General features: G+C 35.5%; 4 protein-coding genes across 5 annotated transcripts; all 4 read left to right on the forward strand.

Moving 5' to 3' along the window:
• Positions 1 to 15919: 15919 nt before the first annotated feature.
• LOC133830747 (receptor-like protein EIX1) lies at positions 15920 to 18850 on the forward strand. The gene has a single exon (XM_062260796.1). The coding sequence runs from the start codon at positions 15920 to 15922 to the stop codon at positions 18848 to 18850; it is 2931 nt and encodes a 976-aa protein (XP_062116780.1).
• A 9753-nt stretch (positions 18851 to 28603) lies between these two features.
• LOC133830751 (putative disease resistance RPP13-like protein 1) lies at positions 28604 to 31030 on the forward strand. The gene is made up of 4 exons (XM_062260807.1): positions 28604 to 28811; positions 29317 to 29748; positions 29934 to 30591; positions 30796 to 31030. The coding sequence occupies exons 1-4, from the start codon at positions 28604 to 28606 to the stop codon at positions 31028 to 31030; spliced, it is 1533 nt and encodes a 510-aa protein (XP_062116791.1).
• Positions 31031 to 54088: 23058 nt separating this feature from the next.
• On the forward strand, positions 54089 to 55813 carry LOC133830756 (uncharacterized). Its single transcript, XM_062260815.1, has 3 exons — positions 54089 to 54119; positions 54176 to 55626; positions 55688 to 55813. The coding sequence occupies exons 1-3, from the start codon at positions 54089 to 54091 to the stop codon at positions 55811 to 55813; spliced, it is 1608 nt and encodes a 535-aa protein (XP_062116799.1).
• A 2457-nt stretch (positions 55814 to 58270) lies between these two features.
• LOC133829704 (ankyrin repeat-containing protein BDA1-like) lies at positions 58271 to 60390 on the forward strand. Of its 2 annotated transcripts, XM_062259472.1 has the most exons (4): positions 58271 to 58360; positions 58460 to 58518; positions 58732 to 59356; positions 59450 to 60390. In XM_062259472.1, the coding sequence occupies exons 2-4, from the start codon at positions 58481 to 58483 to the stop codon at positions 60140 to 60142; spliced, it is 1356 nt and encodes a 451-aa protein (XP_062115456.1). In that variant the 5' UTR covers positions 58271 to 58360; positions 58460 to 58480; the 3' UTR covers positions 60143 to 60390. The 2 variants fall into 2 exon arrangements, with proteins under 2 accessions (XP_062115456.1, XP_062115457.1); XM_062259473.1 differs by lacking the exon at positions 58271 to 58360 and having other exon boundaries at positions 58367 to 58518.
• Positions 60391 to 72089: the final 11699 nt, after the last annotated feature.

Genomic DNA, 72089 nt, shown 5'->3' on the forward strand with positions numbered 1-72089 from the left:
TTACACCTTTAACTCATATTTTTTCATGCTTTTGGCTACAATATATATCTTTTTGATAAACTTAGTTCGTGTTAACCGCTATATATATCTCGAGCTCTTTGAAAAGAACATCGAGCGATAAATAGATTTACATCAACGTCTAAGTTTTATGACCCAGTTAAAACCAGGAACTTATTTAGAAAACTTAGTTCGTGTTAACTTTTATCCATATCTCAAGCTCTTTAAGAAGAACAACGAAAAATGGATTTATATTAACTTCTAAGTTTTGTGACCCGGTTAAAACCAGGAACTTATTTAGAAAACTTAGTTCGTGTTAACTTTTATCCATATCTCAAGCTCTTTAAGAAGAACAACGAAAAATGGATTCATATTAACTTCTAAGTTTTGTGACCCGGTTAAAACCACGAACTTATTTAGAAAACTTAGTTCGCGTTAACTTTTATCCATATCTCAAGTTCTTTAAGAAGAACAACGAAAAATGGATTCATATTAACTTCTAAGTTTTGTGACCCGGTTAAAACCAGGAGCTTATTTAGAAAACTTAGTTCGTGTTAACTTTATCCATATCTCAAGCTCTTTAAGAAGAACAAGGAGAAATAAATTTAAATCAACTTCTAAGTTTTATGACCCGGTTAAAACCAGGATAGGACTTAGTTAGCGTTAACCCTTATCTGTAGATAAGGATCAACATCTAAGTCGTTAAGGAGACCTGGTTATATCCAGGTACCATATGCCCCCCAAGTAACTGGGAAAGGGTCTTTCGTGGTTACTTTAAGATTACAATTGCAAATATGCGTAAAAAGCTGATTTTTATTAATACATAGAAAGTGGCTTTCCAGGCCTTACAAATGGATCATTGATAATATTTCTTTAAGTGGATGGCGTTCCAAGTCTGTGGGACGGTCCCTCCATCAAGTCGAGATAACTTATAAGTTCCCTCCTTGATGACTTCGATGACCTGGTAGGGTCCTTCCCAGTTCGGTCCCAAGACTCCATCTTTGGGATCTTTTCCGGCCAGGAAAACTCTCCTTAGGACCAAGTCGCCAACGCTAAAGGCGCATTTTCTGACCTTGGTGTTAAAGTAGCGAGTGATCTTCTGCTGTTAATGGGCGAGCTAGAGTTGCGAATCTTATCGCCTTTCATCAACTAGGTCTAGGGAATGGCATAGGAGCTCATGGTTCCGACCTTGGTCGTAGGACTGGACTCTATGCGACAGAACCTTAACTTCCACGGGGAGGACTGCTTCACTCCCAAAGGTTAGGGAGAAAAGAGTATGACCCGTAGGAGTCCGATGCGAGGTCCGGTATGCCCATAGGACCTGGGGGAGCTGTTCTGGCCAGACTCCCTTTGCTTCATCTAATCTTTTCTTGAGGCTCGCCTTTAGAGTCTTGTTGACAGCCTCGACCTGGCCGTTCGCCTGAGGATAGGCCACGGAAGAGAAACTTTTCACAATTCCATGCCTGTCACAGAACTCGGTGAACAGGTCGCTGTCGAACTGAGTGCCGTTATCGGAGACGATCTTCTTGGGCAGGCCGAATCGACAGATGATGCTTTTAACCAAGAAGTCAAGCACCTTTTTAGACGTGATTGTTGCCAACGGCTCTGCCTCGGCCCACTTAGTGAAGTAGTCGATGGCGACAACGGCGTAACGGACCCCGCCCTTTCCAGTGGGCAGGGCACCCACTAAGTCTATTCCTCAAACGGCAAACGGCGAAGGAGCTGAGATCATTTTTAGCTCGACTGGAGGAGCTCGGGTAACCAAAGCGAATCGCTGGCATTTGTCGCAGCTCTTTACGTATGAAATCGAGTCTTTGGACAGAGTCGGCCAATAATAACCTTGCCTGAGAACCTTTAAGGCCAAGCTTTGCCCCCCAGTGTGGTCTCCGCAGAATCCTTCATGAATTTCCTGCAGGATGGCTTTCGCTTCACTTGGAAGAACGCATTGGAGGAAAGGTAAAGAGTGCCCATGTCGGTACAACACTCCATCGACTATCGTATATCTCGGAGCTTGATATAGGACTCGTCGCACGTCGTTACGTCCCTCAGGCAGCTTGCCCTTGACGAGATATTCAAGAATGGGGGTTATCCAAGTTGGCCTGGCGTCGATCATCTCGACCTCTGCCCGACATCCTTCTATACTTGGTTTTTCCAAGAATTCTATTGGCACCAATCCTAGGGTTTCTGTCTCTCCCGAGGTGGCGAGCTTGGCAAGAGCATCTGCATTGGTGTTCTGTTATCGAGGTATCTGTTCGATCGACCCTCGCCCAAACGCGGACAGCTCAGCTTTTACCTTTGCTAGATAGGCGGCCTTCTTGGGTCCTCGTGCCTGATATTCGCCCAAGACCTGGTTAACCACGAGCTGGGAGTCACTGAAGCACTGGACGGAGCTCGCCCTTAACTCCCTGGCTATCCTTAGGCCGGCAAGCAAAGCTTCATATTCCACCTCATTGTTGGAGGCCTTGAACCCGAACCTTAGCACCGAGTGGAACCTATGTCCCTCGGGGGATATCAGAATGATTCCGGCCCCGGAGCCGTTTTCGTTGGATGAACCATCTACAAAGATCTTCAACAATGATTGGGGCGAGGTGAGCTGAGATGAGTCCTCTGCTGGATTCTCCTGGAATCCCATGCACTCTGCCACAAAGTCGGCCAGGGCCTGACTTTTAATGGCAGTTCGCGGAGTATAGAAAATCTCGAATTGACTGAGTTCGACCGCCCATTTTAACAAACGTCCCGATGCTTCAGGCTTTTGCAAAACCTGCCTTAGAGGTTGATCGGTCATGACGTGTACCGAGTGAGATTGGAAGTAGGGCCTGAGCTTTCACGAGGCCGTGATTAGGCAGAACGCCAATTTTTCCATCAGCGAGTATCGTGATTCTGCCCCGAGGAGTCTCTTGCTGATGTAATAGACTGGCTTCTGGCCTTGGTCCTCTTCTCGAACTAGTATGGCGCTAGCCGCGTCCTCAGTGACGGCCAGGTAGAGGAAAATACGCTCTCCTGCCTTGGGCTTGGATAGCACGGGCGGTTCAGCCAGATGTGCCTTCAGGTCGAGGAATGCGCTTTCGCATTCTACTGTCCATTCAAACTTATTGTTTCCCCGAAGCAGGTTGTAGAAGGGCAAACACTTATCAGTTGACTTGGAAATAAACCGGTTCAGTGCGGCCACTCTCCCTGTCAAGCCCTGGACATCTTTCCGCGACCTAGGCGAAGGAAGCTCGAGCAGTGACCTGATCTTGTCGGGGTTTGCTTTGATTCCTCGGGTATTAACTATGAACCCCAGGAATTTCCCGGATGCGACACCAAAAGTGCATTTCTGGGGATTGAGCCTCATGCCATATTCTCGTAGTATTTTAAAACATTCTTCCAAGTCGGAAACATGGTTGTCGGCAGTCTTTGACTTGACGAGCATGTCATCAATATACACTTCCATGTTCTTTCCGATCTGGTCCGCGAACATTTTGTTTACTAGCCTTTGGTAGGTAGCTCCGGCATTCTTCAGACCGAACGGCATGACCTTGTAGCAATAGACGTTAGTCGGGGTCATGAAGCTGGTGTGTTCCTGGTCCGCCGGATTCATCGCGATTTTATTATAGCCTGAGTGCGCGTCCATAAAGGACATGAGCTCGTGCCCCGCCGTGGCATCCACTAGCTGATCGATCCTTGGCACTGGAAAACAATCCTTGGGGAAGGCTTTATTCAGATCGGAGAAGTCAATGCAGGTACGCCATTTCCCGTTGGGCTTTGGAACTAGCACGAGGTTGGCGACCCAAATCGAAAATTTGGCTTCACGGATAAAGCCACATTTTTTGAGTCGGGTCACTTCTTCTTCTAGGGCTTCAGCTCGGGTCGTTCCTAAACGTCTTTGTTTCTGAGACTTGGCAGGAACGCTTTTATCCAGGTGGAGCGTGTGCATGATGACACTCGGGCTGATCCCTACCATGTCCTCGTGCGACCATGCAAATACATCTAAATTAGCCCGGAGAAACGTAATCAGTTCCGTCTTCCTCTTGCTACAGATGTTTTTCCCAAGCTTGACCATCCGTGATGGATTTTGTGGATCAAGGTTCACCTCCTCAATAGCCTGGAGCTCGGACCTGTCTTTGCCTATTCGGGGGTCAATGTCCTTACCAAGGGTGACACTTTCCCCTTTGGCGTTTTGAAGTTTTTCAATCTCAGGAGCCGCCAAGGGTTCCTGGGATTCCTCTTCACTCAGAATGGCCATAGCCAGTTGCCCGGGTTTAGATTTTCCCTTCATGGAAATGCTGTAGCATTCCCTGACAGCGAGCTGATCGCCCTTGATGGTGCAGATTCCTGTTGAAGTAGGGAATTTCATGGCGAGGTGTCGGATGGACGTGATAGCCTCGAAAGCTATGAGAGTAGGTCGGCCCAAAATGGCATTGTACGCCGCGGAGCAGTCAATGACCATGAACTCAAGTAGTTTAGAGATTGTCCGAGACTCTTCTCCTAGGGTGATCACCAGCTCGATCGTCCCTATCGCTGCCGATCCTTCTCCCGAAAATCCATACAACATCATGGAAGTCGCCTTTAGCTCGGCGACGGTCAATCCCATCTTTTCTAAGGTGGGTCGGAATAGGAGGTTCACCGAGCTTCCGTTGTCTACCAACACCCTTCTTACTTTCCGGTTGGCGAGCTGGACTGCTACAACCAAGGGATCATTGTGAGGGAACTGGACATGGCCTGCATCTTCCTCCGTAAAAGTGATCGGTTGCTTCTCTAACCGTTGCTGTTTTGATTGACGCTGCTCCGGGATGAACTCCACTCCGTTGTGAGCTTTTAGTATATTCACGTATCTCTTCTGGGCGCCTCTGCTCGTGCCAGCCATGTGCGGGCCTCCAGAGATGGTGGATATCTCTCCTCCGACCACGGGAGGAGGGACGTCCTGATCTATCCGAGTCCCGGGCTGACTGGTTGGGGCATCTGGAGCGGGCCTACTCGTTGGGACCCTGTTCCGTGAGTATTGAGCCAAGGGGCCTGCTCGGATGAGAGTATCTATCTCATTTTTGAGATGCCTGCAATCGTCGGTATTGTGTCCGACGTCGTTATGAAAACGGCAGAATTTGGAAGTGTCTCTCTTTCCCTTGTGGTGTTTCAATGGTTCCGGCCTCTTCCAAGGGACCCGAGTAGAGTTGGCCAGGAAGATACTTTCCCTGGACTGGGTGAGTTCGGTATATGTCGTGAACACGGGCTTGAACTTGTCTACATACTTATTCTTCTTTTGGCCGTGTTGATTGTTTTCACCATTCCCCTTTCTTTTGCTTCCGCCGGGCTGGTTATTCTGTGTGACGTCTGGGGTCGCTACCACGACCTCAGTCCCTACTCCAGCGGGCTGCTCGGGAACCTGGCTGGTTCCCGCGGCTGAGGCTTCGGTTTCTTCCAAATTTATCCATTCTTGGGCTCTATTAAAGAATTCGTTGACCGAACTGACTCCCTTCTTTTGTATATCCTTCCAGAGGTCTCCTCCAACAAGGATTCTGGTTCTCATGGCCATGAGCTTGGAGCTCTCATCCGCGTCCCTAGCTCGGGCAGCGAAGTTCGCGAATCTGCTCAGGTAGGCCTTCAGTGTCTTGCCGGGCTACTGTCTCACATTGGCCAGGGAGTCGGCCTGAACACGGGCAGCCTGGGAAGCGCGGAATGCCCTTTTGAAGTCAGCTGAGAAGGTCTTCCAGGAGTTGATCGATTTTCTTTTACTTTGCTTGAACCACTGTCTGGCAGGTCCGATCAGTGTGGAGGGGAAGATCAAGCATCTCAGCTCTGGGCCAATATTATGGCCCATCATTAGGGTGTTGAACATCCCTAAATGGTCTGACGGATCTCCGTCCCCGTTGAACTTCGACAAGTGAGGCATACGGAAGCTAGATGGGTATGCCGTCGCTGCTATGTTGGGGGCGAAGAGTTCCATCTCGTCTCCCGAATCATATTCGTCTTTTTCTTTTTCTGATAGGAGCTTCCTCATCAGTTCCTCCATCTGAGTTAGGCGCTCGAGGGTTTGGTCCTGAGATCCTTGGTTATTCCGGGGCTGCTCCACAGCTCCGGATCCATTGTACATATTAGGTGGGTTATTGCCCCTCCTATCTTGAGATAGGTTGTTTGGGACATTCCCTCCGTTACGTACTTCGGATCGCCCCCCCCCCCCCCCCCCCCGAGCGAGCCTGACTACCATCTTTAGCTCGACCCTCTCTGTGAGAGTTGAGGTGATCCCGAAGGTCGCCTCCCTGGGTGGTCTGTTGACTTTGTGCCGAACTTAATCGCTGACGCAGGTCTCCTCCAGAGAGATCACTCCGGCGACTGCCGGTCCAATGACTCCGGCTGGATAGGCTGTAAGCCACTTGACCAATCCTCTCCAGGATCTCAAATGGACCTACAAACCTGGGACTCAGCTTGCCTTTCTTCCCAAACCTTCTCACCCCTTTCCATGGCGAGACCCTAAGGAAGACATAGTCTCCTACCTGGAACTCCACGTTCCTGCGTTTGGGATCTGTATAGCTCTTCTGTCTACTCTGGGAAGTAAGCATCCGAGCTCTAATCTTATCAATAGCCTCATTGGTCCTCTGAACCGCCTCAAGACCTAAGTATCTCCTTTCACCTGTCTCATCCCAATGAATGGGAGATCTACACTTCCTACCATATAGCATCTCATAAGGTGCAACACCAATGGTAGACTGATAACTGTTATTATAGGAGAACTCTATTAAAGGAAGATACTTACTCCATGACCCACCAAAGTCCAGTACGCATGCCCGCAGCATGTCTTCTAGTATCTGGATCGTCCTCTTAGACTGCCCGTCTGTCTGAGGATGATAAGGTGTACTGAACTTCAGCTGTGTACCCATGGCTGTCTGTAAACTCTTCCAAAACTTGGAAGTGAATGTAGGGTCCCGATCTGACACGATCGACCTAGGAGCTCCATGGAGGCGCACGATCTCTCTCACATAGAGATCTGCATACTGGTCAACATTATAAGTAGTCCTCACTGGTAGAAAGTGAGCTGACTTGGTATAGCGATCCACTATCACCCAAATACAATCGTGCTGACCAACAGTCCTGGGCAAGCCCACCACAAAGTCCATTGTGATGTCCTCCCACTTCCATTCCGGGATATCCAGAGGCTGCAGTAACCCTGCCGGCCTCTGATGCTCAGCCTTGACCTGTTGACATGTCAAGCACTTAGCCACATACTCTACTACATCTTTCTTCATCCCTGGCCACCAATATAATGATCTTACATCCTGGTACATCTTCGTGGTGCCTGGATGCAAGGAGTAAGGTGTAGTATGAGATTCATCCAGAATCTCCCGCCTCAATGCAGTGTCTAATGGAACACATATCCATCCCTTGTATCTCAACAACCCCAAATCAGACACTGTATAATCCCTGGATGCTCCAGCCAAGACATCCTCTCTAAACTTGATCAGCTGTGGATCACTCAACTGACCCTCTTTAATCCTCTCCAGCAGCGTAGACTGTAGCGTAACATTGGCCAACTGGCCCACCAGCAACTCTATACCAGCTCTGGTCATATCATCAGCTAACTCTCTGGCTATCAGCCTAATACCATGAATCTGTCCCGGACCCTTCCAGCTTAAAGCATCAGCTACCACGTTGGCTTTCCCTGGGTGATACAGAATCTCACAATCATAATCTTTCACTAATTCCAGCCAACGCCTTTGCCTCATGTTCAAGTCTTTCTGAGTAAAGAAATATTTTAGGCTCTTGTGGTCTGTATAAATCTCACACTTCTCTCCATAGAGATAGTGCCTCCATATCTTTAAAGCAAAAACCACCGCTGCTAACTCTAAGTCATGAGTAGGATACCTCTTCTCATACTCCTTCAGCTGACGAGAAGCATAAGCTATAACTCTCTCTGATTGCATCAAAACACAACCCAAACCCTGATGAGAAGCATCGCAGTATATCATAAACTTCTCCTGGTCTGTAGGAAGACTCAGAACCGGAGCTGTAATCAACCTCTGTTTCAACTCCTGGAAGTTGTTCTCACATTTGTCTGACCACACAAACTTCTGACCCTTGCGTGTCAGCTCAGTCAACGAAATAGTAATCTTTGAGAACCCCTCCACAAAACGCCTGTAATACCCTGCCAATCCAAGGAAACTTCTAACCTCAGAAGCATTCTTTGGCCTTGGCCAATCTCTGACCGCTTCAATCTTTGATGGATCCACTTTAATCCCCTCCTTACTGACAATGTGCCCAAGGAAGGACACCTGAAACAACCAGAACTCACACTTCTTGAACTTTGCAAAAAATCTGTGTTCTCTCAACCTCTGCAGAACCAACCTCAGATGATGCTCATGCTCTGACTCAGTCTGAGAATATACCAGAATATCATCGATAAAGACGATCACAAACTGGTCTAAATAATCCTTGAACACCATGTTCATCATATCCATGAAAGCAGCAAGGGCATTAGTCAATCCAAATGACATAACTAGAAACTCATAATGCCCATACCTAGTGCGAAAAGCGGTCTTCGGTATGTCTCCCTCCTTGACCCTCAACTGATGATAACCAGAACGAAGGTCGATCTTAGAGAATACCGTCTTACCCTGCAATTGATCAAACAGATCATCTATCCTTGGCAAAGGATACCGGTTCTTAATTGTCAGCTTATTCAGTTCTCTGTAATCTATACACATCCTCAGAGAACCATCTTTCTTCTTTACAAACAGAACTGGCGCACCCCAAGGTGAAAAGCTAGGTCTGATAAAACCTAAGTCCAACAGCTCTTGCAACTGCACCTTTAATTCTTTCAACTCAGCTAGGGCCATTCTATATGGTGCTCTAGACACTGGCTCCGTCCCTGGTGCCAGTTCTATAACAAACTCAATCTCTCTGTGTGGTGGCAACCCTGGCAGATCCTCTGGAAACACACCCAGAAACTCACACACAAGTCTAGTATCCTCTGGTCTCACTGGCACGACCTGGATGGTATCAACCACACTGGCTAAGAATCCAATGCAACCCCCTTGCAATAAATCCCTAGCCCTCAATACTGAAATCATAGGAATACGGGGTCCATGCACAGTACCAACAAATACAAAAGGATCCTCACCCTCAGGCTCAAAGGTGACCATCTTCCTTCTACAGTCTATGGTTGCCCCATACTTGGCTAACCAGTCCATACCCAGTATCATATCAAAGTCAGTCATAACTAACTCTATAAGATCCACTGACAACTCTCTGCCCTCTACCATCACTGGCAACGATCTGACCCACCTCCTGGATACAACCAGCTCCCCAGTGGGTAACAAAGTACCAAACCCCACAGCGTAGAAATCACAAGGTCTACACAACCTATCAATAACACTACTAGCAACAAAAGAATGTGTAGCACCAGAGTCAATCAATACATTATAAGCAGTTCTTGCACTAAGAAGCTGACCTGTAACAACTGAGGGGGAAGCCTCAGCTTCTGCTTGAGTCAATGCAAACACTCGCACCGGGGCCGAGCTGTCTTCCCTCCTGGGCTCTTCCTTTCTTGCCTTAGGGCAATCCTTTTTCAGATGACCCACTGCTCCACAGGAGAAGCAGGCCCTTTCCTTACACTCTCCCAAGTGATGCCTCTTGCATCTAGGACACTCGGGATAGGACTTCCAGGCTTCACTGACCCCAGGACGACCTATTGTAGTACCACGAGGTCTCCTGTCAGGACCTAGAACTGGGAAGGTATCAGGAACCTTCCTCTTCTGATCACTGGGGGCAACTCCCCTACCAGAACCCACAAATGGAGGACCTGGCCTCCTTAAATCCCTTCTGGCTGCATTTTCATGCCAGATCTTAATCTCCGCAGTTTCAGCTGTAAGTGCCTTCTCCACCACCTGTGCATAAGTAGTCACTCCTGCCACAGTGGTGATGCGCACATCTCGGGCTAACCTAGGTTGTAGCCCTTGTAAGAAACACTCTCTCCTGGTCCCATCAGTGGGCACCAACTCCTTGGCAAACTTTGCCAAACGGTCAAACCTTAAGGCATACTCGGTCACTAATAAGTTTCCCTGAAGTAGCCTCATAAATTCGTCAGCCTTCGCCGCTCGAATAGCGTCATTATAGTACTTTTCATTGAACAAGGTTTGAAATTCCTCCCAGCTCAAGAGATTAACATCCTTGGTCTGACCAACCACTTCCCACCAAATCCGGGCATCTTCCCAAAACATATAGGCCGCACAGGCCACCCTCTCAGCACCAACTACCTTCATAAAGTCAAGAACAGTGGTAATCATGCTCATCCATTGCTCAACTTCGGTGGGATCAGCACTGCCTTCAAACACAGGAGGTTGCTGTTTCCTGAACCGCTCATAAAGAGGTTCCAATCTGTTTTCAACCCCAGGCAGTGGCCCAATAACTGGCACCGACACAGAAGGTGCCTCTGCAACATTGGCCACCACAGGCACTTGCTGCTGTCTTAGGAGACGAAGCTCCTCTCCCTGTTTTACCACTATAGCCTGCAAATCAGTAAACATCTGCTGCCAGTTTGCAGGTGCTGGCTGTGGAACCTGAGATTGGTCATTCTCTAGTCCCTAACTATTGTCATTACTCTGACCCTGACCACTCTGGCCAGCTGCAGTGTCTGTATGCTCTGGGTTCATTCTGTCACTGATACCTTACTGAAACAATAATCAATACGGCCAGTCAGGTAGTAATAACTAAACCTCTTGCCGCCTTACGGTCCAAGAACAAACAGATAATAATCACATTCCACAGTCATTCAATATTCACAATAAGATACATGTTTATGGCATTCGGTACTTAGCATGTATCACATGATAACTCATAAACGACCATACTAATAAGCAGGTGCCAGCAATCTCAGTACTAATCAGTACACATTTGCTGAAGATATGATATTTCAGGGCACAGGCTCAACACAGTATCTCACACACGCAGGTAAAGCATATATATTACATTTAAACAATTATACATGTAACCACATAAATAGTTACCAAACCGTGAGTCGAGCTTGCCTTCGGTGATGCGTGTACATACCCAGCCAGTCTACAGGAACCCTAACCTTGGCATTGCTCTGATACCAAGTTGTAACGCCCTGGTTACCCCAGAACAGTTACGGTGAACAGAGAACCGGAAATTTGACTCGCTACCCGAGTCCTTTGATTAAAAACGTGATCTAGGTACCATTAACAGGTTAAGATGAAAAACCAATAAAAAGGAAAGGGTACATTTCATTAAGTAAATAAACTGCTCATGAGCCTTTTAAAACGTTTACAAGATATCTATAATACAAAAGAGTTGCTACAGTTTCTGATTTACAATCCTCGTCGGCCTAAGCAGCAAAAGCAGGGTAAACCCCTAGTCCCTCTGAGAACTCCTTGACTGTGGCAGTCAAGCGGCTTTGTATGTACATCGCATCGCCCAAGCTCTCCACTCAAGGCTGGCCAAGCTTTTCCTTTCCTTTACCTGCACCACATAGCACCCATGAGCCAAGGCCCAGCAAGAAAACATAACAAAACATGATGTAATATCAACATCGATCATAATAATCATTCAGGACTATCAGTCCAACAAATAGGTGACAATAGCCAAAAGTCACAATAATGAGCATCGCTCCCTCTAGCAATGTGACGATAGGGTCACCAGAGCTTAACTGCTAGGTGATTTCTTTCATAAGCTTGTTCAGGACAGGTGCATGGTGATTGGTCACCAACATAACCTTCCTCACAACTCTAGAGTCGAAACTATGGACAACGTCCCTTAGCCACGTGACAAACGGTCACCGGGGGTCATATACCTTGGTTATAGTCATCTGGTCGTAGACCAGGCAAGCGCCTATATGTTCCTGGACCTTAGGGTCGGTCCCGCATTAATGCCATAGAGCCATTCAATGCGTGATCATCGACTTTAGAGTCGGTCCCTGACTAATCAGTGTCTCAAGCAGGTAATCAGCATTCACTAGCATTTAATATGCAATCCATGTTCACATATACCAACCAACATGCCTCAAATATCCAACCATGCATGTCATATACCTGTACAGGGTGCAACTGTATTCATACACTGTTTTCTTACCTCAGATTCGAGCTAGAAAGATTATAAGAACGGCCCGTAAGAGCGATCAGCCTTTAGTCCCTTAGCGGTCACCTAATTAAAACCAAACATGAGACATCATTAATAATAATGATCAACATAGGTTCCCACACCAATATCTAGCCTCCGGAAGATCAATCCCAACTAATCAAAGTGGTAGGAACACTCCCGAGGCCTGTAAATAAGTTCCCGGGGTCAAAACGAGCAAACGGGGCGAAAACAGGGCAAGGGCTGCGGCCCTAGCACCTTGGGCCACGGCCCCCAGGGTTCCCAGAGGCAAGGGTTGCGGCGCCCAGCAAGCACAAAGCCTCCACCTGCTTCTTCAAAGAAGGGTCACGACGCCTCAAGAACAGGGCCGCGACTCTCCACCCTGGGCCATTCCCAAACGTGATTTTATCACTCCAAAGCCTCCAAAATCATACCTAAACATTCCCCAATCATCAAAGCAAAGTTCCCAAGCTTCCCCATGCACCAAAACCCTCAAAACCCAAGGTTCAAACGAATCGGAAACTCAACAATTCACAAAATCAATTCAAAGCTTAGAAACTCGAAAAACTCAAAACTTAAACCTCGATTACCTTCGATTGGGTTGTTTTCCGTCAAATCCTTCGGTTAAGAAGCTTCTAATTTTTCCTAGGATCGCTACGCCTCAATCCTTGCTTGATTCCGACTCCCAGAACTTGAGATATCTTCGAATATGCTCAACCGGTAAAATGGGCTAACAAAAGGAAGAACGAGAGGTTTTTCTTATCGTACGATCTATCTGACAGCTACTTCAAGCTTAAGTAACCTCAAATAAAACCTAGTGCTCGGGGTCCCAAAAACACCCCCGGGGACATTATAGTCAAAACCTTCGAAATTTCACCCTGATCTCAAATATTCCCAATTTATCATCAAATAAGCATTCCTATTACCCCAAAATTGACCCCGTTATAACAAAACCGCTAATCCATCATATATGACCGTCTCATGCCAAATAGCTCGAATATATCTCCATAATAATGGGATCTCATTCACAAATCAAGTTATGCACCCAAACACACAAATTCACCCTCAGTGGGCCAAATTATCAGAATAGCATAATTATTTAAATGTGGACCCACATGCACGCATATAAAATCATATCATAATATAATTCACATATACATGCATAAACACATTTAATGGCATAATTAAACAGTTATGGCCCTCCCGGCCTACTAATCCAGCCATTAACCATAATAGGGAATCTGGGGCATTACAACAGGAGCTCCGACCTGGGGGATGTTTATGGACTAACCCTGATTAGTCCAAAGCTCGGTTTGCTAATCAGCCCGTGGGAAAAACAGGGCGTACAGTAATTAATGCACATTTTCTCCAAACCGTTATCCGTCCATTAAAATGAAGACTAAATAGTATGAATGTCAGTGACTATTGCCGCTAAAAAATAAAAGATCGAGAACTTAAATGCTTCAAATTTGAGAGAACAGGGACTTTAGCCGCCAATTCTCATGCATATAATTAAAAAAAAAAAATCAAGAAGATCAAATACTGTATAATTAACATATAGAAAAAATGATTTCTTAAAATTTTTAAGGGGTTATTGACTACCCTAGATAAGTTGTAGTTCCACTGTATAATTCCATTTAATTTTTTTAATTACAAAATTAATATTTTTTTACAATATATTAGCTTCTCTATTTTTTAGATCAATAAAATATTATATCTTTAAACATTTTTATTAATTATAATAATAATAGAAAAGACTAAATAAAAAATTAAAAAATAATAAATGTAGAAAGAGAAAGAAAGAAAATTGAATAATTTAAAAAAAAAATGTTTAAATGAGCTTATAAAATCTATATATGTAGAGAATAAAATTATTTATATAAAGAATTTAATAATTTCTTTGTCTACCTTTATATATTTTTAATTTGCTTTTTTTTCTCTTTCCAAATTTATTTTTTTATATTATTTTAATTAATAAAAATGTTCAGAGATACGATATTTCAACCATGTAAAGAAAAAATAGAAAAAGTGAGAAGTACTTGAACCAAAATTTATTTTTTAAAAATCTAAAACTTTATTTTTCTTATTTGTTAATTATGGAGTATTTGATTTTCTTGAAAATGAATTATTAGGAAATTGTCCTCTAAAGTTCTAATTCATTCAAAATTAAAGTAAATAAGGGTCTGATCTTTTTCTTTTTGGGGTATTAGTCCTTGACATTCATGTTAAATTAATCACCATTTTAACCAACATATAACAATTTAAGAAAAATATATATTTTTTGCAACATATATGTGAAATGCTAGGGACTTTTGTGAAGAAAAAAAGAAAGATAAAAGACTTAAATAATAGCACTAATTTCCCCAACAACTTATATGCTTTTGCCGTTAATATTTCTATGGGTTTCGATTTGTTGTATAATGTTTCCCAATATGGCAGTTCATAAATCAATTTATTTTTTTGCAGTTTATTAATTTTTACATTGATAATTAAAATATGGGATGATTCAAGTCCTTATTTTCTTTCGGACTAATCTTTCTCCAAATCTACAACAATAAAAACATCTTTTTCGTCAAAAGAAAAAAGACAAGAAGAATTATGAAGATTTCGTAAAGTACTTGCCAACCCTATAAACGCGTCGAAGGTTGTTGAGTCAAGATTACATACTAGTCAACCTAAATATGATCTTAGTTCTTCAAAGTGGCAATTTCTGGTGACTTTAATTACTTTTTCTAGAAACATCTACTTTATAAGTCAACTTAGCACGACAAAGAATTGAAATTTGTAAACTGTATATATATAATTAAACCCTTTGTATTGTTTATTATTAATGTACATACGTATAGTGCAGCGCGAACAGAAAGAATTGCAAGCTAGGCCGGTATTGGCAAGTAAAGAATTGAAATTTGGGATCTACTTTGGTACGAGTTAAGGTAAATATGGGAATGAAAATTTAAATTCTTTTGTTTGGTTCAAATTTTAAGGAAATAAAGTTAATAATTTATGTGAGCCTTAGATATATTTTAAAGGTAAAGTGAATCATTTTGTATAGAAGAGTTTAATATTATATTCATTATAAGTTTTTCTGCACTTTTCAAAACAACTCAACTACTAAATTAAGTGTCACTATGCAATTACATTATATTTAAGTGTCACTGACAAAGCTAGTGATATCATAACAGATATATATAATTTGCACATGACTTCCCCTAATAATAATTAAGTAAAAGGATTAAGCTTATGGATGTAGTCGTCTCTGGCGTATTGCATGTAATATATGCAATCAGTATTTTTGTACTAGAATGAAATAGACAATTTGAACTTATTTCAACCAAATTTATATTTTTTAAAAAACTGATAGGAGGCTTATATTATAACTAAAATATAAACCATCATATACAAAATTATAGTAATAACTTATCCAATTATCAAACAGAATCATTTCCCAATACGAGAAAAAAAAAAATAACTACACTAATGAAGTACTTTCCATATAAATATAAATGACATATCGGCTTCAAGAATCAATTCCACATGTCGTTCCTACAAGACTTGTATAAAAGCAAATACGTAATTACTTTGTATATATAATACAAAAAAGGTACTTAGTTCTTTTCTAAATGCAATAATTGTGTACCTACTACCTGTATATGTTTGTATTATTTCTTTATAAGCATATAATATTACTTTAAGTATTAAAGCAAACATGATCTCATATTAAAGCTAAACTAAAAGAAATGAGATAATCGACGGCTAAGATGGACTTGGGAACTTCATTCTTCCTCTATATATTTATCTAGAGTTCGGAGATTATTCCCCAAGAAACAAAGATTTATGAGAGACAGTTTGATTATCAAAGATGGAAAGAGTTTTGAGTGATAATAGATTTTTCCTATTTGTTTTGTTTTTCACTGGAGTAGTAGTACAACTTTGTGTCTGTTCAAACTCGACCTTTGGCTGCATAAAAGAGGAGAGAGTAGCTTTATTAAAACTGAAAAAAAGTTTTAAAGTCGGCATTTCAAGTTGGTTTCCTTCCTGGACTGGAAAAGATTGCTGCAAGTGGAAAGGAGTGAGTTGTAGTAAGACTACTGGACATGTTCTCAAGCTTAATCTTTCCATTCAATTTCCCGGCGGTACCGAGTCAACATCATCTCCTATGGTTGACTCATCCGTGGTGGCGTTGAAGCATTTAGAGTTCTTGGATTTGAGTGGAAACAACTTTCAAGGAAGCCATATTCCCCATTTCCTTGGTTCCTTGAAGAGTCTGCGATATCTTAATCTTTCTTGTGCACATTTCAAGGGAAAGATTCCTGAACAACTTGGAAACCTTAGTCATTTGGAAACTCTTGATCTGAGTAATCAAGAGACAAATTTCACCAATAGTGATTTGTATGCCGAAAATTTCAAGTGGGTTTCAAGACTTGTGTATTTGAAACATCTTGACATGAACTACGTGAACCTCACAACGGCAGTTGATCTAATGCAGGTACTCATTACACTTCCTTCTCTTCTACACGTAAAATTAGAAAATTGTGGAATCCATAACGTTCACTTTTCTCCTAGCTCTTTTAATTCTACATTAATCCCTTCAAGTATTCAGTCCCTGAGTCTTGCTTCTAATATGCTTCATGGAAAAATTCATATTGCTCTCCCAAACATGACACAATCGTTTCATTCTTATAATAATAATACCACTTCTCCATTCTGGTTAGGCAATCTTAACAGCCTTGTTTATCTCAATCTTGAAATGAATGAGTTTAACGATTTTGAAGGTGGACTATGGTCATTATTGAATAATGCTTGTTCCTTGAAGTCATTACATTTGTCTTCCAATCAGTTTTATGGTAATGTGTTAGAGACCAAAAACACTTCTTCAAGATGTCGAGAATTTGGTTTAGAGTTTCTGGATTTAGGTGGTAATAGAGTATCTGGTAGCATACCAGATTGGTTAGGACAATTGTCTAATTTGAAAGAACTGCATCTCTCAAATAACCAATTGAATGGTACCATCACACCATTTATAGGAAGATTGTTGACCTTAGAACACTTAGATCTTTCAAATAATAAGTTGATCGGATCTCTTCCTTACAGTCTTGGTCAATTAGTACATTTAAGGACACTCGATGTTTCATGTAATTTCTTGGAAGGTGTAGTCAGTGAATCTCACTTTGCCAACCTTTCAAATTTGAAGAAGTTGATCATTAGTGCCAACCATCTAATTTGCCAATTCGACCCAAACTGGACTCCTCCATTTTTTAATCTAGAAGTTCTTAACATGTCATCTTGTCAAATTCGATCCAAATTTCCTGAGTGGCTTAGGAATCTTTCCATTATTGTACTAAATCTTTCCAACACTAGCATTTCCGGAAATTTTCCAACATGGCAATCTTCCTTTATCTACATCGATCTCTCAATGAACCAAATAAGTGGAAATCTTCCAACCAATTTTGTTAGCAACTTATCTTTCACTTTACGTCTTGCCAACAACTTCATAAATGGTTCAATCCCAGATTCATGGTGTAAATTAGAGTTTCTCCTATTTCTTGATGTTTCAAAAAACAAGCTTTCTGGAGAAGTACCTAAATGTTGGGGATATGGTGATACACAATTTTCGCTCATAAATCTCTCGTCTAACAGATTATCTGGGACTATTCCTTCTTTTTCACATTGTTTTCTGAGATGGTTGCACTTGAATAACAACAGTCTCAGTGGCGAGCTACCTCAATCTTTGAGTAACTGCACTGAATTAGAACTTCTAGACGTTGGAGACAATAATCTATCTGGAACTATACCATATTCGATTGGGGAGATTTCTTCATTGCAAATTCTCAGGCTTCGAAACAATATGTTAAATGGTGATATTCCATCACGATTGTGTCAGCTCAGTGGTCTGCAAATCATGGACCTTGCTGGGAATAAATTAACAAGAGGGATTCCACGTTGCTTCGAGTTGCTTATTGGTATGGCTACAGAAATAAATGAAGATCGTTCGGTTTTGGCTTTTCCCCAGTATTACAGAATGTCCGAGAAAGCATATCAGATTGTGAGTGAGATTATGGATTTCGAAAAATTCAGGAGCGAGGAAATGATTTTGGCATCCATGAAAGGATTATATCTTGAGTACTCAAAAATGCAGCTGCAACTACTCGAGATTATGGACCTTTCAAGTAATGAGCTCGATGGAGTTATTCCGGAGGGGCTTTGTGAGCTCGTTGGACTGCATGGTTTGAACTTGTCACACAACCATTTGTCAGGCAATATGCCCAAAAATATTGGAAAGCTCAAGTTTTTGGAGTCCCTTGATCTCTCACGCAACGAATTGGTTGGCACAATCCCCCAAAGCTTGTCTGTCATAACCACACTAAGCTACCTCAACTTGTCTCACAACAACTTGTCAGGCAAAATTCCACTCGGCAATCAGCTTCAGACTCTGAATGATTTATCAATTTATGAAGGAAATCCACTGCTTTGCGGGGTTCCATTACCAAAGAAATGTCCCACTGATCCTGATTCAGCCCATCCTCCATTGATCTCTAGCAATGCAGACAAAGATGATAATGAGGAAGTTGAAGACAAGGCCCAAAAAATATGGTTTTACTTTGTCATATTTTGTGGATATGTAACTGGCTTATGGGCAGTTATTGGGATTTTAGTGTTTAAAAGAGAATGGAGATTTGCCTATTTCCGTTTTGCCGAAGACGCCAAAGAACACATGCTTGCGATGATGACGGTAAAAGTGACAAGGCTGAAGAGGAAGATGATGATTGGACCATTAAGGGCAAGAAACTGATATAAAGTACACATCGTTTTGTCACTGTCAACAAATTAAATATCCCTCCTTTGAAAATGTTGTGACTTTGGATATTGTACTTTATCTGATTGATATGTTACTACTGAAATTGTTGGAGTCGCCAGTTTAATGAGCATTATCATTAAAAAAAACAAAAGGAAAGCTTCATAATATTATATGTACTTACAATTAATGGTAGTGTTTAAGCATTATCATTGCTTTACAGATTCAACTATTAGTCTTAATCTTATAATCAAGCATATTGATGGTAATATATCAATTAAACAGATACAGTACTATAATCTCGATAAATTGTCGTTTTTCACATACATTGTCATTTTTCATTTATTCCATGTTCCTCTGTTCATCTCTATGATTTGCAGCCAGCCATGTAAACTTGTTGTTATTCGTAGTTTGATAATTGCACTAATAATTCATGTTTTCTGTGAATCATGTATGTTTACTATAATTTTTTAATTATTTATTGTGTTCTAAATTATATACAAAATTATTCCTAAAATATTGTATGAATATCTAACAGTTTTCACATACACTTGGCAGGAATTATGCTTGTACGACATTCATATCCATTATGCCTTGTTTAAAGATGTCAAGACGTCAAAGTTTCAATGATCCTCTGAATTTTTTTTAATGCAAGTTAATTATCGAAATTTATGGCCACGAGTGAAATTAGTGCCATGATGTAGTATGTGCAAATAATGCTTTGGATTTTACTGGTATTTGCTTAAAAAATATATATAATTATACGTACCCCCTATTGTGAATATATATAACCACTCTTTCACAACAAAGTACAGAAGGCAAACTTTGTCTTGTGTGCTGAAAACTCATCCATATATTTTCTGTCTAAATTTCAAGAAAACCCTTCTTTTGCAAGTTGTCAACTGTAACTCTTAGGTTACTTCAAAATAAGTGATTTTTTTACCTACATTTATGGAATGCTTAGGAGGTGTTTGGTATGACCTACATTTATGGAATGCTTAGGAGGTGTTTGGTATGGGCCAAAGTAAATATGAGAATGAGAATCTAAATTTCTTTTTATGTTTGGTTCAAATTTTAAGGGATAAATTAATAATTTGTGTGAGTCTTACATATATTTGAAGGGTAAAGTGAATCATTTTGTGCACAAGAGTTTAATATTACCTTCATTTTAAGTCATTCTACACCGAAGACAACTCAACTACTCAAAATAAACATCCCCTTAGCGTTGTCCGATGACAGGTACAATGTGGCCAACTATGCAGTATCTTCCACATGCTTGGATATGTGCTAGTACAACATCTCTAATAACATGTCAAACATTGTCGCTATTCAACTGTAAACTATTTCTAGGAAAGTTTTAGATCCTGCAGCGAGAGGAAAATAACATGACAGAACATTGTGAAGAGAATGATTCATACTGAATAGTTTTTATTTAACATTAAAGATTATTATTTTAATTTCCACTTATTTTATAAAAAATATTAATAAGGTGTTAATACTTAGGATTATAGAATTAGGAATAGACTTGAGTTGGCTAACTTGGCCAAGAACAAAATTAAATTTTTTTAGTGTTTATCTTATATTATATTAAAAGTTATATAATTACATAATTATCATATTGATAAATAACTAATTTAATTCTTAATATTGAAACTTTTTTAAAGACAACTTACTACAAGCTATCGTAGTAGGTCACTAAAAATATAACCACCATAGTTACGTGACCATTGAAAACTCATCTATACATATATATATTTATATATAATAGGTAGAAGCAACGTACAATGCATGCACTACTACAAAAAAGGGTTTTTAGGACACTTTTTTAGGACACTCACATATATGCGAGTCCTAAAAACAACTTCTGGACTTTTTAGGACTCGCGTTGCGAGTCCTTAAATAATATCTTTTAGGACTCGCGTTGCGAGTCCTAAAATCTCTGTGTGTCCTAAAAAAGTTTGATTTTGGGTTTTAAAAAAACACCTCCTGGACTTTTTAGGACTCGCGTTGCGAGTCCTTAAAGAATATCTTTTAGGACTCGCGTTGCGAGTCCTAAAAAAGTTTGATTTTGGATTTTAAAAAAACACCTCCTGGACTTTTTAGGACTCGCGTTGCGAGTCCTTAAAGAATATCTTTTAGGACTCGCGTTGCGAGTCCTAAAAAAGTTTGATTTTGGATTTTAAAAAAACACCTCCTGGACTTTTTAGGACTCGCATTGCGAGTCCTAAAACCTTATATGTCTCCTAAAAATTTAAAATTTAAAAAATCACAAATTCCCTCCAATCTTCTGGACTTTTTAGGACTCGCGTTGAGAGTCCTTAAAGAATTTCTTTTAGGACTTGCAACGCGAGTCCTAAAAACTAATGCATGTCCTAAAAAAAATTAAATTTAAGTATAATATTAGTGGTAAATTTTAAGGACTCACTTTGGGTGTCCTAAAAACTTTTAAGTAAAAAATGATAAATAAATGAATAAATTAAAATTTTATTTTAATAACTAAATTAAAAAAAAAAAACAGATTTCTTTTATTTTTAATTTTTTTTTTAAAAAAAGAAAATTTAATTTTATTTATTTGGGTCTGAATATAAATTTAAAAAAAAAAATTGATCAATCACTAAGTCCCTAACCCTAAACGTTTCAGCCTCCTCCTCCCAACCTCTTCTCCCCAGCCGACAGCCTCCTCCTCCCAACCCTCTTCTCCATGGCTTGCTCAAGCAGATGAGGCGGTGGGGCTCGCTGGACGGTGGCTCGCGGAGGGGCTCGCTGCAACGCCGTCGACGAGATTGCTTGCGGAGGTGGTGGCTCGGAGGGGCTCGCTCACAGAGGTGCTGGCGCGGAGGGGTCGCTCACAGAGGCGGTGGCTCGGAGGGGCTTGCGGAGGGGTCGCTCACAGAGGCGGTGGCTCGGAGGGGCTTGCGGAGGGGTCGCTCACAGAGGCGGTGGCTCGGAGGGGCTTGCGGAGGGGTCGCTCACAGAGGCGGTGGCTCGGAGGGGCTCGCTCACAGTGGCGGTGGCGCGGTGGGGCTCGCTCACAGAGGCTGTGGCTCGCGGAGGGGCTCGCTCACACAGGCGGTGGCTCGGAGGGGCTCGCGGAGGGGCTCGCTCCTAGAGGCGGTGGCCGGAGGCTGGTCTTCATTTTCAGGTGGTGGCTGGCTGGTTGTATTTGTTTGGATTTTAGTTGTTGTATATGGATTTTAGGTGGTGGCTGGCTGATATGTTGATTATATATAATCATTAATATTATTGGTTTTTGCATATATGTTATTCGGATGATGGTGTAAAATCATGTAATATTATTGGTAATGTTTGATTTTGTTTTTGTTCAACTAATAATAATAATAATTCTAATATTTTTTGTAATTTATTTATTTTAAATATATAAGTATATATTTATTATTTATTCAGCAATAATGAGATTTAAAAAAAAAATTGGGCATTTTACCCAAATTTTGATTTATTAAATAAAATTATATAATTAATTAAAAGGTATTTAAATAAATTTTTTAGGACACACATTGTGAGTCCTAAAAAAATTTTTTTTGTAGTAGTAAAAATTTTTAGGACTCGCAATGCTAGTCCTAAAAAGTCTTTTTTGTAGTAGTGATGTTTGCTTAGTTTCAAAATTGTACACATTGTCTATAATTTTAATAAAAATTGGTTTACTCTTTTTTTAAAATATATATAATAGAATAAATTATACTATATATAAATATTTATTTCAATAATCTCTATATATGACATCTATAAACATAACATTGACATAGATATATATATTTATATGGGTACATGAGATATATATATATAAAATAAAATAATATTTAAAAAGAAATTAATAATAGAAATAAAATACGAATAGAAAAAGTTATAGTATAGACAGTAGTATACACATGCATTAATTATTCTTAGTTTTTCTAAAGTATCTCACAATGTCTTTTGGTGAATTTGATGAAAAAAGAGTTACAATCACTTGATAAAAAAAATAAATCATCACACAAATTTATAAGACAAAAAATTATATGTATGCCTTTATTATTTTTAAATAAATATTATTTAATTATTTAAATTATATAGTAGGTATAAGCAACGTGCAATGCACATTTGCTTAGTTTTATTTATAAATTATTTTATTTTTTTATTATCATTTAAATTTTAAATAAATAAAAAATTTCATATATTATAAAATAATGACACAAACATTTTTTTAAAAAAAATAAGCCAAAATATTTTCTACAGTTTTAAAAGAAATAAATAATATCATAATTTTTATTTAAAAAAATCATTAAAAATAATTTGTAAAATACATACTTTTTACATATAAAAATATGATACATTCTAGTTTAAAAGTAAATTATTTAATGTTGTTTATTAGTTTGATTGGTGTTCATAATAATTTAAATTTTGGTATTTTTTTTTATGTTTTGATTTATATATTATACATGGTGATTTTCATTTTTTTTTTTGGTGAATTAGAAAGATTGCATTACTTCAACTCCAATTACAACCTAAAGCACATTAATCAAGGCCTGAAAAAACTAATTACTGTACAACTAAATCCCCCTTTATAATCCTTCAAACAAATCTATATCATTTTGGCTAAGAAACTCTATTCTTTAAATTCACTTTTATGCACTGTACAATTAGATCAGGTCGAGTAAAATTATGCAGCCACAAAACCTCATTATGACACATGCGAAACCTGATAAATCAAAGATGCAATTGCAACAGAATAAGTCAGTGTTGAAGCAACAAATTTGTCTTTTTATATTTGGAGGTATGAACCAACGGTAAATGATGCTTTGACACTGTTTCGGTGATGAAGATCGCATTTGACTCGTCGGGGATACCTGCAAGAAAGACACTTCGATGCCTAAGTCAGTAAAAAGTTTCGATCCCCCTGTTCAAATTAGAATCTCATATTTATAGAGCAAAAATGTAAAGTGGTTAGTTGGTTCAAACAAACCCTTGATTGATCGAGGAAAGATAACCGAATTTCCTTCCAAAACACGCTGATTTTAAATTATGTATTCGGAGGTTAGAGGCACAGACCGCCTCTGACCCGTGACTTCTGCCTTTAGAGCTTCTGCAGACCAAAACAATCTGTTTTGAATATTTGGTAAATGAGGAAAGAACTTTGAGCCGAATATATTGGGCCGCCCAACAGTCAGCTTCCTGAATTTGCTGATTTTAGCTCTCTCAATCCATCGTAACACAGCCAGAAGAGAGGTAGCATCTGCATGCCAACCAAGCCAATTTTGCACCTGCCTAAGACATCTTAAACTGATGCAACAATCAATAAATAAAGCAAATACTTAAGCCATAATAAAAATAATAATAATAAAGCTTCAATTGATTTTCAAAACCCCATGGAATACGTTGATAGCAACACTTACCATAACAGTCACATTGTGGTATTTTTTACTTAAAAGTTATTTACATTGAATGATGTTGAAAGTTATTTACGGTCAATTCGATTTTTGTTATGGTATGCAAGATGCAAATTGGGCCACCTTGCCTTTTATTTAAAACACTATCTATTAATCATAAGAGTCAACGGATCATTTCTTATCTCTAACTCTTTTCAATATCATTTGTGTTCATCATCTTCTCCAATAATCATTTTTGGAGTTTGAAACCATCATGGATGAATTAGTTGGTGAAGCGCTTCTCTCTGCTTTCCTTAATCCATTGGTTAAAAAGTTGGCTTCAGAGGTTGAGGACTACTTCAAAGGAAAACAAGCCATTCTTAAGCTAGTGAAGGAGTTGAAAACTATGTTGTCTTTGGCTGGTCTACTGCTTATTGATGCTGAGGAGAAGCTGATCAAAGACCAAGCAGTGAAGAAGTGGCTTGATGATCTCAAGGAGACGATTTACGATGCCGATGACTTGGTTTATAAGATCGACACTAAAGAGTTGCGAAGCAAATTGAAAGGCGAATCTCAAAGCGGCTGCACTTGTAAGGTACTTATGAAACTCATCCCAACTTCTATGACTGCTTTTGAAAAGGCTATAAAACTTGAAATAGAAGATATAGTTGGGAGATTAAAACTTCTTATAGAGAATAAAGATCTTGGTTTGAAACATATAGAAAAGTTGAAGATTCCGAAGAGAGTAGTGTTGGACACCACAACACGTGAAAATGTAATTACTTTATTGATACAAAAATAATTACACCAAGACTTGATTACAATTCTTGACCACACACACTAAACACTCTAGCTTACATTATTTGGAACACTTTTAGATGCACTTTGTGTACTCACTCTTTGACACCCTTCCAAGGGACCTAAGGTCCCTATTTATACTACTCAACTTTAATATGCTAGAGAGCTCTAGAAACTACTTGATAGTGGGCTTGGCCCAAAGACTAGAAAAATCTAGCAAATCACCTTTCTTCTAAACACTACAAACTTCTAGAATGTTCTATGACTTTTATGAAACTTAATTATATAATTCTAGATAATTCTATAGTATTAGTAATGATAGAAATTTCTAGAACAGTCTAGAAGCTTAGAGGTGGTGGTGACTTTTCAAGTAGTTGCTCCTTTGGTAGAAGAATTTGATGTTTATGGAAGGAATGTTGAGAAAGAAGCTATTATTAAGTTGCTACATTCAAATGGCGCGGTTGATGGTGACAATTTTTCTGTGATTCCCATAGTTGGGATGGGTGGTATTGGCACTACTACAAAAAGGGCTTTTTAGGACTCGCGGGACGCGAGTCCTCTATTTGAGAGCCTTAAAAACTAAGGTTTTTAGGACTCGCAAAAGGAGTCCTAAAAAACTGTTTTTAGGGCTCGCAACGCTAGTCCTAAAAAATCTGGTTGAGTGCCTTTAATTAAGTTTTTAGGACTCGCAATGCGAGTCCTAAAAAATCTGGTTGAGTGCCTTTAAGTAACTTGCGAGTCCTAAAAAATCCCATTGAGTGTCTTTAAGTAATTTTTTAGGACTCGCTTTGCATACCCTTAAAAGTATTTTTTTTTATAAAAAAAATACTACTACAATTTTAATTTTGATTTAAAAATATATATCCATTTGAGTGTCGAATATGTATCAAAAGAAATTTGAAAAGAAAATACTAAAAAAATGGCAAAAAAATTTTACGAAATAAATTTAAAATTTCTAAACATGTATTGTAATTAGCTAGCTATAACATCATTCATTTTGCTCTAACGAATTGTAAAAATGACATTGCCCATTCTTCTCGAACTTCGTCAATTTCTTGAGTAGTATATGGTTTGTCAGATGTGAACTGAAAAAAACAAAGAAACAAAACTTTAATTAGAATTATATTTAGTGGTAATAAATTCAAAACACATACAAAAATTATGTATAGATTAAAATTATGCATCTTAGTTTGAAACTTTCACATATAAAAGTCTTGTTATAATAGAACCATAAATAATCTGCTTATGAGGGTTTGAAATATTCTTCAGAAACATTACAATTTGGACTAAAAATATAAAAGAAATTACAACACAAAAAATACATTTTCAGCATTTCTACTCGTAATATGAATTCTATAACTAATAAATAATTAAACTAGTATTTCAGATTAAAAGATAAGCAAATAAAATCCTAAACCTAAATAAGAGAATAGAAGAGCTGACATTCAACTCAGCAACAATGATCCAAAAGACAAAAGATCCCTCATTTGAAAAAAGAAAACCCAGCAAAATTATTATTTTGAAAAGCACAATAAGCTACCCAAAACGAATGCATCAAATAAATTTGAGCAATTACCTTTCAACAATGCAAATTGGATGAAGACCTTAAACAATTTAAAGAGAAATCATATATGAATAACATGAAGACAAGGAAAGACCGGAGCAAGATGTAAGAGGTTAACAGAGCAACAAGTAGAAGCGGGGAACAAGAAAAATATTGTGAAAATCTCTAGAGAAGAGATAAAATTTTAGCTGTTAGATATAACTAACAGTTGAGTCATTTGCTTTTATTATATATTGTATATAAAGATTGGTATCTCTATTGCAATCATCCCCAACATCACCAAAAGCAAGACTAAAAGAAAGATGACAATAAATACTCATGTATTTATCACGAAATACTCATATATCATCTTTATACATTACTCCTAAAAGGACACTCATTTTTGCTTTTCTGGTCACTCAATTCTTATATAGAACCAAGTATTGAGAATTAATCTCAAAGCCAACCAATTTGGAAAATCCTCTTCAACATTCCGAATAAATAAACCTGTGGAGTACTACCAATAATCTATATACAATAATAAAAAATTAAACAATAAGAGATGGATCATGCATCTAATCATTCAAACAATATATACTTTAAATCAAATATAGACACCTCGTGCTCCCAAACTAGAACTTGTCGATTCAAAAAAATCAATCTAACACATAAAATCAATGAAGTTCATAACAGAGAAATTAGGCATCTTGAGGTAATAAGTAGTGCTACAATACCTCAATTTTGAAGATGATGATCAGTTTCTAGCCATTAGATCTCACATAAGAACAAACTAAGGAAAATGATTAATCCCACAATTCAAATCTCAGTTTTGAACCCAGTTTTAAACCCAAATATATACAGAGATCTCAAAACAAAAAATATATACCCAAATATCATATTACATATCTCCATTTTGAACCCAGATATTTAAAAAAAAAAAAAAAGGTTGAGGAAAAACTTACCTGTTCGACCTCTTCAATGAAGACACAGTCGACCCTCGCCTGCGCCGTTCAAGCCCTCGCCATTAGAGCTCTGTCGATATCCCTTCATTGTCGACCTTAGCCCCTGCTTGTCCCTTTTTCATCGAGCCTTAGTCCACAGTTGAGAGAGGATGAGGGATTGAGAGCCAAACCAGAAAGGGAGAGAGAGAGAGTGACTCGCAATATATATATACCTGAACCCACGGCTGGAACCCGTCGCCTCATCGCGAGCCACCGCCTCATCGTGAGCCGCGAGCCACCGTTGCAGCGAGCCTCTCCGCATCTGCTTGAGCGAGCCACGGATCTCGTCGACGGCGTCCATGTGCGGCCAGGTGCGAGTCTGAAACTGAGGGAGACGCATGGAAAGGCTGAGGGAGAAGAGAGGGTCGGTAGGGCAGGGGAGAAGAGAGGGTCGGCTGGGGGCTGAAGCTTTTAGGGTAGGATTTAGTTTATTAGGTCAGATTTTTTTTTTAAATACAATATTTGGGTATAACACCAAATAAATAAAATTCAATTTTTTTTTCTTTTTTTAGAAAATAAAATAAAAATCTGTTTTTTTAATTTAGTTATTAAAATAAAGCATTAATTTATTTATTATTTTTTACTTAAAAGTTTTTAGGACACCCAAAGTGAGTCCTTAAAAGTCACAACTAATATTACACTTAAATTTTCTATTAAGGTTTTTTAAGATCCATATATGTTTTTAGGACACTCATTGCGAGTCCTAAAAACAATTTTTAAGGAAAATTGGAGGGAATTTGAATTTTTTTTAAATTTAAACTTTTAGGATACACATAAGTTTTTAGGACTCGCAATGCGAGTCCTAAAAAGTCCAGGAGGTATTTGTTTTAAAAAAAAATCTCAAATATTTAGGACACACATAGTTTTTAGGACTCGCTTTGCGAGTCCTAAAACAAATTCTTTAAGGACTCGCATTTATGTGAGTGTCCTAAAAATGTGTCCTAAAAAGGTGATTTTGTAGTAGTGTGGAAAGACAACTCTTGCTCAAATTGTATTCAAGGATGAGAGAGTCAATCAAAATTTTGATTCCAAAGTATGGATCACGATGGGAGATGGTAAACTTGATTGCATGAAAGTGATGAAACTAATTTTTGAGAAAGTCAAATATGAGAAATGTGAAATTGAGGAGCCATACGACCTTCAAGATGAAATAAAGAAAGCCTTGAGTACAAAGAAGTTTCTATTTGTTGTGGATGACATTTGGGATGAGGATCCTACTAAGTGGGAATATCCGATGTTGATGGTTGGAACTAGTTATTAGGAAAAACATGCCTCAGTTGATGTTGACTTAAGAGTAATGATATGTGCATCCAAAATATACACCCAAACATTACACACAGTGATGTGGCAGTTTAGTCTAGTCAATCATATTTATTAAAATTAGGATCCACTATTTTAAAAAGGAGTGACACGTCACTGTATGTAATGTTATCATTACTCATTGGCTTAAATGAGTACTCGGATCTCCAAGAGGTTGGGAAAAAAATTGTTGACTAGTGTAAGGGTCTTCCTTTAGCAATTAAGTCAATGCATGGGTGATCTCTTACGTGGGAAACATAACAAGGAGGAATGGGAGAGCATCTTAAACAATGATACATGGGGGTTGTATGAAAGAAGAAACATAAACGTTCTTCCAGCTTTGTGGTTGAGTTATTATTATTTACCTTCACAATTAAAGTAATGTTTTGCTTACTGTCCTCTATTTCCAAAAGATTACATGTTCACACAAAAAGAGATAATTTTTTTTATGGATGGCAGAGGGTCTCTTACATTCTAAGAAAGAGAAGGGAATTGAAGAAGTTGGAGAAGGGTACTTCCAAGAATTTATTTCAAAGTCATATTTCCAACCATCAGGTGAGAATAAGTCGACTTTTCTAATGCATGATCTTATACATGAGTTAGCTATGTTTGTATCTGGTGAGTTTTGTTCATTGCTGAATGAGAATAAATTATCTCACAAAGTTCGCCATTTGTCTTATATGCGAGATTGTGGAGGAATTTTTTACTCTAAAGAATTTGAGGAGGAGTTATCTCAAGCTAAGTGTTTACGAACCTTCTTATTAAAACTCCAATGGATAGAACTAGATCGAGTTTGGTTGTCGATTATAGAGCAATTACATGAAGCTTTCCCACGCTTAAGAGTATTATCTATAGCAAATCATTACATGAACAAATTACCTGATTCAACAGGTAATTTGAAGTACCTAAGATATTTGGAGTTAGAATGTTGTGAAATGAAAAAGATACCTGATACAATTTGTAACTTATATAATTTGGAGACACTAATATTGTCTGAATGTGGTCAAGTTACTCGACTTCCGACTAATATAGGAAATTTACTTAATTGCAACATCTTCATATTCCTCCTTACTTAGAAGAGATGCCATTGCAAATTAGTAAAATGAAAAATCTTCAAACGTTAAATAGGTTTGTCGTAGGCGAAAATGAGTTTGTCATTACACTTTTAGAAGGGCTTCAAGATCTACGAGGGACACTACGTCTTTTTGGACTTGAGAATGTTGATAGTGTTGAGGATGTTTTGGAGGCTAAATTAAAGAACAAGAAGTTTCTCAGTCAGATACATTTGTTTTGGGCTAAAACTCACAAACCCCATGACTCAGAAAGAGAAAAAGAGATACCCAGTGCCCTCGAACCTCATGCAAGTCTGAAGGCATTCACTATACGTGGCTACAGAGGTAATAGTTTCCCAAATTGGATTGGAAATCATTCCAATGTAGTAAGGGTGAATCTATGGCATTGTGAGACTTTTAGCTTCTTGCCGCCGTTGGGACAACTTCCTTCACTCAAAGACCTTGTAATTCGAGGTTTGTATGGTGTGGTGAAAATAAGCTCTGAGTTTTATTATTCAACTAGTGTTGATTCTTCTTTGGTAACAAAGACAAAGCCATTTAGATATCTGGAGAGCTTGACTTTTGAAGACATGAGAGAGCTTCAAGAGTTGTCGTTTATTGAGAATGGAGTTTTTCCTTGTCTTAAGAAACTTGGCTTTGAAAGATGTGAAAAACTCCAAGTGTCATTTTACCTAATTATTTTCCCTCCTTGAGAGAGCTTGTAATAGATGAATGTGAGCAACTAATGCCATTTCTCCCAGTGCCTCAACCAACGGAGGCCTCATTTCCACCTCTTGAGATTTTGCAAATAAAAGGATGTGATGGGCAGGAATCACTCTTAGAAAGGGGATTGCCTTGGAGTTTAAAGTACATTTGAAATTGTCAGTTGCAGAAACTTGAAGGCCTTGGATGAGGAGGCATTTCAACACCTCACCTCCCTTGAGAAGTTGCAAATTGAATACTGTGGTAAGCTCCAATACTTGCCAAAAGAACTGCCCAGTTCACTTTCTGATCTATGCATTAGGCATTGTACAATGCTAGAACCACGACTGGAGAAAAACCTAGGGGAAGATTGGCCAAGTATTGCTCACATCCCCAATATCAATGTTGTGGAGTATTGAGATGTGACAGTCAGAATCCCGTGATCAGAATCCCGTGATCCATGATCCGAAGGAGGAAAGACCGGGTAAAAAGCTATGTAATCTCACATCGCCTGAGAAGGTCATCAAGTGTGATAATGCTAAGACTGTGTATGTATGAGACTACATAGTTGAAGATGACTTAAGTGGATTGATGAGTACCACCTATGCCAACAAGATGCATCTTTTTTTCGGTAGCCCATCACTTTAGAACTCCAAAGTTAAGCGTGCTTGACCTGAAGCAATCTAATGATGGGGCGTTATATGAGATGATACATTTCTAAGATGATGTTGAAGATGGCAATGACAATGACGATTCTAATTTTCTACACAAGCTCCAACTGGTATAATTACTCCTTTTCTTTTTCCTACTTGTTTACACTACTCTTTATATATGTAAACTTTTAGAAGAAATGTATAAGTAGATTCACTGGAAACTTATTTTTTATGCTTCCTTTTACATGATAAGTACTGTTGGTATTGGATCAAGTTGCTCTAATTGCTGAAATGAAAACACAAGTTATATACTTATATGAGAGTTTTTATTTATATTTTTTTATATATATGTTTTAATTTCAGCTATTAGATCAACTGTGTTTTTTTGAACATGCGCAAATTGTTCGAGTATGTCTTGACTACTGAATTTCCTTGGAGGACGTCCTTTTTCATAATTCCCATCAAACAAGCGAATATTCCTCCACTAATGCGTCGAATATAAGAATCTTCTATGACCAACATAATCCGTCTTCCCAATTACGTGGCATGAAGGAGTGTCTTCGTTGCATGAAATATATCCTTGGCCACTCCAACCAGACAAACTACTATGGGCTGGAAAATCATTGATAGTTCATAATAGTGTTGCACACATTCTGAATACACTGTTCGTTGTAGCGTCTCTGGTTTGAACTCCTTCAATTCGTCTACCACAGGTCTGAAAAAGACATCAATGTCCTTCCCAAGTGACTTTAGATCGAGAATCAATAAGGTCAGCATGAATGGTGACTCTTTCATGTACAATCAATGAGGCATATTGTACGTGCAGAATATTACCGGCCACATGTTGTAAGAAAGACTCATGTTACCAAATGGATTAAAACCATCAGCAGCCAAACCCAATCAAACATTTCTGGGTTCTTTGGAAAAATCAGGATATCTAGAATCAAATTGTTTCCAAGCACCCCCACCAACAGGATGGTGCATCACACCATATTCTTTCGAACTTCTTGTACTATGCCAGGTCATATCATTTGCTGTATGCCTTGAACCATAAAGACGTTTCAGCCTAGGAGTTAAAGGGAAGTAGCACTACAACAAATTTGATATACAATGACTCCCTACAATGTCTTACACCATTGGTGTAAGACATTACAACTTATCAGGGGTTTTAAATGTCTAATGGTGTAAGACATTGAAAGTGTATATTAATGGCTACAATTGGAAGACATTGCAAATGGTGGAAGACGTTGGAAATAGGCTGGGGTAGTGTTTATGGGTACATCCAACGTCTCCCACTGGGAGACGTGGGACACGTGGCACGTCTCCCAGTGGGAGACGTTGGATGTGCATGGGAGCAAATAAATCATAGGTTTTGCATTAGGATGAGTAATATACATGATTTTGTGTTAGTTTTACATTTTTATGCATTTTTTTATATACACTGTATGTTTTTGTGGTTTTTCCATGGAAGTTTTTAGGGATTTATGATTTTTTAGTTTTTTTTTTAATTTAACCTATCACATTGTATAGATTTCATTAGAGTATATATGTTCATGATTTTTTAAAATTTTTATCATTTTTTATTTCGGAATTTAGATATATTTTTGTATATTTGAATTTTTTTTTTTTAAATTGTAACTATTTTGTTATATATATATATATGTTGACGCCGTTTTTCGTCAACAGATAAAAGAAGAGAGCACGTAAACAATTAAAGACAATAGCTAAAACAAACAAACGAATCAGACACACGGTTTTTACATGGTTCAGCAGTTAAATCTGCCTAGTCCACGAGTCTCTGTTATTAATCTCAAGATTATCTCTGAACAATTCTTTAGCATGAATTCTCCAGAGTTTTCTCTCAAGAATCAGAAATTCGGTCCTTTACAATGGTGCATGACTTCTCTATTTATAGAGAAGGATGCAGAATACTATCCCACATATTTTGGGTAGTTACTCTTTTGTGAATAAAAATCAATGGCCTTAAATGCCAATAATCAGATATAAAAGGAAACGTTCCCCAAAGATCAGGAAACGCATAGCTGACTAAATAATATCCCACGATTTTTGGGGATTTACATCAATAAATGAGGATCATATCCCATATCTACAACACTTGTAGATATTCAAGGTAATCATAGCGTATCTCCAAGGGTTCAGCATCTAAGGTTTCACATCATTGTGCGAGCCACTGACATTTCCCGAGCTGACATTTCTTTCGAGATGGCATATCGAGCTCGAGATCTCTGCTCCGAAGTTGTTCCTGAAGATGAGGGGCTCACAGAGCTATCCTTCGAGATCGAGATCATTTCGAGGTCACCATATTCGAGGTCTGTACCATACTTTGCAGGCTCCGATTTACAATCGTAGTGCATACCCTAACCCTCACGAGACCATTTAATGCGAACTCAGCTTTCGAGGTCATATTTGCTATGGCTCGAAATCTGGGTATAACAATATATAGTTATGTTAAAATAAATTTATTAAATAATTTATAAAATATAAATATATGAAATTTTTTATGTTTTTGTTTATTATTAAGTTTTTAGGTTATGAAATTTTATATTGATTTTTTGTTGAGGTTATAATTAGTGGCACATTGAGATTTTTTTTATTTGTTTACCAATATCATTTACTATTATTAGATATTTAGTGATATTTGTTTAGTAATGTTTAACATATTAATTAATTTAATTTCATAGGTTGTGATTTTTGTGGTGAGATTTTAGAGAATATTTTGCATCAAAATTCCAATATCAATCACACATTTGAGGTAATTAAGTTTCTAAATTACAATAATACGTTATATATTGCTAGATATTTAGTGATGTTTTATTTATTATTTATTAATTTAATTTTATTGGTTTGTGGATTTAATAGCGAATTTGATTACTAAGTGAAGTAACTTTGCTAGCTTTTGGATTAAAGATTGCAAGAGGTACATATATATTCTCTTACTTCTACTTTTAATATTATTAAACAAATGTTAGAGGAGTTTGAATATCTTAAATATTCATCCATAGTGAAGTAGGTTCTGAGATTAAAATTGTGTGCTGCGGTGATAACGGAAGGTTGAGAACTTGTGTGTATTAGTGAAGTAGGTTCTGATAAATTTGACTGTGTGTTGTGGAGCTATAAGGAAGAAACTTATTGTATGTTGTTTGAATTGTTTGTTTTGCTATTCACATGCAGATGGTTAGGTTACTATTATAGGGGAAATGCTGCCCGATTTTATCTAGGATAATAAACAATTAGTTTTATATAGACATTCTATAAGGAAGAAACTTATTGTATGTTGTTTGAATTGTTTGTTTTGATATTCACATGCAGATGGTTAGGTCACTATTATAGGGGAAATGCTGCCCGATTTTATCTAGGATAATAAAAAATTAGTTTTATATAAACATACAACTTTATCACGTGCTTATTTAGTGTTGTTTCTTTTCTTTTCCATAGACATAGGAGAATATATGGATAAACAGTGGATGTCAGCAAATAGGTTATCTGCGGAATATAGGAACGGGGTCGATTTGTTCTTAAGGTTTTGTTCGGAAAATGTGAAAGACCCAAATTTTACTTATTGTCCATGTCTTAAGTGTGGAAATGTTAAAAAGATGGATCTTAAAAAGATTAAAGAACACTTATATTTCAATGGGATCGACAAGAGTTACACAATTTGGTATTACCATGGGGAGATAGCTCCGATTGCTCCAACTCTGCCAAGTAGACCAAAAGGAGTGAGGAGGAATATAGTGGAGGAGAACTGGGATCCATTAGATGAAATGATTGACGATGCACATTATGGATCAGGAGTAGACCCAAATAAGTTTGAGACACTCCTTAATGATGTCGAGAAACCAATTTACCCTGGTTGTACAAGATTTACAAAATTATCTGCGCTTCTTAGGTTGTACAATCTAAAAGCTAAACATGGCTGGAGTGATAAAAGCATTACTGAATTATTTGGTTTCTTGAAAGAGTTATTGCCTGAAGTTAATGAAATTCCAATTTCATTTTATGAGGGAAAGAAGACGTTATGCTCATTAGGCATGCAGTACGAAAAAATTCATGCATGTCCTAATGATTGCATATTATATCGAAATAGTTTTGCAGACGCAAAATCGTGTCCTACTTGTGGTGAGTCACGATGGCAAAAGAAAAGAAATGGTGACGATGTCAAGGAAGGAGTACCTGCCAAAGTTTTGTGGTACCTTCCACCAATTCCTCGTTTCATCCGATTGTTTAGAAATGCCGAACATGCTAAAAGTTTGTCGTGGCATGCTAATGAAAGAATAAAGGATGGTAAATTAAGACATCCAGCTGACACCCTTGCTTGGAAGAGAGTTGATTTGAAGTGGCCTTCTTTTGGAAATGAATCTCGTAATATTCGTCTAGGTCTTTCGACTGACAGGTTTAATCCACACGCATCCCTTAGCAGTAAGTATAGTTGTTGGCCTGTTATGCTTGTTATTTACAATCTACCCCCATGGTTGTGTATGAAGAGAAAGTTTACAATTTTGACCTTGTTGATATCAGGACCTAAACAACCTGGTAATGATATTGACGTCTATCTAGCTCCTCTTATAGATGACTTGAAAACTTTGTGGGATGAAGGGGTTAAGGTTTATGATGCGTATAGGCAGGAAGAATTTAATCTTAGAGCGGTCTTATTGTGAACAATTAATGACTTTCCTGCTTATGGAAATTTATCTGGTTTTAGTGTGAAAGGATATAAAGCTTGCCCCATTTGTCAAGAAAAAACATGTTTTGAATACTTGAAACACTCTCAGAAAATATGTTATATGGGATATAGGAAGTTCTTGCCTAATATGCATAAACTTCGGACTTGGAAGAAGGTATTCAATGGTAAACAAGAGTTTGAAGAGGCTCTTGAGCCATTGAATGAGATCCAAGTACTTGAGAAGATGTCTAAAATTGTGTTCAAGTTAGGGAAGCCCAAAGTTCGTACACCTACAAAGATGAAACGTAGTCGCAAGGCCAAGGTTGTGGAGGAGACAAAAGGGTGTTATAAAAAGAAATCTGTTTTCTTTGAACTTGAATATTGGCCTTTCTTAGTTATACGTCATAATTTAGATGTTATGCACATAGAGAAAAATGTATGTGATAGTTTGATTGGCACTTTGTTGAATATTCCTGGGAAAACTAAAGATGGAATTAAGGCTAGACAAGACTTGGTTGCAATAGTTATAAGGGATGAATTATCTCCAAAACCAGATAAGAGACGAACATATTTACCTCCTGCAGCTTACACTCTTACTAAAGAGGAAAGAATGGAAATTTGCAGATGTTTGTTTAATATAAAAGTTCCAGACGGATATTCCTCAAATATAAGGTCATTGGTAGACATGAAAAGTTGTATTCTGACTGGCATGAAATCTCACGATTGTCATATTCTAATGCAACATTTGCTACCAGTGGCCATTCGATCTGTGTTGCCTAGGAGAGTTCGAGATGTAATCACAAGGTTATGCTTGTTTTTCAAGTCACTGTGTTGTAAGGTGATTGATCCGCTAAAGTTACCTAAGTTAAGAGATGAAATTGTTGAGGTATTGTGTGAGTTGGAGAAATATTTCCCGCCGACATTTTTTGATATAATGATCCATTTGACAGTTCACTTGGTTAGAGAACTAAGATATTGTGGTCCAGTTTATTTAAGATGGATGTATCCATTTGAGCGATATATGAAGATTCTTAAGGGGTATGTTAGGAATAGAAGTCGGCCTTAAGGATGCATCGTCGAATGCTATATTGCAGAAGAGGCAGTTGAATTTTGTTCTGAATACATGCCTGGTGTACAGAAAATTGGGTTAAATGATGTTGAAAATGTTGAGATTTAGAGTCGTCGTGGTAGCGTTGTATGCACAGTAAGTCGAGATCTTCTAGATGAAGGGCATCGTCTTGTGTTGCAGAATATAAATGAAATTCAACCTTATATCGAGTGAGTTATATTCATATAATACATTAATTTTAAGTTGTGTAATTTCGTATATTCAATTGTTTAACAACATATTTATAATTGAAGGGAACATTTTAATTGGATAAAGACCAAATTTCCATCCAAGTCAAGGAACTCAAAATGGTTACAAGACGAACATTATCGAACTTTTAGTAGTTGGATTGAACAAAAGGTAAATTGTGTTGATTATTGAAAGTTGTCATTAATTAGTACTTAATTACAAGATGACATTTTTGGTTGTTTTTGGTATGTTGATTTGATAGGTTGTGTCAGAATTACAAAACACATCAAATAAGGTTTCAGACATTGTTAAGTGGATTTCTCGAGGACCTTCCGTTAATGTCATCAAGTTTTCATCATACATGATTAACGGTACTCTATTTAACACTAAGGAGCGCGATAACAACAGAAACACACAAAACAGTGGTGTTAGCCTTGTTGCTAAAACTGTGCAAGTCTCTAGTGCAAAAGATAAAAATCCAGTTGAATGTGATATGACTTTTTATGGAGTAGTTAATGAAATTTGGGAGTTAGATTATATTACAACTCGAGTACCTTTTTTCTTTTGTGATTGGGTGAAAAGTGACAGCGACATAATATATGAAGATTTTGGTTTCACATTAGTTAATCTAAATTGATTTGGGCACAAATATGATCGATTTATATTAGCTTCACAAGCGAAACAAGTATTTTATGTGAATGATCCTTCAGACAACCAATGGTCAATTGTTCTTCCAACGCAAACAAGAGAATGGAACACTAAAGATGGTGATTTACATGATATACCTCTCGAAGAAGAACTTGTCACATTCACCGCAATAGAAAATAATGACGAAGTTGATGATGATTGTATTTGTTTCCGTGAAAATGGTGAAGGATTGTGGGTTGATGATAATGGGTCTTGAGGTACCATTTAATAGGTTTCATATGTTTATGATATGTGAAATTCTTAGTTGTTATCACAATGTGTTTCATCTTTTAATTATGAGTGTCCAAAATTGTTATAATAATGATATTTATGTTTCACAGATGGAGGCTGATCCTTTTGGTGGTAGTTCTGATGAGGGAGAGCAACGCCCTCATTCTCAGTCAGTGGAGCAAGAAAATAAATCTGTGAGAAGACGTACATGGATGTCTAGAAACACCAAAAAAAGGAGTGAAGGACATCTTACTCCTGTTGAATACAATGAGTATGGTCAACTAGTGGGTGGATCTAGAAGTAATGTTTCATCACAGCGTGGATCAGTTGTTCGAGCAACTGTGTCCATCAACATTAACAGTTGGAAAGATGTTAGTGTGGTGGATAAAAATAAAATATGGGACACAATGAAGGTATGTTTTTATTAATTATATTTCATTTAATGTTTTTAAAATATATATTATTTTGATAATATGCTTCTTATTACTTTCAAATTTGCAGAAAACTTATGATTTGGACCCCAAACAAAAGCAACAGATGTTGAAGGATGCGGGAAAGTACTTCCGAAATTGGAAGACTAATCTTACTAGGGTACACGTTTACGACGCTTTGAAAAAATACCCAAATGAGTTCCTGCCAGCTTTGCCATTTGGATTTGAGAATGTCATAACTCCGGATGAATGGTTAACCTTTGTGAACTCAAGATTAACTCCCGAGTGGCAAAGAAAGAGAGAGGAGATGCAAAATTATCGAGCACTGAATAAATACAATCACAACCTCTCTAGAGGAGGCTATGTGCGTATTGAAGAGATGTTAATGGAACAAAGTGGGAAAAGTCTGACTGAACTTGATAGGGCAGACTTATGGAGCATGGGTCGTCGGAATGCAAAAGGAGAGCTCATTGGAGAGGCCTCTGAGATTCAAAAAAATATTATAAGTGCTCATATTTAATAATGTTGATATGTCAAATTATTAGCTTATATATATAACTTTCTGTGAATATTGTTTCACAGGATCATTACCGGCAACTCCAAGCTGAGGGTAAATGGGCACCTGATGGCCCTGATGATGTGCTGACGAGGGCGTTGGGCACTCCTGAGCCTCGAGGACGTGTTAGGGCTGGAGGACACGGTGTGTCCCGCTCAGTATACTGGAATACTCCAACACCTACCTCAACGAAAAATAAATCAAAAGCCTCTTCTTCGAATGACGACATTAGAAAGGAATTTGAAGAAAGATTTCGAAAACAAGAAGAAGAGCATCGTCAACAAGCACAACGCCTAGAAGAGCGCCTTCAGCAACAAGATGAGCTCTTGAGAAAATTATTGGCCCAACAGAGCGGGTCAGGATCTAACGTTGGAGTCCCACCAGCGCCATCATCATACTATATGCCCGACCCACCAGTGCCACCAGCGCAGGCATCCTACTATACTCTAGACCCAGTAGTGCCTCAAGCAGAACACCACATTGTTGCACTACAACCGCTTTTGCAAGAGGTAATTAAACTGTCTTGAATATTCTGAAACCAAATAAATTTCTTTACTGCTTCAACATGATTATTTGTATATAATATGTTTCTTACTCAGGGCCGAGCATGCCAATTAGCAATTGGTTCGGTTTCAAACATTGTTGCATCAGGTACACTCATTGAAAGAGAGGCAGGCAACAACTTCCAAGTTATGATTACGAGTGTTCTTAAGCCAACCTGTCCTCTCCCTTTTGCATATCCTGATTTGGACATGTACATAGTTGCATAGGCCATTGGGACGCCAATAGCGTGGCCTAAGGATTTTGTCATTATATCTGAAGATGTAACTCATGAGGTGATGCCATGTTTTTACATAATTATCTTTACAATTCTATATTTGTTTGTAATTTTTTTAATTGTTGATATAATTGTATACAGACTCCCTCTACAAGTAGGACCAAATCACAATGACCAAGAGCTCCATCAACACAACAACCTCGAGAAAGAAGACGACAACAAACTCCTCCAACACAATTGGCCCACACTCCATTGGAACGATTACAGAATATCGTATCTCATTGGGATGATGGTGAGTGTGTCAATCTAGGCATAGAGTTTGAAGTTTTTGATCAGGATATGTCTCAGTGTTATATATTTAAGGATGACATACTTCAGTTTGCTCGAAAGGAGAAGATTGGACAAGCAGTACTCGTCAGCTACATGAGGTATATATCTCACAAATAAGTTTGTTCATTTAATTTTCTAATTTGATTTATTCATTCATATAACAATTTTTCATATTTTTGTATTAGGTTCATTTACAGATATGTGGTACAACAAGGTCGCCAAAATAAGTTTTTATTTGTCAATCCTAATATCGTCGCCACTCAAGGGAGTTCATTCGACGATCGTGTTCAGAATTTGTTCAGACGTTGCAATGACGTAAAATCAAAAGAACAAGTTATGCTTGTCCCTTGGAACCATGGGTAAGTTTAAAAAGTTGTCATTTTTCCGACCCATATCAATAATTTCTTTGTTTAACATTTGAGCTATAATTTTTTTTATTTTTCTTATACAGTGAACATTGGATGAAGCTTATTTTGGCACCATATGCATATCATGTTTATGGTTGTGATCCGGTGAATTCAGAGCTAAATAACCGTGAGGAGATTGTATCAGTGATCATCAGCGCTTTCAATCTTTTTTTCTCTATGAATCTTCCTGATGTCGAGATCCCTGATACTCTACGCATTAAGCAACCTCAGGTAAGTAACTTTAGCAGAAATTTTTTGAACATTTATAATAATTAAGTAGAATAATATGTATGTATTTTTTAAAAAGTTTCAATTTAATAATAAATTACTCATATTTTTAAATAATTAGTGTCCACACCAACCGGACAATGTGGCATGTGGATACTACTTAATGAGGATGTTGAAGGATTTGATTGAACATGCGAGTCCTGGGCATTACTTGAGAACGGTATTATTAATTAAAATTTACAAATTATTTTTGAAACTATAAATGTAATCAAATAATTAATTAATATATTTTACTTTATATTTCTTGCAGCTAACAAGCACATCATATACAGAGGCACAAATTGATGAGTTGCGACAAGAATGGGCGACATATATGTTGCCGATAATCCAAAGTTACCGACCTCGTTGATAGGTTTTTTTTTTAAATTTTTTAACTCTTTCTTCATACACAATGCAATATTTGTTTATTTTGAATATTTCTAACAAATATTGTATTTCTTGTATATATCTAACAAATATTTTTTTTTCTTTCAATTTAATTGATTATTAAATTAATTTCAATTTAGATTAAAATAATTTCAATTTAAATTAATATTATTTCAATTTAATTGATTATTAAATTAATTTAAATTTAGATTAAAATAATTTCAATTTAAATTAATATTATTTCAATTTAATTAATTATTAAATCAAATTAAAATAATATCAATTATAAATTTATTTTTTTTAAATGTGGGAGACTTTCAATGTCTCCCATTGGGAGACGTGGGAAGTGACTCACCTCTCCCAATGGGAGACGTGGGATGTCTCCTAGGGACTTCCCACGTCTCCCATTGAGAGAGGTGAGTCACTTCCCACGTCTCCCAATGGGAGACGTGGGATATATACCTACAATGACCTTAGCAACAACATCTCACTAAGTGGGAGACATTGTAGACTTCCAATGTCTCCCAATTAAAGTCATAAATCCTCTATTTTGTTGTAGTGCAGCGCAACACTTTGTGGGCGACTTTTTTCCCATTTGTGTCTTTGTCTACCCATTGGCTCTCACCACACAGGACAACTCTGTTTTTGGGAGTTCTCCTTCCAGAACAAACAACAGTCGTACTTGCAAGCATGAAATGATTGATAACCTAAACCTAACTTCCTCATTTTTTTCTTAGACTCATATAATGAAGCTGGAATCTTATTCTCCTTCAGGAATGAAAATTTCATAAACTTCAAAAGTTCATAAAATGAACTATTTATCAATTTATTCATAACCTTCATGTTCATCATCTTCGCCAAGAACTTTAAGAGAGACGACCAAGTACAACCAGGGTATAACTTAGCTTCGACCTCTTGAAACAGGTCATCAAATTGATTCTCCGCACTATTGCCACCACCATCTGAAATTCCTTCATTTACGCCTTCTTCATTAGTGTCTTGTTCACCAATAACATCATTGATAATGTCAATCATCTCATCAATCACTGGAGCCCCGTCATCCACTACTGGAGGCATATCAACTTCACCGTGGTAGGTCCACTTTACGTATCGCTGCAGAAACTCATATCCGTGTATGTGAACCTCCACCACATCCAGTTTCTGATTTAGCATATTGACACATTGAACGCATGGGCATCTGACTTCTCCCGAATCATTCACATGATTCTTGGTCATTTGCATAAATACTTGAAGACCATTCCAAAACTTATCAGAGCTATGTTGTCTATTAGTTATCCAACACTTGTCAATCGTCATAACTGATTCAAGTGGAAAATAAATTATCACAATATGATAATCATAAAAAACTACCTTTATTTGCTAATAATTTTTTTTATCACCAAAACACTAATTTTTTCAAGTAAATTGTGAAATCTTATTGAATCTTATGAATATATATTATCAAATTTTATGAATATATATTATTTTTAGTTATGAATGTATTGTAAAGTTTCATTATATAAAAAAATATTTCATTATAATTATTATTATGTTCTTTAATAATTATCAAATTCTTATTATAATTTTCACTTCTTATTTTTTTAAAAATAACCATAATTTTTTATTATTTTAATTTTAACTTAATTTTAAGTAAAGTTAACTTAATTACTTATTTTCTCTACATATATTATCTGTTGACGTCGTTTTTCGTCAACTTAAAACGTAGAGCAATTAAACAACAAGAACTATAGCGTAGATAAATACTACAGAATAACAACAAGAGTTTTACGTGGTTCAGCGGTTAACTCTGCCTAGTCCACGAGTCAATTTTATTAAGACTTTGGATATTTCAGGAAATTCTTCAGGAATGAATTCTCCAGAAATTCTCTCAAGATATCAAAAATCTGTCCCTCACAAGTTTCATGACCTCTCTATTTACAGAGGGTTCTCAGAGTTCGTTCCCACATATTTCGGGAAGATACTCCTATTTATTAATGGGAATAATTACATTAAATTATGTAACTCCTATATACAAGGAAACGTCCCCTGAGACCAGGAGGCATATAACAGACTAGTTAATATCCCTTTAATGTAGGGAAGTTACAACAATAAATATCTTTATTAAATGCATGGAGCGCGTCTCATCAGATGACTCATTACGTCGTTCGAGATCGGTAGTCAGTATCATGTCGGACCAGGTCTTTAGGTAAATTATGAGCTAGCCACCTTACCCCAAGACCATCTCGGAGTGGGTAAATACCACCGAGGCCGTTACATTCTGAGCTTATACCCATGCCAAGCTCGGGCTACCTGATCCGGAGACACCCGACAATGGATATACTCCGAAGCTATGTCTATCGAGCTTAGAAAGAACTTCGAGGTTGCCACCTTGCTTCGAGGGTTTGGCACGTGGACCACGAACATGCACTTTAGATATCACGAGTTCACACCTGACGAATCCAGTTTTCGAAGTCACAACCTCAGGTCTCGAAATCTGGGTGTAACATTATCAAATTTTATGAATATATTATAAAATTAATTAAATAAAAAATATTAATTATAAATTTATTAATTTACCATTAAAGATTATTATTTTAATTTCTATTTATTTTATAAGAAAATATTAGTAAAGTCTTATACTTGTAAAATTATTATTTTAATTTATACTTTATAATTTTTTTAATTAGTTTTTATTGATTGCTTTAAAATTTATTCATTAAATCACACTAACTTTAAAACTATTTTGTAATGTTTAGTTTTTTTAAATCTACAAAAAATTTGGCAGCATAACAACTGTAATCAAATCTATCCCAAAATTTAAAATTTGCATAAAAAAAATATAAACCAGTCCCAGTACATACATAAATTTAATACAATCATTTGAATTCACAAATAAACAAAAAAAAAAAAAAACATATTATAAACATATTCACAAATCAACATATTATTTATATAACCTAACTTATATATAATTAAAAAAAAAATTATTTAACCTAACATATATATACAATTGAAAACAAAAAATTTATTTAACTACCACACAATTTAAAAATATATTTCACATTCACATTTATATACATATACTTATACATATATTTAACATATATATTTTTTATAACATAACATTTAATTAATTTACATTAAATTAACATAAAAGAAAATTAACAAAATTATAAATCACAAATATAATTAAATTAATAATAAAAATTCGTAAAATGAACAAAAAAATTAAACACTATCTAAAATAACCAATTACACAATTAAAAACATAATTTAACCATTAATCAATCACAAAATATTTGTTAAAAAAAATTACCCAAGGCTCGAGCTGGGGATTATCCAAAGGCCAAGACTCGAGATGATGATCTAATACCCAAATCTGAAAAAGAAAAAAAAATGTCAAAACTCGTTTCCACCAAATACAAAATACACACATATATTTACAAAAAAATACATATTAAAGGATATAATAGCAAGATAGTGGGTTTAGACTACCGAAACTTGGCAAAAATTGGTCAAAACGGGGTTGGGCGGCGCTGGTGGTTATATCGTTGTGACCTATAGCGACAGCATGTCCCAATTTTTTAATTATCCCAAACTAAAAAATTAACACACAAATATTATATTTTCATTTATAATTATACAACACATTTTCATACATATTAATTAAACTCAAATCTGAATTTTTAATTTAATTATTTAAATAACAAGTATATTTTTATATATATATATATACACACAATAACAAAAATGGTGAAAAAAACCAACTAAAAAAAAAATAGAAATCTTACCATTAGGAGCCAGGTCAATCTTGGAATTTGTTTGTAGATACCAAATCAACCAAAAACACTAGATAAAAAAAATACACATAAATCTCAGATTCAAAATAACATAATAACAAAAAAAAAATTAAATTAAAACACAATCATACCTTCAAATCTTGGAATGAAACTCAAAATCTAACTATGGGAGAACCGAAATTGGAGATAAATGGATTTTATAGTGAGAGAGTGTGAGTATTTTTAGAGAGAAATCGGAGGAAATGGGTTTTGGGGTTTTTATGTTTCAGAGAAAATGACCTTTGTTCGGGGAAGAAGACAGTATATAAGGGACTTCTACTGAGAACATGTTCCTGGTATAGCAACTAAAATGAAAAAAATACCGTGTAGCATTGGCGCGGTTCTGAAATGTTTCTATCGAGAACATGTTCTTGGTATAGAGTTCTCGGTAAAAACAACATTTTTTGTAGTGACGATGAACTTTCTTGAACTTATTTTTTTTTTCATATAACACCATGTTAGATGTGGAGAGGAATGATCAAGGAAAACGCTAACTTTTCTAATTTTAAAATTAAAAAAGAAAATGATTTTCATAACATATTTAAATCTCATTAAAACACATTTTGGTTGTAGCAGTAATTTTGTTCAATATTTACATTGGCATATTATATAATTATAATATATTAAAAAGCATAAAGCATCACATATTTCCCGAAACTATTCAGTTTATTATTTCATACTTTTTATTATTTATTTAAACATTTTTTTTTATATATAATTTGTGTTAATTAGTTTAGTTATATTTTTGCATGTATGAGACTCGAGAAAAACAATTTGAGAGAAGATTTTTAAAGAAATTAATTAAAATTGTGATATTTTTTCAAATAAATGTTCTTATTTTTTAGTAAATTAAATATCCCTTCCCCTTCTTCTTAGGGATGTGCAAAAATTATCCAATCTAATTAAAATTGATCGATTCAATTACAACACACTGTCAAAAATTAGATATTCAATTATGATTGAATTTGATCGTATCAGATTTTGAAGATTCAAATTAGATCGGATCGGTTGTTGAATGATATATGCAAAAATCCAATAAAATTGAACCGATCTAATTATATATATGTATTTTAAAAATATATATTTATTTAGAATTATGCTCATAATTTATGTTGTATTTGTATGTTGTTGTATTATTTTGAATAAATTAATTTTTTTATTTATTATATTATGAATTATTTAAATAAATTAAACTAAATAAATATTAAAAAATATTAAATGGATATAATCTCATCAAATATATAACTAAGGGACACATTCAATTTAATAGATAAAACCGATCAAATCTAATAAATAATTGTATCAGATTAAATCGATTAAAAGAAGTTAATTTACTAGATCAGTTACATACAATGAATGATTGAATCTCTCTCTATAAGTATATATTTCCTACCAAACAAAGAGTTTTCTCACTCCTTGATCATCTATCAATTATTTTTTCTACCAAACAAAAAGTAAGAGTGGCGTCACTAAGCATTTTTTGAGTTACGTCACTAAATATTACGTTTGATGTAATAATGGTGCCTGTGGTGGAAATCTTCTAAACCAGATAATTTTACTTTAATTTGTAGGGTCTTAAAGGACACTAATTATATTATAGGAATATAATAATAATTAGCATTAAATTGTCTATATATATATATTTTCCCCTCTCAATTATTTTTTTGTTATTTTGAATGAAAGCATTGAAAAGAAAAAGACGACGGCTTCTTCTTTTGTTTTAAAATCAAATTATTGCGTTGACGCTGCTTTGTAGAAGTCTTCTATTTTTTTCTTTCTCCCTTCCAATAATTAAGCTAGTGAAACAAAGTTAATTAAAAAGAAGGAAAGAACCAAAAAAATAAAGGTATATCGATCGTTTATATATATATATATATATATATATATGAGTGTCTTCTTAATAGTTACTACCCATAGATGATTACTTTAATATTAACCATTGGCCGATTAAGATTAATAATTCATATTTATAGTTGTTAATTAATGTTTCTAAAAATAAATTTTGATTTTTTTAAATTTTTGGAAAGGTTACCGGATGAAAAATGTGTATTTATTATGAAAATATAATATTGTAAAATTTTTCATTTTTCAAATGTATGTCAATTTCTAAATATAACTAGTGTTTCTCATTGGTTGAAAACACCATTATTTATGCCGCAAAAAAATAACTAAATTCGAAATTAATATAGAAAAAAAAAATATTTACCTATTGGTGACTTGCTATACCAAGTCACGCCACATCATCATAATTGTTAGTACTCATCTATGGCTAATAACTATTAAGAAATCTTCCATATATATATATATATATAACTTGGAGATTCCTAAATGAGTGCATATATTTCAGATCCACACCGGCAGAGAAGTGATAGTGTTCTTTCTTCATGATAATTCTCTCGCTATATTATATTTAAATATATACAATTTTATAAATTCTTCTTTTCGTAAATTTTACTATTATTATTGCAGTTTATATATTGAGTTATAATTATGAACAATCTTGAAGGCAAGGATTTGGTAGCATTGAGGTAAGCATATATATATATATATATATATATTTTCTTCAAAGTTTTCTAATTATTAAAACACAGTTTGTACGTAATATCTTTTATTTCTTATTTATTTATTTTTTTGCTTTGTTTTAAGTGAAGTAGGTTCTGTTATAAAATTACAAGAAAAAAAATAGTGTTACAACTCTTATCTTAAATTCTACAATAGAATAAATGATAATGACAAAACTGTCTAAAAGCAGCTTTTGAATGTCCTCTTTGCCTCATAATACTACTACAGTTATTGTTATCTTTTAGAAATATCTCTGTCATGTAAGAAAGTAATTGATAAAACTCATTGTCACTCCATTCATTTCGAGCTTTTAAATTATAAATTTTAATCAATAATGATATTTTGGAAACCTTAGATCCAGGTAAATGGGTTTCTCTAATTCCTCAATTATTTTTATGAATTCATCCTGATGATTCACAAAATTTTCTTCCACATTAGATGTCATATCGATATGTAAATCGTCAATCGACACATACTCGTTGCATGCTCTCTTGGAAAACGTGGACCGACACATAGTCTCACCATGCCATATCCATTTTTGGTAAGATTGATCTATTCTATTTAAATATAAATGTCCTTTTACATCTACATATTTAAATTTTTAAAAAAATTTAAACTTCACATAAGGGCAAGATATCATATTAGGGTCCTCTCCATTTCTCTATAGCAAATTTCATGAAATATTCAACTACCTCTTCGTATTCTTTGGACAATCTATTTTTTTTTCATGCAATCTCTATCTATCTCTAACTAAAATCACCTAATACCTTCAAATAATATTATAGGTAAGCATATGGTGATACTAACCTAATGATTAAACATATATCTCAGTTTTAGTAATAAGGAATTAAAAATTATCTACAAAGTTAAAAAAAATGAGCAGAGTTTCTCCTATTTTTACATATTATCCATAAGTTTACAAATCACAAATCATACAATACCACACAACAAAATTCATCATTATTTCTTTGCAGAACACAAGTCTCAGATTCTAATTCTTCTCTTATTATCATTAATATTTCTCATAATATATTAATATGTTATAAATTTTTAAACATATATCTCAATTTTTGTAACAAGAAATTGAAAATCATCTACGGGGTTAAAACAAATTGGGCAGGGTTTCTCCTATTTCTACATACTATCCATAATTTTATAAATCACAACAAAACATTCAAACAATACTACACAACAAATTTCATCTTTATTTCTTCGCAGTACACAAGTCTCACACCCTATTCTTCTCTAATAATCAATAATTTTTTTCATAATATATATATATATATATAAATATGTCATAAATTTTATGGAAACATACGTTTCAAAGTGTTAAGTCATTCCAAATCCACCTACAATATTAATAATATTATGTGAAGATATTAACAATAATAAAGATATAAACTCTAAAATCATAACTCATTAAACTAATAAACTAAGAAAATATAATTATACAAACTTTCAAAATAAAAAATTAGGTCAAAATAACCAATTTAACACATATATGTCTACAACAATTTTTTTTTTCTAACACAATATACAACTTAACATATTTAAAAAATTGAAATAATAAATTATAATATTAATTTTCAGCCAAAATTAAAAAATATAAATATTAAAATGAAAAAATTATCTAAACTAATTTACAATAATTTAGTTATCACTACTATCATTACCAATATATTTAAGTACATAATATAAAAAAAAACACAAACTAAATAAATCATAATATTATTTTCGGCCAAATATAAAAAATTAAAATTCAAACCTTATCAAAAATAGCTCCAAATCAATGGTTCACTGGCATTTAGTCTTCTATGAAGATAACACACCGAATTTTCAACCTAAAACAACCATAAAACAACATACATTTATCAATTTTCTCAAACTTTTAAAAAATAAAAATTAGGACAAAATACTTATGTAGAGTCCAAGAACTTTACTTAGCTAGTTAGATAGTAATAGTAATAACTAGTAGTAGTTGTAGTATGTTTATGACTGTGGATTTTGGTTCAAGCCAGGACTTAATTGGAAACTCCTAGCAATAGTTATGGATTTTATAAGTTTAACCTATAGTTTAAGAATATTAATTATAACATAAGGTTTGATTAAAATTGCTGGTTATTAATATGATAATTATTATAACCTAAGGTTTAGATAGAGCTAATAAGAATATGACACTTGTCATGAGCATGGTTATTCCTAAGGTTTAGATAGAGCCAATAGGAATATGACACTTGTCATATACATGATTATTAATGAATTATTATTTTAATGATAAAATAGGGAAAATATAAGACTTAGTCTTCACTAGAATCTGTTAGGAGCATAACATTTGTCACAATTTTATTTATTTGTGGATTAGGTTGTAAATAGATTTTCCGTAACTTTAAGGTATTGTAACTTTCGACCTATTTTTGACCCAGTTATGTTATGAATTTCGAAAAATAGTATTTTTAGAAAGTTTTAGATAATTGAATTAGCTTTCTAACGATATAAAGAGAGTCTAAATCGAAGTCCTACAACTGTAGATATGTTGATTTTACTGCATGTGAGTTTAGAGTTACGAGATTTAGGGAGTTAGAAGTTAGGATTCTATTTGTTTTTATTATTTTTGTTTTAAAAATCAAGCTTTGACTCCTTAAACCTCTCTCTCTCTCTCTCTCTCTCTGAACAATTTGACCAAGTCCTAAGCCTTTGGCTGAAGGATATTCAAATATTTTCAATTAAATTCATTATTTTTATTCAAAGCCAAAAAGAAGATTTTTATTCCTAGAACTCTATAAATAGGATCTAGCATCAAGCCTTTTCATTAATTCTTCAAGCATTAATCAGAGCCTTCCAGGTGCTAGTGAGACTATAGAGTGATAAACACTTGGGTTGAGGTTATAAGCTTAATAAACACTTGGGAAGTAAGGTTATAGTGTATTTCAGTTTCGAGGTATAGTTCGGTCATAGAAGCATTCAAAGTATTCCTTATTCTAGTTCCTTTCTGTATTGTTCTTATAGTTTTTCTACTCAAATCCTAATTCGTATTCTCTATTCTTGGTTAGGCATCTAAGATCTTGAACGTAAGATTCTTATTGGTAAGTATCTTTTCGATGTTGTAGCTCATTCTTTTCATCCCTTTTCTTTAGTATACTCACCTCTCTATTATGGTTTTTAGGAGTGTTCCAAAATCCCGACTTTGTTCTCATCATCCTGGTATATTGGTAAGGAAAATAGGATAGTTTTATATGCTTATATGTTATGTTGATATGTTATGATAACTTATGCTATAGTATGTTATGCTATGTTTTCTTATGTTTCATGGTTATGATTTACCCTACCTCAGATATTAGACAGGGGACATAGATGGGTTATCATAAACCTACCACATGATCTAACCTACCTCAGATATTAGAAAGGGGACGTAGATGGTTGACACATGTTTTAATGGCCATTAATAGTATAGTATTATATGATGTACGTCTTTATAGATATATGTTATATGTTTATAGCTTATAGTTATGTGTATGATTATGTTTCATGCTTGTAGTAGATTTTCCTTGCTGGACATTAGGCTCATTCCTTTATGTTTTATATGTGCAGGAAAATAGTTATGGCGGCGAAAAGATTCTTGGCAGCTTGGGGATGTGTATTGAGGCAGGATGGAATCGATAGATTGAGCGTTCGATTAGAGGATGAAGTTTTTTTTTAGTATTTTAGTTATGATTTCTATGTATTATTTTTCCGCACTTAATTTTGTAACTGTTGACCCTGTTTTTGGGCAACTGACATGGAGTCAAAATACGCTTGACGTGGATGAATGCGTTAAAAAGAACGTAATGAAGAAAATAATAAGAACACGATATTTTATAGTGGTTCGGCTCCAGGATCTGGTAATAACCTACGTCCACTTAGATTGTTATTGATGTGAGATTCAAAGTAGTGATCAAAGAACTAGGGTTCAATGAGTTTCACCAGCCTCTAAAGAACAATACAATATGATTGATATGATAACTCTAATCACAGGCGATTTAGAAGTCAGAAAAGAGAAAAAAGGATTGGATCCACTTCCCTGAGCCCTCTTCTTCTATTTATAAGCTCAGGGAAGATTTACATTGATTTGTTACAGATATGATTTCCTAAATAATCGGATACTCAGGAAATCATGGGAGAGAATTTCGGATTCCATCATAATTGCCTAAGATATCTTTTGCCTATTACGTGCATACGACCAGACTGGTCGTATGAAGAAACCGATTGCATAATGCCGAATATCTTCCTGGTCGATAGTCGAACACAGGTTTTGCCAGGTGTCAGCCACGTGCAATTAATTCCTGCCATGTCATTCACTTCTGATTTTTGGGATAACATTTGCCCCCCAAGTTTGTTTACTGCGACCAGTAATAAAGAAACTTAAGGGAACAACCGTTCGTCTTCCCACGTCTGTCAAAGTCCCCGTGCATTGTCGAAAACTGTGACATAATTATGTCTAATAAAGTCTTTTCGGTTTCCAAAAAGGAAATCTGACTGCTTGTCCACTTCCCCACGTTTCGAAAGTGGGAAGTGATGATTACCGCCTTTTGGCTACCCCTTGTTAGATGTGGAGAGGAATGATCAAGGAAAACGCTGACTTTTCTAATTTTAAAATTAAAAAAGAAAATGATTTTTATAGCACATTTAAATCTCATTAAAACAAATTTTGGTTGTAGCAGTAATTTTGTTCAATATTTACATTGGCATATTATATAATTATAATATATTAAAAAGCATAAAGCATCACATTTCCCAAAACTATTCAGTTTATTATTTCATACTTTTTATTATTTATTTAAGGGTTTTTACCGGCGAAAATACCCAATGTTTTCATGTTGTTCCACTTTTACACCCAATCTTTATTTTTCGCGGTGAATATACCCAAACCCACATGAACTGTGTCTCCGTCACTACTTAACCCCTAACAGCGTTAAAAACGCTTACGTGGCCAATTGCGTGTACAAACCCAGACACACATGCTTTAAAATATTAACTGCAAATCAAAAAAAAGTTTTCCAACGGCTTAAACAGGGAATGCTTTCTTTATACCCACATTTCATGTAGAAAAGGCAAACCCACATTCAAAGTTTTTTCTAAAACTAATTTCTTGAGACTATGAAGATCACAGAGGACGACGACAAAGACTGAGGGCGAAGAACCCCCTGCTTTTTACCATTTCGGATTGAGGAGGACAACGAAGACTGAGGACGAAGAACCCCCTGCTTTTTACCATTTCGGATTGAGGACGACGACAAAGCAGGAGGAGGAACTGGAACAAAATCCCCATGCTTCGGACTGAGGACGAAGAACCCCCTGGATATGGTAAGCCCCTAACTGTGTTGTGCATGTACTTTTGTGGGATATTCTTTGTTTTGTTTGGGTAATGTGCTTTGTCGTATATCACATGAGTTTGTCCATTTTCCCACTAACTTTCTTTGTATTTTTTTTATTATCTGATATGCTAGATCTGTGTGGGGGCCATTTTACTGTGGCAATGCACCATGGAGGAAAATTCTTCACTCCATTTGGCAACAAAAGGTATCATGGAGGTAAAGTTTCTTTTTTTTACTGGAATCACACTGATTACTTCAGTAGATATGAGTTGGATTGGATGGTGCAATGCTTAGGGTATAAATTGCCTGTGGGTTTTTTGTGGAAGCCTAAGGAGAAGCATTTGAATTTTTCTGAAATGGTAATTGGTGAAAAACAAGTTATTGAAATGGTTGAAGATATGATAAGGAGAAAGTATAGACAAGTGGATATTTTTGTGGTCCAACCAGAAAGAACTTTGGAGTTGGAATGGAGTAAGGAGAAAGATGCAATTCCTTATATCCCAGAACTTTCTAAGAAGACGGTGTGCACTATAGAAGAGTTGCCTGATGATACAACTATCCCAGCAGATGTAGTGGTCAACCCATTATCAGATGATGAAGATCCTTGGTTTGATCACAATGAAATTAGATATGAGGATGGTCCTGAAGTTGTAGACATTGACTCTGTGAACTTTGACGATGAGGACCCTTTTTTTGTTATCAATATGCCAGAGGAATGGACACAATCTAGTTGTGTCATTGAAGACTTGCCTGATGATGCAGATGTATTTGTCGATGTGGTTGTCAATCCAAAATTCAATTGTGCTATAGAAGAGGCCGAATTTGGAGAAGAGGTCGAATATGAGTATGAGTATAATGATTTTGGCCCAAGTCAACATGATGAAGCTGATGTTGGTGAGAATATTCAGAGTGAAGGTGATGTTGGTGAAAGGGGTCTAGAGAGTCAGCATGATGAAGCTGCTGTTAATTAATGAGAATGGGAAAAATGAAGGTGAAGGTAATGAAGAGTCTAAATTTGTTATGGAGGAGGAAGAGTACAGGCAGAATGAGGGTGAGGCTGAAGAGATGTTTGCGCTAATGCTAATCCTGCAACATGGTGGCATTCAGTTACAGACGGTTGTAGCCAAGCTGATCCAAATGATGATGAAGGTGCTTATGTTAGTGAGGAAGACCTACAAAGTTTGTCTAGTTCAGATGAGGATGGTAATGCCAGGAGGAGAAAAAGATCCAACAACCAATTCAATCATGCAACAAACATGGATAACTTCAGATTTAAATTAGGCATGCTTTTTGCTACCGTGGACCAATTTAGGACTGCATTGAATGAGCGTTTTATTAAGATTAACAGGGAGTATGTTTGGTTGGCCAATGACCAAAGGAGGGTAAGGGAAAAATGCAAGAGTGCAGGCTGCAATTGGGTCATTTATGCAAGAGTCCAACTGTTAGACAAGCGCTTATTCAGGGTAAATACATTGGTGGATAGGCACACATGTGGATTGGTTTTCAACAACAAACATGCAACCTCCAATTGGCTTGCAAAGCATTATCTTGAACAGTTCAGAATAAACCCAAACTTAACTTACACAGGTTTCATGCAGCTAACAACACGTACCCAGTTTTCAAGAACAACAAGGTCAACTTTCTACAGAGCAAAGAATTGTGCAAAAGTGATGTTAGAAGGGACTATAAGGGAACAATATGCCATACTGGAAGATTATTGCAAGCAACTATTAGAGACAAATCCTGGGAGCACATCAATATTGAAAACCAGAATGCAGGATGGAAAGAGGTTATTTGAAATGGTGTATATATGTCTTAAAGCTTGTAAAGATGGATTCCTCAATGGTTGTAGGCCCCTTATCTGCTTGGATGGTTGTTTTTTAAAAGGATATTGCAAAGGAATGTTATTAGCTGCAATTGGCATTGATGCAGCAAATTCCATGTTTCCAGTGGCTTATGTTGTAGTGGAGAAGGAGCACACAAGCAGCTGGACATGGTTTTTAAATTTATTGAAGGAGGATTTGAAGATTGATGAACCAAAGAGAATAACAATGATTTCAGATAGGCAAAAGGGCTTAGAAAAGACATTAAGTACTGTATTTCAAGGTTCGGAAGTGAGATTCTATGTGAGACATATGCATGCCAATTTCAAGAAGCAATTCCCTGGACTCTTACTTAAGCAAATAATGTGGGCCGCTGCAAGGGCAACAACTAAAGTGGAATGGAAAAATAGGATGAATGAAATTAAGCAAGAGAATTTCAAGGTATATGAATGGCTGATGAAAAAAAACACAGAAGAATGGACCAAGTCTCATTTCAGGGAGCATGTGAAATGTGACATTCTTATTAATAACCTCTGTGAAAGTTTCAACAATGCCATTCTTGATGCCAGAGATAAATCTATTATCACTCTGCTAGAAAATATTAGGCATTGGATGATGAGTTTGTTCTGCAATAGAAGAATGAGTGTCTCTAAGTGGGTGCATCCTGTTTCCAAAAGAATTATGGACATCATTGAGAAAAGCAAGAATGTTGCTAAGCATTGTTTCCCTATGCTTGTAGTTAAAATGAATGTGATTTGCTTAAGTATGATGAGTTATGTTTTTGGTTTAATTACAGCCTGCAAGGCAAAAAAAGAGAGGAAGACCACCATCTCAGAATCCTACTACTGAAACTATTAAAAGGAAGGAGCGAGCTAAGAGACAGAAGCAAAGGAATGGTGGTTCCACATCTCAAACCAACTAAGAAGCTGCTCTTTAATCTTAAACCCTTTTGATGTAGAAAACTTGTTTTCTTTTTGGTGTAGTCGCCATACAATATAGGCATTACCATACTTTTGACATGTAGATATTCAGTCTGACTTTATCAATATTTTGGGACATCTTGGCCATTAGGAATAATTTTGACATGTAGACATTATGCTACTTAACAATATGTCATACTTTTGCTCTATAAAGTTGAAAATATTAATCAATGACAAAATGTCATGGTTTGGTGCATCATTCTATTATGCTTGAAAGCAACACTAAATAACTATATTTCTCTTACACTATTTCAATGAAGCCATGATTTTTTTTTTCAGGGAATGGTCGAACACTAAATAAAATACATCACTTTTATTATGCTTGAAAGCAACACTAAATACAATAAACAGGGAAGTTGAACATTACATAATTTTTTTCAGCCAATATTCAATTACAAAAAAAATAAAAAAAAACAACAACAACATCATCTTCCTCACATTTCCCTTTACCAACCAGGAACTTGCATGAACTCTTCCATCCAAACTTCCATTCATATAGCCACAATTTCGACATTGAAAAGGCTCCACACTAGGTTCAAAGCAAGACTCATATCTATCTTCATATTCATAATATCTGCTCAGATCACCATCAAACTCACGTACTCTTCTTAGCAAACCAAGTATCACCATCTTTGACCTTTCACACATAGGGGGATCAATCCATTGGAAATAGTTACAACCCCCATTCCACTGTTCAGAAATAGTTTTCTTGAATTAATTTATTTCCAAGCTAATAATATATAAAGCAAAAAGAAGACAAAAAATTTTAACTGGCTCACTTTCATCCTATAGCAAGATTTGAACCGTCTCCCTGGATTATCATCGGTCCATGATGTCTTCTCCACTGTTTCTGCCCCACAATCACAATGCTTACGACAAGCTTGAAATACACCTTGTGCCCTAGATCTCGACGACCTCATTTTGGCTCCACCTCGGTTTATTGATTCGCCCCAAGACACACTTGGGTCTTCCCCTTTCATCTCTTCTCTCTTCTTCTTCTACAATGGCGATCTCTCGTGCATATGGTATTTAAGGATTTAAAGCTTTTTTTTTCAATCAATAATTAAAAACTTACCTGGGCTAAATGATGTGTATGAGTTTGTACACGCAATTGGCCACGTAAGCGTTTTTAACGCTGTTAGGGGTTAAGTAGTGACGGAGACACAGTTCATGTGGGTTTGGGTATATTCACCGCGAAAAATAAAGATTGGGTGTAAAAGTGGAACAACATGAAAACATTGAGTATTTTCGCCAGTAAAAACCCTTTATTTAAACATGTTTTATTTTTATAATTTGTGGTAATTAGTTCAATTATATTTTTGCATGTATGAGACTCGAGAAAAACAATTTGAGAGAAGAGTTTAAAAGAAATTAATTCAAATTGTGATATTTTTTTCAAATAAAAAAGAACATAAACTGAGAAAATATATAAAAATTATATATGAAATTCAAAATGTTAAATATTCTTTTTTTCGTAAATTAAATATTCCTTCCCCTTCTACTTAGGAGTGTGCAAAAGTCATCCAATTCAATTAGAACTGATCGATCCAATTACAATAGACCGCCAAAAATTGAATATCTAATTATGATTGGATCAGTTCAGATTTTGAATATTCAAATTGGAACGCATCAGTTGTTGGATTATATATGCAAAAATCTAATAAAATCAAAGCGATCTAATTGCATATATATGTATTTTAAAAATATATTTATTTATTTAGAATTATGCTCAGAATTCATATAGTATTTATATGGTTGTATTATATTGAACAAATTAGTCTTTCTATTTATAATATTATGCATTATTTAAACAAATTAAGCTAAATAAATGTTCAAAAATATTGAATGGATCTAATCCGATCAAATTACATAACCAATAGGACACATCCAATGGATAAAACCGATTAAATCCAATAGATAATTGGATTAGATCAGATCGGTTGAGACAAGTTAATTGGATTGGATCGATTGTAAAAATTCAACATCCAATGAATAATTAGATCGGATCGAATACACCTAAAAATATTAAATGTCATCTACTTCTACTCTCTCTCTCTCTAAGTATATCTTTCCCACCAAACAAAAAGTTTTCTCACTCCTTGATCATCTATCTATTATCTTTTCTACCAAACAAAAAGTATGAGTGACGTCACTAAGCATTTTTTGAGTTACGTCACTAAATATTACGCTCGATGTAATAATGGTGCCTGTGGTGGAAATCTTCCGAACCAGATAATATTACTTTAGTTTGTAGGGTCTTAAAGGACACTAATTATATTACAATAATTAAAAGTTATATTGTTTTGAATGATAGTATTGAAAAGAAAAAGACAACGGCTTCCTCTTTTTTACTCTCTCTCTCTTCCAATAATTAAGCTGGTGAAAGAAAGTTAATTAAAAGGAAGGAAAGAGTGCACATGTTTATAAAGGTATATAAGCTATAGATTCCTAAATGAGTGCACATGTTTCAGATCCACACCGGCACAGAAGTGAGTGTTCTTCAAGATAATTCTCTCGCTATATTATATTTTAAATTTATACAATTTTATAAATTCTTCTTTTCGTAAATTTTCCTATTATTATTGCAGTTTATATATTGAGTTATAATTATGAACAATCTTGAAGGCAAGGATTTGGTAGCATTGAGGTAAGCATATATATATATATATATATATATATGTTTTTGCTTTGTTTTATGTCAAGAAGGATCTTTTGAATGTGTTTATATTGTAAACTTTTAATTATAGGAATGATTATTCGAAGCAGTATAATAATTCCAACCGGCAAAAGTCTGTCTTCTAATCCCATATTTCTTGCTTATTTCACATTATCTAATTAATCTACGTATTCTATTTACAAGGGAATCGAGCAGGACTGATAGAGATGACACTAATAGAATCACAGGGTCAATACGTTTATTTGAGGCCTCAAAGGAAGGATCCGTAGCGACCTTGAATGCCTTGATAAAAAATGATCCCTTGATCTTGACTAGAATTTCACTCACCACTTCCACTGAATCTCCCTTACACATATCAGCTGCGCTCAACCACCTCGATTTCACTGTAGAGCTTCTGAAGCTGAAGCCGCAGCTTGCTTCGGAGCTGGACTCCTTAAGACGCTCACCTCTTCACTTGGCTGCCGCCGAGGGGCACGTGGAGATAGCCCGAGCCTTGTTGCGTGCAAATAAAGATGTTTGCTTTGTTAAAGACCAACATGGAAGAATCCCTCTCCACTATGCTGCCATGAGAGGTCGCGTGGATGTGATTCAACTTCTGGTTGATGCCCAAAGTGAGTCGGTTTTTGAGGTGCTTCCCAGTGGAGAAACAGCTCTACATTTATGCGTTCGGCATAACCACTTGGAGGCTCTGAGACTGTTGGTGGAAGCCTCGGGTCGTGACACTGACAACGCCATGTTCCTCAACGCCAAAGAGCATGAAACTGGGAACACTGTTTTGCATTTAGCAGTCACGCTGGGGCAATCTGAGGTACAATCTTTTAATCTCATTATTAATTAATAATTTTTATAATCTTTCTGTGAGATATAAATCTATACTTGTGCATATATATATATTATCCAGACTGTAGAGTACTTGCTTTCGATCAATGGGGTGGAAAAAGACAGCGTGAACAACGAACGAGATGAACGAGATGTGAAGTTGCCCAAAAAATCATTTAAAAGCCGGTGGTTCCATCCGATTCTTAAGCGCTTAAAGAGTAAAAGGCTGAAAGATGTAGAAGGATCAATCATGGTGGTGGCCACCTTGATCGTGTCAATGACATTTCAGGCCACAATTAACCCTCCAGGCGGAGTCTGGCAACAAACGTACAACACAACCAATGGCGTTGGAAATCATTTTGATTGCCAAAATCGCACATGTTTAGCGGGAACCTCGGTACTAGCACATATGGACTACGACAGCAGCGATTATTTATTATTCTTATGGCTCAACAGCATGGCATTCCTGACTTCAGTCAGTATCCTACTTCTGATTATGGTGGGAGTACCTATCAAGAATAAGGTCTGCATCGGGCTCTTTAATTTGGTCTTGTGTGTCACCTTGGCATTTGTGGGTTTCTCTTACTTCTTAGCCATGACAATGGTGAATCCCGCTCATATTAATAAAACTGTACTCTCTTTATTCGTATTTGTTTTGGTTTGGTGTGGGATATTTCTGCTTTGGGGGGCGTGGTTCACAATTCGCTTAGTTCTTAGGATGCCAAAATGTTTGCGCGACGGCAAAAACTTCATCAGTCGTAAATGGCAGGCATGATTTGGTAGTTCTCGTGCATAATTAAATTCAAATATATATTAGAAAGAATAAGGTGTCTAATACCACTTTGGTAGTGATTGGTGTAATTAAATATATCAAATATATATGGTGGGAGTCATGTTAAAGATTATTGAGCACTATTAGTGTCATCAATCCGTTTTTTTTTCTTCGTTTAATCTTTCTGTCCCTTGAATGTTGTAACTTCATGCATGAGACGTACTTTTCTCCAATTTACTTTTGGTTCTCTTGTATTTTGTTTTATTTTAGTTGGCTATCACTTTTATTATGTTGTAAAAACCTATATTTTTTTATATCATTATTATGTAAAATATATTAAAATTTAGTGATTAATTTTTGCCTAAGTCAATTCTAATTATTTTAAATATGATTCACAGGTAAATTATTTTCTTTGAAAGAAATTGTTATCCTCTTTATAATTATAATTATTGTTGATGACGTTTTTTCGTCAATTAAAAACAAGAGCAATTAAGCAAAATGAGATATTTTAAACAATTTGTAAAAGCATTAGTTACTTCACTCATAACCAATTGATTTTGAGATGGAATCACATGTTTTTTACCGTGCACTACATTCTAATTCTAGACCACTTTCCACATTGGTATCTTGAGCCAAAGAAAACTCTAGTAAGAAGACACGATCCAAATCTGAAACCGGTCCAAAAAGAGAGCCAAAAAGAGTCACTTCCAATCGAACCAATCTAAGATTGGTGAGAAAAAATAACCACCATCTTGAGGGGATGTTAGGGTAGCAAAAATCTTGAAGAGGATGTTAGAGAAAATATCCCACATGGAAAGTGTGTGAGTATATTCAACAATTTATAAGAGTATGAGTTACTTCACTCATCATCAATTGGTTTTGACATATAACCTCATGCTTCTTATCATGCACCACATTTTACTTCTAGATCACTTTTCACATTCTAACAGGGTATACATATTTCAAAACCCATACCTCATAAAAATTCTCAATTAAACTCTTGCAATTAGATCACTTAATCAGTTAACATTAAAGATATCAGCTCATAGGCAATTGCTTTCATTTGTTAGCCAATCATATTTGGTTTTCCATTGCACACAATTTTATAACAGAACACATTAAAACTGCTCTATTCATAGGCATGCTTTTTATGCATGGCAAAGAACGTCAAATATTCCCTCTAATGTCGGATCAATATTCATTACAAGAATTTCATGTATTAGCAGCGGGGGCTAATAATGGGGACATCCGCCGCTAATGGTTATTAGCGGCGAGACTCCGCTGCTAATACCCCGCGCCCAATTGTTTGTCGCTAATAATCATTATTAGCGGTGGACTAACACACCTGCCGCTAATAATATAATATTAGTGGCGGATATTAGCAGCGGAGCCCGCCGCTAATATTTTTGTCAGATGCATTATCATTAGCCGCAGGGTCCACCGCTAATATTGTTTTTATAATATTTTTTAAAATTTATTTGAAATAAATTAATATTTATTAAATTTAATTATTTTTAAAAATAATTCATAATATAATTTAACAAAATAAACATTTAATTAATTTAAATATAACTAACATTAAAGTTAATGTGAATAGTTTTAATATTTATCAACCTAATAAATATCGCTATTGTCATTAAAAATAAATAGAATATTAATTCAGTCTAAATACATAAACTAGTAACTAAGTAAAATCATTAAGATTAGTATTGAAATTGTCCTCATCTTCAACATTTTGGTTTGGCTGTGAGGACGACAGCTGTGGTGGTGGCGGTGGCTGTGGCGGTGAAGGAATATTTTATTAATCTTTATCATTCATTATTTTATTAATAATATTTTAAACTTATTATTTTTATGTCGATATCCCTGTAATTGATGTTTGTAGTCAACAACCATCAATCACAAGCATACAGGGACAGAGAAAATAAATTAACCAAAATAGTCCTATAGTTATTTATATATTCCTATATATTTTGATTTTCATCTCTCTTACTAATTTTCACTCCGTGGACAAGAAAAATAGCAGGAAAGAAAGCAATTAAAAAATAAAGTAAGAACAAACATATATCTTATGATAGATGTCAAGATTTACATGCCAATGATACTAATTAAAGGACTCAAAACTCAAATATTGTGCACTATACAAATACAAAAGAAATTATTCAGAAAAACATGTCCAGATAAAGAAAATATTAAATACAAAAAATATGTCCAAACTAGTTGAGGGTGTGCCAAGGTTGTGTGTGTGTCGGGGTCGTGGGTGTGTCGCTGTCCAGATAAAGAAACAAATTAAGACTAAAAGATACACGAAAAAAAAAATCAAACCAAAATAATATAAAACTAAGTATAAAAAAATGCAATGTATTGGTTAGGCATTACATTGCAAATAAGTATAAAATACACCATTATTCACTATTGAAGATGATTAAAGCAGAGAGCATAATTAGAAAATTTTAGCCAATTGTTATATCAGTAAATCTTAACAATATTAACTAAATGCTCGATTCTCTAAAGGAACGAACCGACACATTTGTGTGTATTAAACTGGAAAATTTTGCTCCACAAAGAAAATCATATCATTCTTGAAGCATAAACATAAACAGTAAAAAAAATGGAACAATGGATAATTCAAAGACCAAAACTTACGCCTGAGAGGTGTGGGTCAGTGGCAGAGGTGGCCAATCAGCATGGGTCACTAGTTTTCGTTGCCTGAGAAAAGTATAAAAACATTATAAGAATGACAACTATTACTCTAAATTGTAAAGAAATGAACATATATATGTTACAAAAGAACTCATCAAATAAGCTTAGGCTGTTACAAAAGAGTTCAAAATGCACTAATAAAAATCACATATCTCTAAATTTGGTATCTCTGCCTATCCCATCTTCCCATCTATTAAGATGACAAATTATTTTATTTCTGACTATTAATATTTTTATTTATTTAAAAATAAAAATTTAAGATGCCATTCAAAAAAAAATAAAACAATCCAACCGAGTACAAATAAAATAGAGTTCTCTGATTAAAACACAAACAAATGACAATAACATTCAATAAAATTGGTGGCATACAAGCTAAACATATGATAATTAAAGAGACTAAACTATCCATCCATTCTCGCATTAGGAAAAATCCAAAACGTTAACCAAAAATCCAAACAAACAATATAATATCTTTTATTTTTATCACTCTAGTTTCGATTTGATAATTTGACTGAAAATCGGTTTTTTGTTTTTGTTTGAAGTAACTGAAAGTCGGTTATTATTTTTAGTAAATATAACAAAATAATAGTACATTTAAAAAAAGAAGTACTTTTAAGAATTGAAAATATAAAAAGAAAAAGAAAAAAATTCTCAATAAACACATCCTGAATCATCGAAACAACCAATTAACTAAGCCTCACAATTTCCAAAATACTTAAAAAGATCCATAAATGATGATCAATATGTATAAGAATATGGATCATCCTTATTCCCTAATATTCTTCAGGAGAGACAACACATTCTGCTTATTATAAATATCATAAGGCCAATAGAAAGAAAACGAATTATCAAACGATTTTGGCACAAGAAAAAGACTCAGAACAAAAAATAGAAATAAAAAAGATTCAGAAAAATACAACAATTTGGAGTCAGCCGCGGGTGGGTTGCGCAGGTGACTGGCTGGGTGGCTCAAGTGGAGTCGGTGTGGCTGGCATAGAGAACCGATCGACGAACTTGGTCGGCGTCACTGAGAGGAGTGGTGTATGGTGATATGTTATGCAAGAGAGTGGTCTGTTATGAGAGAATAGAAGAGAAGAACGAAATTGAGTTGTGAAAATTATCAACTGTAAATGTATTAGCGGTGGGCCCTGCCACTATTTAATATGGTCCGCAGCTAATAATTTTATTAGCGGCGGGTAGTCCGCCGCTAATAAAAGCTTAGCAGCGGGTTGTCCGCCTCTAATACAGGTAATTGCCCGCTACTAATAAAACTTAAAAACTTTTACCGGGCTTTTAATTTATTATATTAGCGGCCGAGGTTCTGCGGCTAATAGTGGTAAAGTCCGCCGCTAATACATTTTTTTATATTTTTTTAAAAACTCACTTATTATTAGCGGCGGACTCCAAGTCCGCCGCTAATATACTGAACAATACAGGCGGACTTAGTCTGTCGCTAATACTTACGCCGCTAATAGCCTTTATTCTTGTAGTGATTAGCTCTGTCTAAAGTGATTACATACCTCTTAAGTTTAAGGTTGTTGAGTCAATCCAAATATAACGAAATTCTTTAGAGTGGCAATTTCTTGTCAATTTCCTCATTCCATAACGATTTTTCAGTGGCAATTTCTTATAAATTTTTAATATAACAACATATAAAATATAACTTTATTATCTATCTGCCAACATCCTACCATTAATGACTGCAGACCAGTGATTGAAAAAGAATGTAATTAATTTTGTTTCTGTATCAGAGAGCAAGTGGGCTAAAGTAAATTTGGTTATGAAAATTCATATCTAAATCAAAATCATGAAGATGTTGTTGATATATACGGTAAGTGCAGCTAATTCCATTAATGGGGAATTTACGTCTCCAAACATATACATCAACTATATTTGCATGTCTTTTATTTAGATATGAATTTTCATGACCAAATTTACTTTAGTCCACAAGCTCCCTAATACGGAGACAATATTAGTTACATTCTTTTTTTTTTATCTTAGTCCACAATCATTAATCATAAAAATATTGGCACATAGATTATAAAGATTTAATTGTTAAAAATTTAATTAATAAATAATTACTAATTGACAACAGCCAATTAATAATTAATATTTATTAATTATTTACTAAACTTTTTTGAAGTTAAATGATCATAAATTAGTTAAGGTTATGCAACTTACATGTTTTGTCGCTGCTACATCATTAATCCACTTATCCTTCTTCTTGTGGAGGTGCTCGAATGTGTCGATCATGCTCGGGAGCTCGCCAGTATATGGGTCCATCTAAAAAAACAAATTATTTAAACATTATGACATTTATAATATTTTCGTAAATGTAAGGATATAGGTTATTATAATTTACATGATCATAAACATGGGCAACGATGGATTTGGAACCATGTCCTCCTAGTATGGTCATTTTTGCTCGAGCTTCTTTATTTTTCTTCGATATACGCTTCAAACAGAAAACAGTACTCATTAATCTAGATTATAATTTTATAATTATAAATTAATGTAAAATCTTCGGCATACCTGTTGAGAATCAGAAGCCCAAAAATCACATAGAATTGTCCAATCAGAAGAAGTAATCGACCCAAAAGGTTTTGACTTCGCTCTCTCATTGTCCACCTCTCCTCCAACCTCTACCCGGTGTTTCTTCATCGTGTGGTGCCAATCAGTCAGATGTTTTTGCATTTGTCTTACCATGGCATCGTTGATTACTTGATTGTCTTGTGGATAAATGAATTTGTCCTAAAATCACAATTAAATTTGGAATTTGTTAAAATATTATGAAGATAGACAAAATATTTAATAGTGAGTTATTAAAGGTTTAAAAAATGCTTACATATAGCCTATTTCGAATAATTTGGATATCAGCTGGTTTTACTTGTTTCCAAGCTAGTGTAGTTGGGGGTATGGTGTTACGCAAATAACGAGCCATGGAATTGTTGAACCACTTGCCGTACGTTTGAATAGCTTTTCCAGTTTGTGCATCAAACTCTACTTTCAAATGACTAACTTTTTTGGTGGCCAGCTCCTTCTCAATATTGGCATCGTAATAAGATCCCCTGCCCCTCTTGGAGCCACCACCTGTGTCATTACTTTGTTCGGTCATTCTACATTAAAATATTCATTAATTAACTAATTCAAATTATGTATGTCTGTTGTTTTTTGTTATAAAATTAACATTTATTCATTATGGTATTTCCAAACCTACCCTATTCCGACCTAGTGGACCCCTTGGAGATAGTAAGGAGTCATGTACTTCTCCTCATTTTTTAAAAATGTTTCTCAAACATTTTGAAAAAATGAGGAGCAGTACATGAATATATTGGCTATCCCCAAGGCATCCACTAGGTGCATCACTATTATTTTTTGTTATAAAATTAACATTTTATTACTTATTGTCTTTCCCAACTTACCCTATTCCGACCTAGTGGATCCCTTGGAGATAATAAGCAGTCATGTAGTAATTCTCATTTCTTCAAGATATTTCATCAAATATCTTGAAAAAATGAGAAGCAGTACATGAATACATTAATTATCCCCAAGGCATCCACTAGGTGCATCACTATTGTTTTTTGTTATTAAATTAACATTTTATTACTTATTGTCTTTCCCAACCTACCTTATTCCGACCTAGTGGATCCCTTGGAGATAGTAAGCAGACATGTTCGAATACCCATTTTTTCAAGATATTTCATCAAATATCTTGAAAAAATGAGTACCAGTACATGAATACATTGACTATCCCCAAGGCATCCAATAGGTGCATGTGTACCTATATCTGATACTATCATTAATTAGTGATAATAAATAAAGTTTTCATTGAATTAAATAAAAAGTTACATATATTTGTTCAAATTACATATCACTGTCCTCATCATCACTAACTACAACATCATTACGGACACCACTATCACTATCACTATCGACTAGAACATTGTCGTCATCCTCATCGTCTTCATACTCAGCCAACGTGTCGTCTTCAAATTCAACTTCATCATCGACAAAAAATTCATCTGAACCTTCACCAACCAAATTATCAACGTTGTACACTTCAGTAGCATTGACATCAACCCGATCATACTGAAGATTATCAAAAATTGGAAGTTCTACCCACAACTGAAATGAAGAAGAATTAACTTCTTGCAATATTGTTATATCATTTGTGGTCTCAGTATCATCAACATCGGAATTTGAGAAATCCCATACATTCCTCAGAATGTATTCATTAACGAGCCTCCAATCATCCCAATTTTTCACATCTCGAAGATAATACACCAACTTCGCTTGAGATGCGAGAACGAAAGGATCATCTTTATAACATTCTTCCTTCACATATACGCTCGTAAAATTGGATTCCACTTTAATTCTACTTGTATTGAACCATCTACACTTGAATAGGACAACACTGTAACCCATCAAGTAGGACAATTCAATTACTTCTTCCAGAACTCCATAGTAGTTCACTCCTTCCTCACTTGGCACCATTACACCGCAATTTTTTGTTTTAAGCTTCATATCACGACTATGAATCACAAATTTCACACCATTCACTATCATCCCTAGATATGAGAATATGGTGTCGCTTGATTTGTTTGCGAGAGCATACAATTCATTAATCACTTCAGTAGGTGTTGACTCATGCAAACCGTTCACCTATCAACATTAACATTGAAAGTTATTTTTGGATTGATTAAGTGGGGTTTCGGAAAAGAATTGACTAATATACATACTTTTTCTTTGAACCACTAAGGAAAACCAGCTTCTTGTTGAACTTCAAGATTCGAGCCCCCCCCCCCCCGTCTTCTTAATTCATCCATATGCTCACTACAAACGGACAAAAATGTTATGATTTTTGTCTTTACTCGGTATATAAACCAAACAAATTTATTGAAAAAAGACTAGAAAACACACCTAAGGTATTCCATAATTTCGGCACAATTGTTCAAGATATACCACTTGTCCTTTTGCTTTAACTGCGGATTGAGGAGCATACTTGATTTCTTACCAAATGGATGACCAACAGCCTTATAAATAGAATATTCCCGACTTGGTTGGGATTCAGAGCGATCGTCATTCCTCTCAGGTCGATTGAATCGAGTCTCAACCCCCCGGAGGTACATTGAGCAAAAAGTTAAGGCGTCATTGACCACGTAAGCTTCTGCAATTGAACCTTCCGGACGTGCACGATTTCTTACATACTGTTTATAAACCGCCATCAAACGTTCAATGGGATACATCCACCTAAATTGCACAGGACTACCAAGAATTGCCTCTTTCGGAAGATGCAAAACCAAATGCACCATAATGTCGAAAAATGCTGGAGGAAATATCATTTCCAACTTGCATAAAATGGTGATAATGTCTGTCTTCATCTTCTCAAAGTCCGTGAACAAAGTTTTTTGAAAAAACCGCACAACTCAATAATTGGCTTCCAAACTTCAGGAATAAAAAACGACCTAATTGCGGCGGGCAACAACTGCTGAAACAACACGTGGCAATCGTGTAATTTCAGCCAAGTTATCTTGCCATCATTGACATTGACATTCTTCGAAAGGTTTGCAGCAAAACCGTCCAGGAATTCAACTGACTTCACAAATTCACAGAAAACTCAACGCTCCGGGACATTGAGGGTGTAACTGGCGTGCGGTTTCTTCCACTTGTTTCCCTCTTTGCGGAGGTGGAGTTTTTCCCTAATTTTCATGTCTACTAGATCAAGTCTTGCCTTGTCAGTGTCTTTAGATTTTCCCTCTAAGTTCAACAAAGTTCCCAAGACACTGTCGCAAACATTCTTCTCAATGTGCATTAAGTCCAAGTTATGCCTCAACAATAATTCCTTCCAATAATCAAGCTCGAAAAGTATGCTCTTCTTCGACCAATTAAGTTCAATCGGAGCCCTTTTGCGTTTCACACCAGCAAATTCTTTGTGTTTCCCAGGATGTCTAATCTGCAAATTCTCTAATTGCTTCAACACATCATCACCAGAGTAATCTTTCGGTGGTGGCCTGAGTTCCTTGTTACCATCGAATAGTGCTCGTCTGCTGCTCCATTCATGATCCATATCAAGAAACCTCCTATGGCCAATGTATGCAATTTTACTTCTAATCCCTACAGAGGGAGTTTCTTCATTGCATGTGGGGCACGCCTTGTACCCTTTTGTGCTCCACCCAGTCATCATAGCATAAGCTGGGTAGTCGTTAATGGTCCACAAGATTGTTGCATGCATATTGAACAAGGTACTATTGTATGCTTCTCGTGTCTCGACACCATTCACCCATAACTCCTTCAACTCGTCAAGCAAAGGTCTCATATAGACATCGATATCTTTTCCAGGTGAAGAAGGACCTGGAATTAGAATAGACAACATTAATGACTGTGGTTTCATGCACTTCCATGGCGGCAATTTGTATGAGACAAGTATCACAGGCCACATGCTGGAAGAGTTGCTCATGTTCCCAAAAGGATTGAAACCATCTGTAGCCAACCCAAGCCTAACATTTCGAGGTTCGGCTGCGAAAGATGGGTACAACTCATCAAGGTGCTTCCATGCCTTACTGTCAGCGGGGTGCCTCATCACATCATCTTCCTTTGGCCTTTTAGAATAATGCCATCTCATATCCTCTGCAGTATATCTGGAACTGTATAGCCTTTTCAATCTCGGCGTCAACGGAAAGTACCGCATGACCTTATGGGCCACTTTCTTCCCGTTCCCACGATTATCTTGCTAGCGACACTCACCACAAACCAGACAGAATTCCAAATTCGCATTCTCCTTCCAAAACAGTGCACAGTCATGCTTGCAAGCATCAATGGACTCATATCCCAATCCAATACTCCGCAACTTTGCCTTCACCTCATAGTTAGACTTAGGTAAAATTGTTCCGTCAAGCATAGCGTCGACTAACAATTCCAGCAAACCATCAAAGTAATGATTGCTGCACTTGTTAATAACTTTTAGATGCATCAGCTTCACCAAGAAGTTCAACGCGGAATACTTTCGGCAACCTGAGTATAGTTCACTTGACATCTCCTTAAATAAATTGTCATACTTGTCGCGATGTTGAGGATCATCTTGGGGAGGATCATTATAGTTTCCAGCGGGAACGTCATCTTCAGCGTAAACATCCTCCAAGATATCATGATCTCCAGGCTATCTCATCTCTATCATGATCTCGTACCACAGCTGGTGGCGACGGCAGCGCCTCTCCATGGTAATGCCACACTTTGTAGGACTGTATGATGCCATTGTTGAATAAATGCATCGAAATTGCATTTATAGGCTGGAACTTAACATTCCCACATTTCTTACACGGACAGCGAACCAAACCCCGATCGTTCAACTGATTTTTGGCGATATCGAAGAACTCCTTAACACCATTTCTATACTCCAGAGACCAACAATTCCTCGCACTCATCCAGCTTCTGTCGCTCGCCATTTTTAAACAAAATAATTAAGAAAATATTAATAATTGTCTTCAAATGAGGGAAATGATAGTCAAAATATTTCATGACTGTTTGTCTCCCTAATTATAACTAACTGATAATAATATCCTTTCTCTGGCAAAAATAATTATTTATAGGGATATTTGCGGCTAAAATACTCAAACTTACAACTTACTAACACTTAAATGACACGTGGCACCACATGATTGGTAAACATTATTATTATTATTTTAAATAATTTTTCATAAAAAATATCATTTTATATTTTTCATTTTTTTAAAAAAATCAAATTTATTGTTTTTCAATTTAAAAGTGACAAAAAATAATTTTTTCTCATTTTTTTCAAAAAAAAAAATCAAATTTGTTGCTTTTAATCAATTATTTAAGATTAAGTAAAAAAATATTTAATCTTAAATTATTGCTTGGATTTTAAACAAAATTACTTAATCTTTAATTGAAAAAAAGTAGACAAAATGATAAATAGGAAGATTTTAATAATAATAATAATAAATTAAAAAATTTGAGGATATTAACATTAAAAAATGAAATTTTTAAAAAATGTATTTTTCATACTTAATCTTAAATTGAAAAAAAGCTTGAATTTTTTTTTGAAAAAAATGTAAATTTTATTTTTTGTTAAATTGAAAAATAAATTGAAAATTATTTTAAGAATAATAACAATGTAAGACCAATCATGTAGTGCCACGTGTCCTTTGACTAGTCAACTTTAACATTTAACACTGTGTATCTCTAATTGCAAGTAAATTTTACATTTTGGTGCTTTTGCAACCAAAAAATCAGTTTGAGTATTTAAGCGTTAGTAAGTTGTAAGTTTGGGTATTTTAGCTGCAAATATCTCTTATTTATATTTACCAAAGAAAATGTAGCTAATTATTAATTATTACAATTTTTTAAATCATTTACTTATTTATTACTTTTTTTTTTTAAATTAATTTAATTATACATTAATTTCATTTTGTAATTTTTTATTAAATTCTTCAATTTGTATTGGATTATTTACTTAATCAATAACAATTTTATTATATTTATATTTTACTTAATTATATTTTATTAAATCATTTATATTTTTAACTTTTTCGATTACAAAACATCTAATATTAATGTTAAAATTAATTATTATGATTGGTAATTTTATTTTATTTAAATTATAGTTAAAAAAAAAAAATTTTGATGAATTTTTAATTATACTTGAATTTTTATTTAATTAATTATTAAACTTTTATTAATTTTAGTAACTCTAACAAAATTTGGGCAGCATAACGACTATATTTCAAACTATCAAAAAAATTGAAAAACCTACAAATTAAACACATATATAACCAGAATATTCCCAGATCATACAAAACATATATATATATACTTGGTAGAAGCAACGTGTCATGCACGTTTGCTTAGTTTTAACGTTGTAAACATTGTCTTTAATTTTATTAAAAATTGGTTCATTATTTTTTCTAAATATATATATATAATAGAATGAATTATAGTTCTATAGTATATATAAATATTTATATCAATAATCTTTACATATATGACATCTAAACATAACGTTGACATAGATATATATTTACATGGCTACATGACATATATGTAAAATACAATAATATTTAAACAGAAAGTAATAATAGAAATAAAATAAGAATAGAAAAAGTCATAGTGTAGAGAGTAGTATACATGCATCAACTATTTTTAGTTTCTAATGTATCTCACAATGTCCTTTGGTGAATTTGATGAACTAAAAAAGAGCTTCAATCACTTGATAAAAAACAAACTATCACAC

This window comes from Humulus lupulus, chromosome 4 (assembly GCF_963169125.1).
Source record: "Humulus lupulus chromosome 4, drHumLupu1.1, whole genome shotgun sequence".
NCBI lineage: Eukaryota > Viridiplantae > Streptophyta > Magnoliopsida > Rosales > Cannabaceae > Humulus > Humulus lupulus.

Coding starts and splice junctions, on each gene's coding strand:
- LOC133830747 (XM_062260796.1), top strand. CDS start 15,920: ATGGAAAGAGTTTTGAGTGATAATAGATTTTTCCTATTTGTTTTGTTT.
- LOC133829704 (XM_062259472.1), top strand. CDS start 58,481: ATGAACAATCTTGAAGGCAAGGATTTGGTAGCATTGAG. Junction 58,519..58,731: donor AAGGATTTGGTAGCATTGAG/GTAAGCATATAT, acceptor TCTATTTACAAG/GGAATCGAGCAGGACTGATA. Junction 59,357..59,449: donor TCACGCTGGGGCAATCTGAG/GTACAATCTTTT, acceptor TATATTATCCAG/ACTGTAGAGTACTTGCTTTC.
- LOC133830751 (XM_062260807.1), top strand. CDS start 28,604: ATGGGAGATGGTAAACTTGATTGCATGAAAGTGATGAAACTAATTTTT. Junction 28,812..29,316: donor GATGTTGATGGTTGGAACTA/GTTATTAGGAAA, acceptor TATGGATGGCAG/AGGGTCTCTTACATTCTAAG. Junction 30,592..30,795: donor AGATGTGAAAAACTCCAAGT/GTCATTTTACCT, acceptor TGAAATTGTCAG/TTGCAGAAACTTGAAGGCCT.
- LOC133830756 (XM_062260815.1), top strand. CDS start 54,089: ATGGAGGAGGAAGAGTACAGGCAGAATGAGG. Junction 54,120..54,175: donor AGAGTACAGGCAGAATGAGG/GTGAGGCTGAAG, acceptor GGTGGCATTCAG/TTACAGACGGTTGTAGCCAA. Junction 55,627..55,687: donor AGCATTGTTTCCCTATGCTT/GTAGTTAAAATG, acceptor GTTTAATTACAG/CCTGCAAGGCAAAAAAAGAG.